This window comes from Molossus molossus, unplaced genomic scaffold (assembly GCF_014108415.1).
Source record: "Molossus molossus isolate mMolMol1 unplaced genomic scaffold, mMolMol1.p scaffold_m16_p_1, whole genome shotgun sequence".
Lineage (NCBI taxonomy): Eukaryota > Metazoa > Chordata > Mammalia > Chiroptera > Molossidae > Molossus > Molossus molossus.
In genome coordinates, this window is record NW_023425344.1 from 92,307,048 (window position 1) to 92,379,136 (window position 72,089).

The window sequence follows — 72,089 nt, forward strand, 5'->3', positions numbered from 1 at the left end:
AGAGAATTTGATCCACAAATTTATACATTTATATTTTGTAATCTCCCTTAACAGACTGCCTGTTTTCATTTTTTTTTTAAATATAAAAGTATGTAATATAGCCCATACATATTATATACCATTTTTAAAATAAATGTTAAATATTTAGAGAAGAGACATGAACAAAAGTAAATTTGTTTTTTTATAAAATCTTTTGACATCAAGGTCTGTATTCTTGGTAGAATTCTTTTTTTTTTTTTTGTATTCTCACCTGAGGACATTTTTGCATTTATCTTCAGATAGAGTGGGAGGGAGAGAGAGAGGAAGAGAGAGAGAAACATCAATGTGAGAGAGACACATTGAGTGGTTGCCACCCACACGACCCCAACTGGGGCAGGGACAAACTACGACCAAGGTCCATTCCCTTAGCTGGAACCGACCCGGTACTCTCTGGTCCGCAGTCCGATGCTCTAACTACTGAGCCAAACTGACCAGGGATGGTAGAATTCATATTTAACATATTGCCTCATATTCTGTTTAGAGTCAACAAAAAGAATAAATATTATACTTAACATAATTTTCTTTCTTCTGATATGCTTTGTGTCTTTTATGAAATATTTTCTTCTTCAGAGTGATTTATGATCTGTCTTTAAAATACTGATTGAAAAATGTATTATTTAAGGTCCAAGAAATCAAGTAAACTTTCTAGAACAATTATAATTTTAATCATGGAATTTTATCGCATTAAGAATTCATAAAATGTTAAATTTCACTACTCATGAAAGTTTTAAAGTAGAAACAAATTGTGTGAATAATAAAGTTTGTTATTTTACTTAAACACACACACACACACACACACACACAATAATGTTGGGAAACTCAGGTTCAAAAAACTATTTTTAGTAGCTGAGTCCTGTGAAATAGAGTATGCATAACCCATGCTAAAATTTCAGAATTTAGCAGTGGTAGGATCGGCTCAGACGTTCAATTCTCAATCAAGGGCACGTACCTGGGTTGCAGGTTCGATTCTTGGTCCCTAAGAGGGTCATGCAGGAGGCAACCAATCAATGTATCTCTCTCACATTGATGTTTCTCTCTCCCTCCCTTCTTTTCACACAATCTATCTAAAAAATCAGTGGGAAAATATTCCTGGGAGAGAATTAACAACAACAAAAATTTCAGAGGGCAGAAAGTGTCTCCTAAATGAGAAGTATATGTAGTAGTACTCCACTCTTGCCTTTTATTTCACCAGAAGGTTCTTCTTTAGTTATACAGATTTAAAAATTAGATTTATGTAAGGAATCTAAATTAATATAATTTTGCACTTTTACAGTCTTTTCTAAGCCATAGAAACTTTTTGCCAGGCAAATAAATAAATAGATAAAAAATAAAATCTTTATAGTACATCTAAGCAAAAATTAATTTAAATTATAATATATATTATTACATTATTTATAGATATAGCAAAAGAATCACACACATGATTTGTGAAAATTCTTTAGAGCAAGTTTTATGGAAGCATCATTTTTTAATTATGAAAACAACTGTACTGCATTATCCAAACAATAATAGAGCTTTTTATCACCACCTACTAAGATTCTGACTTAACATTTTTTTATTCAGAAAGAAAATGTTATAATTATCCTAAAAGTATCCATTTAGTACTATAAGACACAGCCACTTCCAACCTTATGTCTTACAACTTCATATTTCTTCAGGCTGAATCTCAGAACTTTCACTGGAAGTAAATTGGAAGAAAAAAAAAAAAACCTTGCTCCTTGAATCCATGACTCTTAAATTCTTTTATTCTCTCAAAGGATTTGAGAAGAAAGAAAATTCCGTTCTGTTAACCATAACTCTTTTTTCATTCCAAATTCCTACAGTGACCCCCTCTGTTCCTGGTATTTTTAGAAAGGCAACAGGAGGAATCGAGAAAGAAGGAAAGAAGTGGCTGGCAGGGAATTTAGAGATCATCTATTCCAACACCTTCAATGGCCCCCCAAAGAAACCATGATTGCAAAAGGTAAGTGAACTTTGGAAGGGCAATGGGGAGAGCAGCTGGGGGGTGGGGGGCGATGTTCCGAGAGATGGAGCCGCACGTTCCTGCGGACCTAGTTGTGTATATGCTGGGGGAGCTTGGGCACAGGGCTTCCTCTGCCTACTCCGTGTGAGGAGCACACACGACCTACTCATGGGCTTTTGGGGAGCGGTAACCGAGACAAGATGGTACCGTGGTCTGTGGCTGTCCATAAGGGATTGGTACTGAAGGGGACTAAAGCTTTGTCAGCCTAAAGCTGCCTTTTGGAATATTGATTTTAAGCTGGTCATTAAGAAACAAAAAAACTCAGCAAGAGCATTTGAGGCTTGCCCTTTCCTGGCCAAGAGATTCAGACAGAAACACCTGCCTAATTTGAATCAAGTACAGTAGATAGAAAGGTGCCCCTCAGGGGCCTGGAACCCAGATCACCTCTGTGTCCCACTGAAGAAAAATGTGCCAGCCATGTGTGTTCCCCTCTTTCACAGTGACCTGTCTCCTTCAAAATCCCAACACTGTCCCCCATTTTTCCTTTGTTCAAAATGAGGTATATACCCAATTTCACTTCACTGTCTTTGGGATTTTCATGCTTATGCATATTCCCTGTGCGCACATATTAAAATTTGATTTTCTCTTGTTTATCTCTCTCTGTTAATTTGATTATTAGCCCAGCTAGAAAAACTTAGAAGGTGAGAGGGAAAATATTCCTTCTTTTCTTTTCGCCCTCACAGTCCAGGACCTCCCTTGGATACCAAACTTCTTGGACGCTCAAATTCCTTATACAAAGGTGTAGTATTTGCATGTAACCTGTGCACATTCTCCATATACTTTAAATCATCTCTAGATGACTTATCATACGTGATACAATAAAAAATGCTATGTAAATCATTACACTGTATTATTTAGGGATCAGCTTTCTGAAATTAAAAAAAATAACCTGCAGTTGGTTGAATCTGTCGATACAGAACCTGTATATAGGGATGGCAGCTGCACATGGGTGTGTGTTTCCGCCTGTTTCCTTTCTTGTCATAAAGACAAGGTTTCTGTGAGCTCAGGGAAGGGAGAATGAAGGTAAAATGCTAAACTACTGAAAATAGCCTTCTCCTAGCCTCTCTGATCCTTCAAACACCCACACTGGACGCCACATACTGGTATTGGGAGAGCTCAAGGGTGTGCAGAGTGAGTGGGTGCAAAGTGAGTGACGCCTGCTTCCATCCCGGCAACCTTCAACTTTCTACGGACCCCACTCATTGCTGACAGGGAAAGGAGCTTAGACAGCAGATGAATCCAGTGAGGCCACCGATTTTTCTGGGGCCAGGTTGACACTCCCAGTGATAGAGTAAAAGAGTCAATGTCTGAATTTCCTCTTTTAGAGATTCAGTACCTTAACTTAGAGTTTGATTCCTGTTGAAATGTAATGTGTCTGCCTGACTTTAAAGTTCTAAATCTGGTACTTGTCCCACCCACATGGATTCATTTTGCACAAAACTTCTACAGGAGCCCGCACTTCTGACCTTTCTCTACCCAGCCCACCTCAGAGCCTGGTGCTTTGATCTCCCTGGTGCCATTTTGAATAACCTTCTCAGTCCTACTCATCATTCTAGGCTCCATGCATACCCTCGGAAAATCGAGATATCTTCTTGAAATCTTCAACAACTCCAGTCCAAATGACCCCCCTCATCTCCTGTGTGCTATGACATTTCTCTCTTGCACGGCTTAGCATCATATTAGGAAATATGAGGGGTAGAGACTCCAAAGAAACCATGAGCCCAGCTTATTCACTCTAGTGTCAGCTGTCACTCCAAGCACTGCAGAAGTCACACCCTGACATTGAAAAGGGATTTGATATTTCCTGTTTCTTGTGCTCGTAAAATATTGCAGACTTAATAAATATTTGATTAGAAGAGAAGAAAAATGAGTGAATGGATAAATAAATGGGTGCGAGGTATTCCAATTATTTAAATGCAGTCCTTGTCTCCAGGAATATGCAATATGAAAGGGAAGATAAACTGTGCAATTTTCTCTAGTACAGAATAGGATGGCCACCATATGAGAAATAATCTGGAGAGGAAGACTAATTATGAAAAGGCTTCATAAGGAAGACAGGATGTGAGTCCATCTTGAAGGAGTTCAAAGGTAGAGATGGTCTTTTTTATTTTTTAATCCTCACCCGAGGATATTTTTCCATTGCTTTTAGATAGAGTGGGAGTGGGAGGGTGGAAGAGGAAGAGAGAGAGAGAGAGAGAGAGAGAGAGAGAGAGAGAGATATCAATGTGAGAGACACATCCATTGGCTGCCTCCAACACGACCCTGACAGGAGCCAGGGATTGAACCTGCAACCAAGGTACTTGCCCTTGACCGGGAATCAAACCTACGACTCTTTGGTCCGCTGAGCCAAATCAGCCAGGTTGAGACCGTCTTGAAGAACATTCCAGAAGAACACTGTGAGAGGATACAAGTACCTGCTGGAGCTAAGCCATGGAGGGCTAGGGATTTCTTAAACTGCAGTCTGTGTTTTACTTGTTTTCCTGTCCTCACTCTCATGCCAGTGCCCTGTGTGCCAGCATTGCTGTCAGTATTCGGCTCTCTGTGGATGGTGCGCTCTGAAAAGGTGGGCGTTTGGCTATTCGAGCATTTGGCAGAGGGGGAAAGTGAGTTTCACAGCAGACTGAGGGCAGATCTTGGCTGCTCGTCTCAGGAATACGAGGCATGACACGGTGAACAGGGCACTGTCTTAGTGAGCTCAGGCTGCTATAACAGAGCCCCCCAACCAGGTGGGTTATGAATAGTAACATTTATTTCTCACAATCTGGAGGCTGGAAGTCCAAGATCAAGGCACCTGCAGATTCACATTTGGTGAGAGCCTGCTTCCTGGTTTATAGATGGTCAACTTCTCACTGTGTCTTCACGTGGTAAAAGGAATGAGGGAGCTCACTTGTGATCTCTTTCACAAGGACACTTATTGCATCAGGAGAGCCCCATCCTCATGCCCTTATCGCCTCTTAAAGGCCCCACGTCCTAACACCATCACACTGGGGATTAGGTGTCAGCATAGGAATTTGGGGGGGGATGCAAACACTGAGCCCATAGCAGGCAGCTTTGCCATGTGCGCTTCACTGTGTCCGACTTCTTAAACTCCCGATTTCTTGAGGCTCTTATAACCCGTGTGTTGGCAATATAAGGCTGAAAAAACCATAGTTAAGATGCCTCCTTTCATTGAACTTATATTCAAACATATCGTTATGTGATTTAACGAGTAATCACTCAAAGCATCTGATAAATGCAATGAGTAGGGTAAACTCCTAGAATTTCAAAGAATCTCATGGTACTTGTTGCAGGGGAATGACACTGCAACAGAAAAACAAAAACAGATTGACATTCAGGTAGCCCTGTTGAGCCATTGATCCTGTTGGGAGGGAATAACTCCCTCCAGCTTAGGTGAGCTCACCAAAGCCGAGTGCATGTAGGTACATGATGTGGCACCAAACTTACTGTGTTTGCTCCTTAGGCACGTTTCTGGCTAAAATTTACGTTGGAAAATAAATGTTTGATGCTCATGTGATCAGAGGCTCAGGAAGGATGGTAGGAACCTAATAGTACAGACCAGATTTTAGGAAATTTAATCTGAATGTATATATTTCATTTCTATTGCATCTCTCAGTTGGGTTGTACAAAATCAAGGACTATTCTTTGTGAAGTGACTCTTCTTTAGAGGGCACAAAAAGACAATGTTGATCTTGGCATAGAAGTGCTTGTGCTTCCAATTTAGGAAAAAAAAATAGCTAAAAGCAGAGGTTCTAATTTTATCCTTCACATTCTAGCCACATGGTGCCAGGTCTCTGCAGCCAAAACAAGATGTGCATCAAGTCTAGTGAAATAACCATCACCAGCTAGAAGTCCAGATGTTATTTCAGGTGTTTTTTCTCTATTACTACCTGTCAAGTTATCTTTCTCAGAAAAGAGAGATCAAGAGAGCCTTCTTTTATTGTGGAAAATTTACATATCTTTACCACTTCAAGTGTACAGTTCAGTGGCCCACATTCACAGTGTTGTGTAACCACCATCGCCATCCACGTCAGAACTTCTCATCACCTCAGCTGAAACTCTGTCTCATTAAACAATAACTCCCCATGCTCCTTCCCCAGCCCTGGCACCATGCTACTTTCTGTCTGTATGGATTTGACTATACTAGGTACCGCATAGGGTAGAATCATACCGCATTTGTCCTTTTGTGACTGGCTTATTTCACTCAGCATAATGTCCTCGAGGTTCATCCATATTATTTATGGATGAATAATATTACATTGTGTGTAAAGACCACATTGTGTTTATTCAGCCATCTGTTGATGGACATTTGGGCTGTTCTCACCTCTGGCTGTTGTGAACAATGCTGCTATAAAATGGGGGTACAAATATCTCTTCGAGATCCACTTTCACTTCTTTTGGGTATCACCCCAGAAGGGGAATTGCTGAATCATGTGGTAGTACTATTTTTAATTGTGTGAGGAACTGCCATACAGTTTTCTACAGTGGCTACACCAGTTTACATTCCCACTAACAGGGCACAAAGGTTCAAATTTTCTACTTCCTTGCCAACACTTATTATTGTCTGTGTTTTTTTACAGTGGTCTCCTAATGGGTCTGAGGTTTTGATTTGCATTTCCCTGATAATGAGTGATGTTGAGAACCTTTTCAGGGGGCTTTTAACTCTGCATTCTCTTTGGTTTGAAACTGGCCTTTTCCTGGGAAGCCTAAGAGTGGGCTGTCACTGCCATCTGGAGCTAGGCTCACACCTAGGCTCAAAAGCCCTGCCTCAGCTCTGGGAGGAGCTCCATCCATGGTGTGCAACTCATTACTCTGGTTTTAGGCTTATTACTGCAGTAAACACACTGTTCACTGGTGTCCCCTTCCTCTGACTTGCTCTGCCCAATGTGTGAAGTGAGTCCAAACCAAGTTTCTCCAAAGATTCTGATCAGGACCCCTCTGCTTTGGCAGCAAAGTGCCATCCTAACTATCAATTTCACACCAGAAACTGGGGGGACTTGAGAGGTCACCTAGACCACTGTTTTCAAACCCCTGAGTTTCCCGTACAAGCCTCTTTGTAAATGAGATTGTGGTGGGAATGTGCATGTGATGCAGTAATGGGGGCTGTTTTGCAGGGGGCAGGGGTGGAGGCTGGCTGCACCTGCCCACTGGCCCCAAGACCCCAGGATGAGCACCAGGACTCCTTTAGGGAATAAGCTCAGAAACCACAGAGCTGGGCCAATCTCTAATTATACAGATGGGCACAAAGCTAGTCTATGGTGACACAGCCCATTAGTGACAGATGGAGATTAGAACTCCAGCTCCAATCCCTCTGTCTAACCTGCCGCTGCCCTGACCCTGGTGACAGCATCACCTGGGAGTGATACGAGCTGGGGTAGAAAGAGAAATTAGTACCTTGTCTATAGTTTTGGAAACATAGAATATACACTGTTGGAGATACAGCCATGGTCTCCAGATGTAATTTATATGAATTTGATAAATGTTTATTTAGAAATAACTAAGTGCTAGGTGTTTTAGAGGATATAAAATGTTAATTAAATATCGATCTAACTATATACATATTTGCAGGAGGGGAAATCAAACCATATGTGAGTTTGAAAATGCCTGGGAGTATGAAGAAGGAAGACCTGTCTTTGAAGCCCCTGAGGAGTAGGCTCAGGGGCCCTGGCACATGTGGCCACGGGGGTGACAGAAGGCTGTGCTAGGAGGGAAATAGCAAAATATTCAAACAAACTGAGCTGACTTTGACAGAAGGCTCAGTGACAGTGTGACTTCAGTGAAAGTTGGTCAGAATGAAAATTGAAGGGTAAATTTGAGGCAAGAAGACCAGTTGAGACCATGAGGGTGTAGATTAAGGCAGTTAGAATGGGCTCATAGGGAAGTGACCCTATCTGTGGGAACCAAGACAAAACTTCAAGACGAGGGTACTACTGACTCTCTTAAAAGTCCTCTAGTAACATTTGTCAAGGATACACAGGGTTTAGAGTAACAAGAACTTAAATATAAGGGGGATTCTAATGCTGAAGAAGCATAAACAGTCTTTTATTGACCATCTTCAAAGAATGACCATCCTAAAATGAACAATAGTAATGTAGACAAGGGAGAAGAATATGTTCACACATCCATTAAGAGCAAGAATTATCAGACTTTCTAGAATCTAATAGTGGGAGCCCAGACCATGAAGATTTTTTTAAAAAAATCCTCACCTGAAGAATTTTTTCCATTACTTTTAGAGAGAGTGAAAGGGATTGGGGGAAGGAGGGAGGGAGGGAGGGAGAGAGAGAGAGAGGGAAATATTGATGTGAGAGAGATACATTGATGGGTTGCCTCTCACATGTACCTCGACCGGGGCCAGGGAACAAACCTGCAACCCAGGTATGCGCCCTTGACTGGGAATCGAACCTGCAACCCTTTGGTGGACAGGCCAATGTTCCAACCACTGACCACACCAGCCAGGGCCCATGATAATTCTTCATAGGAAACTAAAATCATGGCCCAAGATTTCACCTATCAGACCAGGGAACAGATTATACTTACACATGGTTGAATTGAGCTACTTAGCTGACTCTAGGTCTAAGTTATGAAAACCCAAATGTCAAGAAAAAGTTCATATTCCAACAGCCTAGAGGATGGGGCTCTCTTCCCTCACCCATCTCCTTTATCCCTTCCCTCCCTCCTTTCCTCCCTCCTTCCTTCCTTCCCTCCCTCCCTCCAGCTTCTTTCAGAGTGTGGAAGTCTGAAGAACCCAAAGTCTTCAGGAATGTGCAAGGTTGGTGTTTGCAATACCAGGTATTGCTTTTGCAGCATGGAACAAGATGCGGGGGAAATCAGAGATGTAGAGATATGCTTTAAGGGACCATAAAGTCAGAGAGGGACTCCTGGATGTCTACACAAAGGATTTCTAAGTGGACAAATGGGTAGCTATGTTGATAATGAAGAACAATTTACATCATGCTTTGAATGCTATGTGCACTCAAGATGGTTCAAAATAAAATTTTCTTGCTGATAATGGACATGCTTACATACCTTTCCAGATACTTATGGATGTTTTGCATAGTTCTAAGGTACAATGGAGTGATTGGGGGCCATTCCTGGCCAATGAACTAAGGAGGATGAGTGCTAGTCTAGGAAATGATGAACTCTGTGACACACAGTCATGATTACCAAAGATAAATGTAGTGTTTGAGTGCAAATAAAATTTTTAAATCCTTTAATCCTATTCATCTTTCTGAGAGGTGGGACATCCCACCATTTTGACTGAAGAAAAGAGGGTTAAGTTACTTGTGCAGTATCCAACAGCCACTTCGAGGAGGGGCTCTTATTAAATCCCAAGACTATGACTCTCAGCCATAGTCTTTCCAATATGCAACCACTCAGTGACCCACTGTTGGAGGTCACCCAAGCTCATCGCCTCCTGCACTCGGCCAACTCACGTCACTTTATCCTCTACTTGAGGCTTGTTGGAACCAGGCACTACTCATTCTGCTCTGGACGAAATGGAGAAATGACTCAAGTATCACCGGCATCTAGCCATCATTTAAAAAAAATCACCATTTAGATTTGGGGGTTCTCTAGGTGACCATAAATGTATCTCACTGCATATTTTATTGGGCAATAATTTTCTTCCTGCATGTACAATGATTCCTCTTAGATTAGCTTTACAATCTGGTGAATATTAAATTGTTATCACAGCGTGGCTTCTTCCACTTCATTTTATTTTACTACCACAGTTATGGGCTCAATGTTGTAGTTACATTTAATTTCACTTACAATCAGGGTCTATTTGGTCACCTGTTACCTTTCTCCAGCTTTGCAAATTGGCTTCTGTACCTCGGGCAAAGCCAGAACAGGCTGCTGCTCAGGCAGCAGGCTTGATGTCATATTTCCAAAAGAGGTGGATTCCTATACTTTAATAGTGCCCTGGCACCCGCACCTATTAGTGGTGACATCGTTATACAACTGTCGACCATGAGTCTGACATTCATAAACCTGATGCTTTAACACGCCTTGCTCTGGACAAACCGATGACATGTCTGAGTCACCACACCTCAGCCTCCTTCTCCTTGGGAGAATCCTACTCCTTGGGCATGCTTTTCAAATACAAGTGAAACAGCCCAGAGCTGCTTCTGGACCCCTTCTCTATAGGGCCTCACACTCCAGGCCACTGTCCCCTTGCTCTAGTCATCCAGGGCTGGTACCAGACAACTAGGGGCAGCCCCTGTGGGAATTACCAAACCAGCAAAGCCGAAGCCTGTTTGCCCTGCCTCCTCCATCCTCCCATTGGAAACCACAATAAAGACTCTCGCCCACATGGCCTCTCTCTCTGCCTCCTGACACACCCGGTGCATCCCCATGTGACCCGCATGGTGTGCCCTCTCCTCTTGTCTCCTGACTTGTTGGCCTTACCTCCACTCGTATTTTCTACTAATACATTTTATTTTAAAACCTCTAGTATCTTTACTTCTTTTCAACAAGAATATGAGTGAACAACAAACACCCGTTTTAAAGAGTGTCACCTTGCAGGAGCGCCCCCGATGCGTTGGAGGGGAGCAGGCTGGACTTGGGAGGCTCCCAGGGCCGCCGGGCGTGCAGGCGGCAGGCAGTTCGGTGAGAGGCTCACCTAGAAAGCAGCAGTGTTGCTACCAGTTTGTTGTTGTTGTTGTTTTTAAAGCTTTTCCAAATTCAGACTTCGACTGTAGTGTCCTACCCTACTTGCTTCTTGTAACAACTTGGGATTCCCACTGTTTCAGCGTTTTCTACTTCAGGCCCAATGCTATCCATAAAACACACACCGTATCTGAGCCCAGAGGCTGTCTAGGGTGGGGTGGGGTGGAGGGTTTAACAGGTAGACACTTCCCAAGCTCATGGTCCCTCTTTCTATTTGAAAGTTAATAGATATAAAGTATTACAAGGGTGATTATTTAAATCAGGTTTTTTCCCTCTACTCTTCCAAAATACTCTCGAAAAGCTTCACATTAAAAAGTTACTAGAAATTAAAAAGAGAGAGCATTGCGTTTACTTGGCACACAGCAATGTTTCCGCCCACGCAGAGTTGTCTAAGGGACAGCCGCAGACAACCAGAGCCTCCTCACCACAAAGCCTGTGCGTTGGGCGGAGCTTGCGCTGATGGACGTCTTGTTTCAGCAGACTGACAGTCACGCCCCTGCTCCCCAAAACTCAGCGAAACAGAAAACCAACTCCAAGTGTAGCACTTTCTCCAAAAATGGGTCTTGTTTAAAACAAGCCATTTTTAGAAGCACACAAAAGGAATTATTTACAGCGAGAGCACAAGAAATAAGGCATTTACTGGGGAGCAAGGCACGGAACCTCCCAGTAGAGAGATGTATTCCATAAGGAACAACATATTTTTCCACTAAATAAACTCGGTGTGCTCCAGTGACAGCTCCCTCACTCCACCTAGCTGGCGTCTGCACTTGCTGGGAGTAGCTGACCAGTGCAGACACTGGGACCAGTTCCTACCCATTCTTATGGATCCTGACTCGGGACCAATAGCTGATGAAGAACATGCAGACACCACGTATTCGTGACGCAGCTGGTACACGGGGTACCTGTGAGTTTGGTGTCTCCCCTCCGACCCTCACACTCCTTTCTCTTTTGGATGAAAAACCTCCATTTTCCCCACTTTCTCAGCACCACTGGAAAAGTTGTAACATGCAGTTTGGATACCTGACCATCTTTCACCCTGATCCACTCAGTGGGAGAGACCTTGAGACCTAACTTACTGCAAACCAATTCTACTAAAAGTTCGTGAATTCTAAAGAAGCAACACATCTGTATTCATTAATGAGTTGAGATCAATTTTAGTTGAGGAATAAACCAAAATAATGCTTTGTAATGAACATCGTCCTATGAAGGGCAACAGTAAGAGAATAATGCAAAGTCAATGAAGTAAATGAGACTAGAAGGGACCAACGTCCAAACTAAAAATCCCCCCATACCTCACTATGTTCATCTCTCTTTCAAAAGACCAAGATAATCCAGGCCCCACGGTCTTGAAACCAACTTATCTTTGCTGACTTGGTCTTCACCGCTCATGCCCTCCCAGGGCTCACGGAGTGACCGGACACACAAGGCAACCACTGGACCCTTGGGAATGTCTGTAGGACTTAGGCTTAGCCGACAGGCTACAGTGGTAAATTAACCCCCCACATACCCCAGGCTCTGACACTCAGCTCTGGAAGCAAACAGCTATAATTACAATAGATGAGGCCAGAAGAGACCCTCTGTCTTTACCAATTCTGGGGGAAATGACTGGACTAAGGGCAGAAGACTGTTCTAGTCAAATTGCGGGACAGCAGGATCGGCACCACCAGAGGAGTGTGGGCACCCACGGGCACGCATGTGTGAGAAATGCTTATTCTCAGGCCCCACCTGGCCCTGTGTGCCCAGAACTAGCATTTAACAAGGCCCTAGTCCATTTATTTAGTTATTAAATTTTGAGTAATACCGCTCAAATCCAGCAGTTCTTAAATATCTCAGCCTTAGGGCCCCTCTACACTCTTAAACAGTTTTCCAAGGGTTCTTGTTTATGTGGCTTATGCTTGTCTATTTTTACCTAATGAAACATTTTAAAGACATTTGTTTATCACTTTATTTAGAGATCAGGATAATGAACACATTCCACATTAATATAAAAAAGTATGCTCGTGAAAAACAGCTGTGTTTCTCACAAAACGTTAGTGAGAAGAATGGCATTATTTCATGTTTCGTGGGAAACACAGCAATTCTCTTTCATTCTTTCATGTCTGGCCTCACCCAAGGCAGCTGGGTTTTCATATCTGCCCTACAGTCAAGCTGTTACAATAGTGTATGTCACATGACCTCTGCAATACTTCACTATACATTCATAAGAGAATAGAGTAAAAAGACAAAAAGTCTTGGAAGAATTATAAAAATAGTTTTGACCTGACAGACTTCCTGGACGTGTATCTGGGATCCTTGGGGTCTCGGCACTAACGCCGGAGGACCACGGCTCTGTCCGTGTCCCAAACTGACCAGCTTTTTTTGTCTTTTTAAGCCAGTGGTAAAATCTCCTACTTTCCTTACTTGGACTAGTAGATTCAACACAAGGTTATACTTTCTCTGAGCTCCACCTCTATTCTGAGCACTTTCATATCGTTACCGTGGAGACAGACACAGAAAGAGATTCAGCAAATTCAGTTGACTTGTCCAAGTAATGACAAACTAGAATTCAAATACAGATCTTTCAAATCTTAGTCCTACCTCCCCGAGTTGTAGGAATTATTTGTAAACTGTAAGTTGATGAATTGCCATAACATAACTGTCAAGTATTATTATTTATAATGTCTTTCAAATCTCTACCAGCTAATCAGTTTGAAATGACAAACTCCACCATGAACACTGAGCAGAGAGAAAAGCACAGCTCTACAGGGGCTCCATGGAGAAGGGACCACATTTTTAATTTGCTAAAAGCACATGAGTCTGAGTGAGTGCCAGGAGAAAAGGGAGCCTGTGCCTACACCTAAATTAGTCTGATAGGTGACAGGCCATGACAAAATACGGTGGAAATCGACTTCAGTTGTGAAATTAGTGTGATGTTTTGGTTTCAGGAAAATTGGGGAAAATGGGATTTTGTTGGTTTGAAGCAAGATTTTTTAGTTTAATATTCCAAAGCCAATTCTGGAATAGATAGAAACCCATTCAGAAGCAATGGCAGCCACTGTGAGGTTCTTAGAGAGGTTCTGACCTGGACTCCCATGTAATTGGGTGCTGGGGGTGACTTCAGTACAGCCTGACCATAGCTTGTTGGGTGGGGCCGACCTCTCCCTCTCCTCCAGTTAATGCTCGTTCATTCCTTTGCTACGAGTTTCTTTGACAGAAGATCTTGCTGTCTCTTTTCCCTTTCACTAAGTCTGCTTTGCCAAAAAGTAGTAATTCAGCCCTGGCCAGTTTGGTTCAGCGGTTAGAGTGTCGGCCTGTGGTCCAGAGAGACCCGGGTTCGGTTCCCGCTAAGGGCACGTACTTCGGTTGCAGTTTGTCCCTGGCCCTGGTTGGTCGTGCGGGTGGCAGCCACTCGATGTGTCCCTTCACGTCGATGTTTCTCTCTCTCTCTCCCTTCCTCTCTCTCCCTCCCACTCTGTCTGTACAAAAAATGGAAAAATATTCTCGGGTGAGGATGATAAAAAAAAAAAAAAAGTAGTAATTCATATACTCTATCTATTGGTGCACTGGACAGTCCTACCCAAAGGAGAAATTGAGAAAAGGTTTTGGATATATCAAGTTTAATGAGAGATACAGGATTCATTTTTAATATTGTCTGACTCTGTGCTATGTTGTACATTAAATATCCAACAGAGGATTTCACCTCAAAGTTTCACACCCACAGTACACTGTAATGATTATTACGTTTTCAGGGCAACTAAAATTCAGGCTGATGCTACTGATAAATATGTAAACATGTGATGTCACTGGTGATTTCATCAGTCCTGCTTGTGGTGCTGTAACAATAATTTACCTTTCATCAGCACATACTGTCTTTATCACAAGGTCTTCTGAAAAGTGGGGCAGCTGTTTGAGTCATAAAAGATAAATATATCCTGAAATGACTATTGTTTTGAATCACTGAATCATTTCAAAGGACATTTCCAGTGCAAATAGATGATGTAACTTGGTGTGACCTCAGTAATACACCTGCAAGACCTGTGATTTCCCAGGATCATATTAAGTCTGCAAATAGACTGTCACTTGCAAACAATATTGTAAATGAGATCCATACAGTCCATGTCTTGTACAAAGAACACTCACCTGTGTTTTGAGCTACAACAATGTTGATTTTCTTAAAGGAACATACCTTATTTTATTTCACTAAAGGTTTTATTACCACCAACTTCCCGCACCTAAAATGTATTAGTAAAAATTCTTTTGGTATACTAGCAATCTGCATTATACAAAACCGATAAAAAACAGATTAAAAATTAAACATTTATGACCCAAGGAACTGCTGAACAGAGTATGCTGAGAACATCTGTAACCATAAAACCCAGAGTCTTGAAATCTGAATTTGTCTGTTGTGCTTACTTAATTACTGTGCAGAGTAACTTGTTGGGTCCTGATGGGGCAATGACTGGATTGTAGAAAATATTATTCCCATGAGGATTTTCTTTGCAAGTTCTAGAGGGGAAAATTGTCTTTTCAAGACCCAAGTGTGATTCTCATTACTATTAAATGGGATCATATATATGAAGCACTGGAGAATGGACCCCAGAGTAGACAGAAACAAAACAATAGTACTAACCTCCTATGTCATGTCCGTAGTAGTCTTCAACTTCTAATTTCTTAACCTGTGAAAAAAGAACAAAACTTGTTTTTACTCACTTAAATGAACAATTCAATTTTAAGTACTTTTATCAATAGGAATGTAGACTTATGACTTGATGGTAGGTCAGGGTTCCTTCTTCCCCAGGATCTCGTCCATCCTGACTGCAAATGTCTAGTAATTAGAAACCATGTTTTGGTCATTTTTGTGTCCTCTATGGAGCTAGCACAGATTCTTAATACCTGCTTCCTAAGTGAGCTGAAAAATTACTCAGGCAATCAATTTTTCTAGTGTAGGTCTAGGTATATTAGTATAGTTATGATTTCATATCCTAGGGGCAAATACAATATACGTAAGATTTGAAACTATCAAATTTACCAAGTTCTTAGTGTATGAACAAAGTAAGTCTTCCACATGTGTTTCCAGATGGCCATGTTTAGTGGGTGTCTGGTCTCAGCAGGAAAAAGAAACTGTGACCATCTTATTGAAAAATAAGGAACAATGAACAAGAAAAGCAGGTTTCAATTCCAGTTCTGGCACCAAATATCTGTGTTATCTCCAATTCTCTCGATTGTAGTTCATTATTAGTCATCTTGGGATGAAAATACTTATCTCAGAAATAAGATAATAGGTCTAAAACTGTTTTTCAAAAATGCAATATCGGCCACACGTGTTTATAACATCTTTGTTATTTGCATAAAAAGGTATTTTCATGTTGCTGAATTATTCATGAATTATAGGAAATGCATCTGACATAATAAATTGTATCCAGAGGTTGGAAATGACAGTCAAATCCTTCTCCTAGATTTGTTTTCAGAAACAAACAGAACTTCACAAATATTAATACACTCAATAATAAGCTGCCAAGTCATAATAGGAACACAGGAACAGTAAAATGGATCAATCTCTAGTGCAAAGATAATGAAGATCATTGTGAAATGACACATGGTTTAAGTCATTGGAACCGTACATAGAGATGTAGGGAGCACATTATTAAATGCCTTTACATATATTTCCTCACTCCATCATGAACACAGCACTGAATTGTGCAAGATATTATTTGGAGTATATTACTTTGTCTCCTTCTCAGTAATTGAAAAGTGACAAGTTAATAGTGGTATTTGTAAAGTAATTCTTGAAGAACTAGAAAGTACTTCGTTGATATGACTGGCTTAATTACCCATCATGCTCCATAACTTTGAGAAAAGTTCCAGATGTGCTGCAGGCTGGGATAATTTAGAGTTTGGGCCTCATCCACACATTTGCTTTTGAATCTCAGCTCTGTAGTTACAATGCCAATGACTCTGGGAAAGTATGTCAGAGAGTAAAGAGTTCCCTCCCCTCTCCTCTAGGTCTATAAAATAAACCAACAACACACAGATTAATAGGATACATGTTATACAATTTATTCTTTTTTTTTTTTATTGTTGAAAGTATTGCAGATATCTCCCCCCCTTTTTTCCTCATTGACCCCCTACTTCCTGCTCCCACTCACCTCCTGCCTTCCTCAGCCTAGTGTCCATGTCGATTGTTGATTGGTTATGATTACATGCATGTAAGTTCTTTGGTTTATCTCTTCCCTACCCTCCCACCTCCCATCCCTCTGAGGTTTGTCAGCATGTTCTGTTCTCTACTTCCATGATTTTGGTAGACAGCTTATTTTGTTCATTATGTTCCACAAATAAGTGAGATCATGTGGTACATGTCTTTCTCTGAGTGGCTTATTTCGCTTACCATAATACTCTCCAGGTCTCTCCATGTCATACAGCTGCATAGTATTCCATTGTGTAAATGTATCACAGTTTTTTTATTTTATTTTTTATTTTATTTTTTATCCAGTATCTACTGATAGGCACTAGGGCTGTTTCCAGATCTTAGTTATTGTGAATAGCACTGCTATGAACATAGGGGTGCATATATTCTTCCTGATTGATGTTTAGACTTCTTAGGATATACTCCAAAAAGTGGAATCACTGGGTCAAATGGCAGTTCAATTTTTAATTTTTTGAGGAAACACTATATTCTTTTCCATTGTGGCTGCACCAGTCCGTATTCCCACCAGCAGTGTGTTAGGGTACTCTTTTCTCCACATCCTCACCAGCATTTGTTGTTTGAGGATTTGTTGATGGCCACCATTCAGGCAGGTGTGAAGTGATAACTAATAGTCATTTTAATTTGTATCTCTCTGATGATTAGAGATGATAAGCATTTTTTTCATATGTCTTCTGGTCTTTTGAATGTCCTTTTTGGAGAAATGTCTGTTCAGATCCTCCGCCCATTTTTTAATTGGATTGTTTGTCTTCCTTTTGTTGAGTTGTATGAGTACTCTATATACGTAATTTGGATATTAACCCCTTATCCGATGTATCATTGGCAATATGTTCTTCAAGAGAGTAGGTTCCTTTTTCATTTTGATGCTGCTTTCTTTTGCAGAAGCTTTTAAGTTTGATGTAGTTCCATTTATTAATTTCCCCCCGTTTCTCTTGTCCTGAATGATGTGTTAGTGAGGATTCCATTACCTATGATGTCTGAGATTTTTTTGCCTACATATTCTTCTAGGATTTTTATGGTTTCATGGGTTACATTTAAGTCTTTTATTCATTTTGACTTTATTATTGTGTATGGTGTAAGTTGGTGGTCTAGTTTCATTTTATTGCATATAGCTGTCCAATTTTCCCAACACCATTTATTGAAGAGACTGTCTTTTCTCCATTGTATGCTCTTGCCTCCTTTGTTGAATATCAATTGTGCATACTATCTTGGGTTGTTATCTGGGTTCTCTGTTCTGTTCAATTGATCTATATGTCTGTTCTTGTGCCAGTTCTAGGCTGTTTTGATTACAATGCTTTTGTAGTATAACCTAATGTCTGATATTGTGATTCCTCCTACTTTGTTATTCTTTTTCAAGATTGCTGTGGCTGTTCAAAGTCTTTTTTGGTTCCATATAAACTTTTGGAGTGTTTGTTCTAGTTCTGTGAAATAGGTCATTGGTATTTTAATGGGGATTGCATTGAGCTATAGATTGCTTTGGGTAGTATAAACATTTTAATGATGTGAATTCTTCCAATTCATGAACAAGGTATAAGCTTCCACTTTTTTATATCTTCCTCTATTTCTTTTTGCAATGTCCTGTAGTTTTCTGAGAATAGGTCCTTTATTTCTTTGGTTAAGTTTATTCCTAGGTATAATGGTAAATGGAATTGTTTTTATCGTTTCTCTTTCTGTGTGTTCATTATTGGTGTATAAAAATGACAATGATTTCTGGATGTTGTATCCTGCTACTTTGCTGAATTCATTTATTAAACTAGTAGTTTTTTTATGAAGTCTTTAGGGTTTTCTATGTACAATATCATGTCATCTGTTAATAATGACGGTTGCACTTCTTCTTTTCCAATTTGGATGCCTTTTATTTATTTTTTCTTGTCTGATTGTTGTGGATAAGACTTCTAGTACTATGTTAAATAAGAGAGGTGAAAGTGAACATCGCTGTCTTGCTCCTGTTCTTAAGGAAAATGCTTTTAGTTGTTACCCATTGAGTATGATGTTGGCTGTAGGAGTCATAAATGGCCTTTATTATGTTGAGATATGATCCTTCTATTCCCATTTTGTTAAGCGTTTTTATAAAAAATGAATGCTGTATTTTGTCAAATGCTTTTTAAGCATATATTGATATGATTACATAATTTTTGTCTTTCATTTTGTTTATATGGTGTATTACATTTATTGATTTATGAATATTATAACAACCTTGCATCCCTGGGATAAATCCCACTTGATAGTGGTGTATAATTTTTAAAATATATTTCTGGATTTGATTTGCTAAGATTTGAGGATTTTGGCATCTATATTCATCAGGGATATTGGTCTGTAATTTTCTTTCTTTGTAGTGTCTTCATCTGGTTTTGGGATTAGGGTTATGCTGACGTCATAAAAAAACTCAGAAGTCTTCCTTCCTCTTAAATTTTTTGGAATAGCTTGAAGAGAATAGGTGATAGTTCTTTGAATGTCTGGTAAAATTCCCTTGTGTAGCTGTCCAGACCAGGGCTTTTGTTTGCTGGGGTTTTATTGATTACTTCTTCTATTTCATTAATTGTTTTTGGTCTGTTTAGGTTTTCTGACTCTTCCCAGTTGAGTTTTGGAATAGTATATGATTCTAAGAATTTGTCCATTTCACCTAGGTTGTCAAATTTGTTGGCATATAATTGTTCATAGTATTTTCTTACAATCCTTTGTATTTCTGTGGTGGTCATTGTACTTCACCTCTTTCATTTCTGATTATATTAATTTGGGTTTTCTCTTTTTGTTTCTTGGTGAGTCTGGCTAAAGGCTAATCAATTGTTTTTATCTTTTCAAACAATCAGCTCTTGGTTTCATTGATCTTTGGTATTGTTTTTTTAGTCTCTATGTCATTTATTTCTACCTGTTTCCACCATACTACCCTGAACACACCTGATCTCATCTGATCTCTGAAACTAAGCAGGGTTGGGCCTGGTTAGTACTTGGATGAAAGTTGGTAGGTTTTTCATATATGACCTTTATTATGTTGAGATATGATGCCTCTATTCCCACATTGCTGAGTGTTTTTATCAGAAATGGGTGCTGGATTTTGTCCAATGCTTTTTCAGCATCTAATGATATAATCATATGGTTTTTATCTTTCATTTTATTTATGTGGTGTATCACATTTATTGATTTGCAAATATTGTAGACCAGCCTTCTATTCCTGGGATGAATCCCTCTTGCTCATGGTGACTATTATTTTAAATGCATTTCTGGATCCAATTTGCTAATATTTTGTTATGGATTTTGGCATCTATGTTCATCAGGGATATTGGCCTGTAGTTTTCTTTCTTTGTAGTGTCTCTATCTGGTTTTGGAATTAATATTATGTTGGCCTCATAAAATGAGTTTGGAAGTCTTTCTTCTCGAATTTTTTTGAATAGTTTGAGGAGAATGGGTGTTAGTTCTTCTTTGAAAGTTCAGTAAAACTGCCTCGTGAAGCTGTCCAGACCTGGGCTTTTGCTTGCTGGGAGTTTCTTGATTACATCTTCAATTTTCTTAGTCTGTTTCTTATTGGTCTGTTCAAATTTTCTGTCTCTTCCCAGTTCAGTTTTGGGAGATTGTGTGATTCTAGACATTTGTCCATTTTGCCTAGATTGTCCAAGTGGTTGGCATATAATTGTTCATAGTATTCTTTAACAATCCTTTGTATATCTGTGGTGTCAGTTGTTACTTTTCCTCTTTCATTTCTTATTTTGTTTATTTGGGTCCTCTCTCTTTGTTTCTTGGTGAGTCTGGCTAAGGGTCCATTAATCTTTTAAAAAATGAGCTCTTTGTTTCATTGATCTTTTGAATTTTTTTTTTTTTTTTAGTTTCTATGTAATTTATTTCTGCTCTGAACTTTACTATTTCTTATCTTCTATTTACTCTGGGTCTTTCTTTTTGTTTACTTTCTAATTTTTAAGTTGTAGGGTTAGATAGTCAATTAGGAACTTTTTGTGTTTCTTGGGGTAGGCCTGTAGTGCTATAAACTTCCCTCTCAGAACTGCTTGCTCTGTGTCCCATAGATTTTGTATTGTTGTGTGTTCATTTTCATTGGTTTTCAGGAAGTTTAATTTCTTCCTTGATCTTCTTGGTAACCCATTCATTGTTTAATAACATGCTATTTAGCCTCCATGGATTTGAATGTTTTTGCATGTTTTACTGTAATTAATTTCTAGTTTCATGCCATTGTGATCTGAGAAGATGCTTGATATGATTTCAATCTTCTGGAACTTATAGAGACTTAGTTTGTGTCCTAACATGTGGTCTATCTTTGAGAATGTCCCATGTGCACTTGTGAAGAATGTGAATTCTGCAGTTTTTGGAGTGTAATTCTCTGTAGATATCTATTAAATCCATTTGATCTAATGCATCATTTAGAGTCTCTGTTTCCCTGTTAATTTTTTGTCTAGAGAACCTCTCCATTGATATCAGCTGGGTGTTGATGTCCCCTGCTATGATTGTATTGCTGTCAATTTTTTCTTTGAAGTCCTCCAGAAGTTTTAAAATATATTTTAGTGCTCCTATATTAGGTGCATATATGTTTAGCAACATTATATCCTCCTGTTGGATAGAGTCTTTCAATATTATGTAGTGACCTTCTTTGTCTCTAGTTATGGCCTTCATTTTGAATTTTATTTTATCAAATATGATATTGTTACCCCAGCTTTTTTTTTCTTTCCTTTTCTTGAAAAAGTTTTTTCTCATCCCTTCACTTTCAACTTATATGAGTCTTTTGTTGTGAGGTGGGTCTCTTGTAAGCAACATATATATGAGTCATGCTTCCTTATCCATTCAGCTACTCTGTATCTTTTGATGGAGTGTTTAAACAATTTATGTTTAAGGTTTTTATTGATATGTACTTATTGCCATTTTAATTTATTATAGTTATGTTTCTATTCCTATTTTTTTCTGCTTATTACAGGAGTCCTTTTAGCATTGTTTGGAGTGCTGGTTTGATGCTAATATATTCCCTTAGCCTTTTTTTTTTTTTTGTCTGGGAAGCTCTTTATTTCACATTCTATTTTGGATGATAGCCTTGCTGGATTGAGTAGTCTTGGATTCAGATCCTTGTTTTTCATTACCTTGACTACTTTATGCCATTCCCTTCTGGCCTGTAGTGTTTTTGTTGAGAAATCAGCTGCTGGCTTTATGGGTGTTCCTTTCTAGGTAACCTGTTGCTTATCTCTTGCTGGGTTTAAGATTCTCTCTTTGTCTTTAATTTTTGGCATTTTAATTATGATATGTCCTTGTGTGAGCTTCTTTGGGTTCTTCTTACTTGGGGCTCTCTGTGATTCTTGAATTTGTATGCCTTTTCCTTCACCAAGTTAGGGAAGTTTACTGTCAATATTTCCTCAAATATATTCTCTAACCCTTGCTCATTTTCTTCTTCTGGAACTTCTGTGATGTGATGTTGTTACATGTCATGTTGTCCCACAGTTCTCTTAAGCTTTCCTCCTGTTTTTAATTGTTTTTTTTCTTTTTGGTTCTCTGATTGGGTGATTGTTTTTTTTTTTACCCTGTCTTCTTATCCACTGATCTGGTCCTTGATTCCTCTACTCTGCTAGTTATTCCTTCTAATATGTTCTTTATATCTGCTATGTTATTCTTCATTTCCGCTTGGTGGTTTTTCATTTCCAATTGGTTGATTTTTATTGTTTCTATATCTTTACTGATGCTGTTGAGCTCTTTATACATGCTGTTGAGCTTCCTCATAATCATTACTCTGAACTCTACTTCTGAAACTTGCTTAATTCCATTTCATTTATCCCTTCTTCTGTAGAATTCTCTTGTTCTTTCATTTTGAATTTGTTTATTTGTTTCACCATTTTGGCTGTCTTAGTGGGTTTTGGAGGCTGCCAACTTTTCCCTGTGGGTGTTGGTGTTCTGCTGATTGTGGCTCCCTCCACTGGGTTTGGATGACTGTGGGAGGGCCCACGTTAAACACCAGCGTCAAGTTTTACTTTTCTGGGTAGATTCACAGGCCAAGGAAAGATTCAATTGTCCTATAGTGGTTGCCTGCAGGTGATTAGTCTTACTTACTTAATGAGCCTCAGGTTTTAGCCCTCAGCTGAATGAAAAATTCCTCAGGTGGATAGGGTAAGAGGATTTCCAGTACATGGGGCAATGGCTTTTCCTGGGTTAAAGTTGCTTTGATAGAAAAGTGGTTTCTGTGGTGTGGATTGTTGGCTCAGGGAGGGGGTCCTGGCCTCTGCCTTCAGAGCTCAGTCCCCAGAGCCACAGGGTGGTATTAAATTCCTGAGGGAGGGGCAATTGCTTCTCCCCCAGGCTAAAACAGAGGGCTACTTGACAGAGATGGCTACTGAAGCCATGGGGGAGGGGCTCAGCATAGGAAATCAGACCTCAGCCTTCATAGCACAGTCCTCAGAGCCAGGATCCTCAATAAGACCCAGGTCCAAATTTCAAGAGACTCCTTTCCTCCCCACCCCACTTCATACTTACTGGTAGATTCTAGCTGTTAATGAGCCTTAGTTTGCATTTATGCAGCTGGGTGGTGTTAAATTCCGAGGGAGGTGCTGTTGCTTCTCCCCAGGGCTCTGGGAAGGGGCTCTTTGAGTAATATGGCTACTGTCCTATCAAGCAGTGATTCAGCATAAAACTCCTGGTGTACTCCTTCCTAGCTCTCTCCCCAGTGCCACAAATCCCTGACTTCCTTCCAGTCCAGTCTGCCAGAGCCCAAGGTGAGTGCTGTAGCAGATTTAGTGCCCTGGCCCTTCAGGCAAGTGCTGGAGTTCCCTGAGCCTCTGCCTGCTGGACAAAGCTTCAACTCTTATGATGTCCTCAGCCAGGTGTTATGTGGGAGTCTTTCCCTGTCCCTGCTCTGCCATTCTGCTGGGGAGCCCCCACTCTGTGCTGTGGAGCCAGCTTGGAGTTTTAACCCCCAACTTCTCAGAGGGAACTGTTCACAGCTAAGACTGCCCTCAGATGCTGCCCATGGGCACCCAGCCTGCTCTCTCATGCCTCCGAAGCTCCTACCAGGCTCAATTTTGTGTCCTCTTTCCATCCCTTGTTATAAGGGTTCTCTCAGCTACTCTTTGTTTGTTTTTTTCCAATGACTTGTTTTTTTTTTTTTTTTTCTTGTTTTTTTTTAGTCTTCACCCGAGGACATTTTTTGATATTTTGTTCAGATAGAGTGGGAGGGAGAGAGAGAGAGAGAGAGAGAATCATCGATGTGAAAGGGACACATTGAGTGGCTGCCACCCACACGGCCCAACCAGGGCCAGGGACAAACTGCAACCGAGGTATATGCCCTCAGCGGGAACCAAACCCGGGTCTCTCTGGACCACAGGCCGACGCTCCAACTGCTAAGCCAAACTGGCCAGGGCTCCAATGACTTGTTTTTATTTTAGGTGTAATTCCAGTTTGGTCCTGGGAGATGGTCTGTGTAGCTTCCATTTACTCCATTGCCATTTTTCAGATTCTAAATTTATTCATTTTTAATATAACGTGCTCTAGTGCATAACAAAAACAAACAAACAAACAAAAAAAATGAATACCCCAAAGAGCAGTGAGATTTGAGACCTTATATATTGTCTTAATCGGGGAATGGAGGTATGGGTGTCTGCAGAGAGAGAAAATGACTTTCAGGAAAGATAACTGGGTAACAGTTTGTCTTCATGTGGTGCTGATTTCAAGTCTCCTCTCCTGTGACAAGAGTCAGTTATCCTGGTTGGTGAAACTCCCCGAGGGGACCTATGTCACCAGAGTTCCTTTTGGAGGACCTGTATTTAGGCAGATGTGGGGAGTTCAGAGAAAGCCTCTCCCTGCGTCTTCTGCTGCCCCTCAAGTGCCTTCAGCTTAATACACCAAAGCAGCATATTTTGGGGATGTGTGTCCTAAATGTATTCATTTACTTATCTTTTCCTCAATTCTCTCATCTCACACACGACTATAGGATTAAATGACCAGAAGTTTCCTTCCAGCTCTAAAATAAGTATTTAATTTATTTGTTTAAGCATAGTTGGCATACAATATTACATTAGTTTCAGGTGTACAATATAGTGATTTGGCATTTTTATACCTTACAATGTGATCACCATACTAATTCTAATAATCATCTGTCCCAATATTAACCAATAATAATAATATTGACGATATTCTTCTTCTTGAGAGGGGTGATGAATATTTGAAAGGTGCCATTCAACCAAATAATGATACTAAGTTCAGAGCCTTTTAACTTTTCATGGATACAAAATGAACATTAGAAAAAAAAATCCTAATAGCAAAGCAGTCATCCAAGATAAAAGTTGTTTCCAGTGTCTTATTTTTTAAGAAGTAATATATATCAAAATAAAAAGAGTAACATAAGTATCTTCCATATTTTTTTCCCTATGAAATAGATGGCAAATGTAAATAAAAGTGTTCTCTGTGTTTTAAGAATAAACAGGAAAATCTCTTTGTAAAAGGAATATCTGCTCTCTGGTAGAGATGTTTTTATGCCAGTGTTGTCCCCAACTGGTTCGATTTTACTTCCCAGCTGGTCATTCATTAGGGGTTGGTAACAGGAATGCTGAAAACCCTGTAAAGGCCATAACGCTGGTTGGCACCCTTGAAATAACACAGCCTTTGATCACGACCTGTGGAGAGGGGGAGAGGGAATGCTCTGCTGGTATTTGAAACAGAAAGATGATATGGAAAATCCCTGGAGGACAAACAAGCATTTTGGGGATATTAGCTAAGCATTTCACTAGTGACCTTTAGCCAGTACAGCTATGTCCCTGAAAACAAGAGGCTTGTTGCCAGTGATGAATGGAGAGTGGTTCTACCCACGTATGTCTGTTCCGCAGCAATTACTCCGTGATGTTGTAGTTCACACTGGTTAAGGTTACTAAGATAACAGCACTTTGTTATTCCACATGGATTTTCCTAATTGCAGAACACCTTATGATTCATTATGCAGCCTGTGATTAGATGAGGCTGGGCCAATCGATATCCTATTAATTAGTAGCCACTGTTTTACATGCACTCTAAAATATCTGAACTCTGAACGTTGTGAAGTTATCTCAGCCAGCAGCCAAAATGATACACATTTTTCATAAACACAAAAGGCTCATTTCATCTAAAGAGGAAGCCATTACGCAGGGAAAAATGGAATGCCATTTCTGTGGGAGCAGACAGATGACTCTGTGTTAAAGAGAAAGTCGTCCAATTTGTTGATCATATCCTTTTCTTGAGTAGCATGGTAAGAATCTGTCTGTGAGACCCGCATTCCCCAGTGGATAATATTTCATAAAAGTAAGCATGACCCACTTTTCCCAGAGATGTCATTATTCAGTTGAACACCAACATCTTCTGACTGATAAAACCAAAATTCTAACACAGTGAGATTTGTGTGATCAATATTAATATGTCCTGTAGAAATGGTTGCACATGTTCAGGTGGTTGTTCCAATTATGCTTTTACTGGGTAAGAGCAATTTAGGTGTTAGGACTTTAATTTTTAATATATATATATATATATATATATATATATATTTATTTATTGATTTTAGAGAGAGAAAGGGAGAGGGAGAGAGAGAGAGAAACATTGATGAGAGAGAACATCGACTGGCCACCTCCTGCATGCCCCCAGTGGGAATTGGGCCCACAACCCGGGCATGTGCCCTGACCAAGAATTGAACAGGCGACCTCTTGGTGCATGGGTTGATGCTCAACCAGTGAGCCACACCGGCCAAGCAAGTGTTAGGACTTTTAAAAACAAATTATTTTCAAGGATAATTATTCCTCCCAGTGATGCCAATAAGAGTGATGGGGATAAAGACTTTGGTTGCCGCTAAGTAATATTCCACTTACATTCTATCTAGCTGAGTGTACAACTAGACAAATGAGGTAGAGTGTGTCAGGGAACCTTTGCATAGGGCAGATGGAGGTTGGGACAAGAAATCTCCCCAGAGTCGAGTGCTCTTCTCCAGAAAGGATCCACACGGTTTCTCAGCTGTGTTCTCCTTACTCTCTTGTACTATGAAACCACTGCAATGGATGGACAAAAGGAGGATGCACAGCACGTCCTGGCTCCTGCAACCTGCAGGAGAGAACCTGGGTAGGCTGCAGAGCTGGGCCCCCTGGTCTTAGTACATGGAAGTGACATTTCCTATGGTCTGAGACAGGACACTGACCCAGGACCTAGCTGTACAGCAAGGACTTTGGCTCCTTAAGTCAATGGAGTCTGCTGTGACACCTCTATTTTGCTAAATTATTATTGTGTTTTGGGGAACAGAGAATAGGAACAGGTGATGAGAGAATCCCCATGTTCCTGCAATAATTTCAGGGGTTAATTTTCCTGGGAAGGGGGAGCTTGACATTAAACTCATTGGCCATAAAAATAAAACAATTTTGTACCTTTGGAGTATATTTTTCTGAGAGATTTTTATAAAATAGCTGGACATTCCTGTGGAGACTCACCTCCCAATGTTGAAGACACAGATTCCAGTCTCTCTGTTCCCTCTCTGACTCTGTGACAGACCCTGTCAGCCCCAGGCCAGACTTCTTGACACCAACTCCACCGCTAGAAGTTGGGGTTTCCACCCAAGGCCCACCATGGTCCAGATTCTTCCAGAACGTGCCCGGATGGGACCTGCACACCCTGTACTCCTGCATGAAGATTGTCCCAGAGTGGAGGTGGGTGAATGAGCAAGCCGTTGTTTCAAGGAAAGGAGGTTCCTGTTCTACTAAGTTAGGCACCAGGTGTGCAGAGGAGGGGGAGTGAGAACCAGACACACATTCCCTCCAGGCCTTTGCTTTAGGCTTAAAAAAAATTAAGATGATTGCCTTTTTAAATAGATCACTTATCAACTTATCTCTCTGCCGTGCAAACAAAGCAGCAGGCAGTCTTACTCGATTTCGGCCTGTGCCCCTGTGCTCCCCCAGAGGGTGCAGGGGCAGCGGGAACCTCAGGCCGCATGTTCCCATCCCGGTCGTCCTGCTGCCTGGCATCAGAAGACCCTGCTGTACCGAGTGGCTCCAAAGCACCAATGCTGTAGGCTCTCTAGGCAAGAGCACACCAACCAAACTAGAACCGGGTTATTTATTTAGTTTTTTCTTTATTGATTTTTAGAGAGAAAAAAAGAAAAAAAAGAGGGGAGAGAGAGACACTGACTGGCCGCCTCCTGCATGCCCCCCACTGGGGATCAAGCCCACAACCTGGGCATGTGCCCTCACCGGGAATCAAACTGGGACCTCTTGGTATATAGGTCGATGCTCAACCATTGACCTACAGCAGCCAGGCCAAACTAGAACCAGTTTAAATAGTACAGAGAATGTGCAGCCTCAAGAAAGGTGAGTCAGAGAGCCAACCCCAAGGCTGGCAGACCCAAAGTGCCATGACAGCACCAAAGATCCCAGGTCTCCATCTTTCTGCTCCACCACGCTGACTTCTACTGTGGTTCTCCCTCTTAGACCCCAAGACATCCTCACGTCATGTCTGTAGCAGCTTCAAGCATCACATCCTCACACCACAACTTCCAGAGGCTGGACGAGAGGACATCTCTTCCTTGAGCACTTGCTAACAATGGGAAAAACTCCCTTGGTAGATGGTGCCCTTGTGGGACAATACTGGGACTGGCTCACTCATTACCCCGCAGAAGCTAACTGAGAATGATCCTACAGAAATTGGAGGAATTATCCAGCAAAAGCAAAGATGGTGAGGACCAGTCTGATGCTCCAGGCGGTGGCCATGCTGGCACTGGGCAAAGTTCCAGAGAGTCAAACACAGAAGATAGAAAGTTCAAACCTTCTTTTTGTCACCAGAAGATGTTGTCCATGGGCCCTGGCCAGTTTGGCTCAGCGGTTGAGCATCAGCCTGCGGACCAGAGAGTCCCGGGTTCGGTTCCCACTAGGGGCATGTACCATCAAAAAAAAAAAAGTTGTCCATGGGACAGGAAGGTGCTGGCATCCAGGTAACAGTCCTAGTGTGGCCAAAGGAAGAAGAGGGGCAGGGGTTGCTTGGCATGACTGCAGGTAGAGAGTATCTTCACAGCCCTCTGTGGAAACCTGAGACCGCCGTCTGCATTCTTCTCGTATCCCCCGGAGCGGGACCTGCCCTCTAACATCAAGTCCACGTTTCTAGCAGAGCAGAAGTCATCCATTATGTGTTTCAAATGACCACAGTGTTCTTGTTTTTGTACAATAGAAACACATCAGGAAAAAAGAGATAAACTTGACCAAACTAATTTAAAACAGGAATTTGAGGATACGAGTCAAGAAATAGGACCATCAACAATTATTGAGACTTAAGTAACCACAGGTTTATGGGTGGGAGGCTCTGGTTTTCAGATTTAATCCCTGTGCTCCGAAATAGTTCTTTTTCAGTTTGAATTTTCTTAGAAAAAGAAAAAAAATTCAAAATTTAAATTATATTTGCCTAACAGATTGGATTATGGTTGTGGGTGCCAAACAGAATCATCGTTTTCTATGAGAATGTGTTTTCTTAGAGAATATTCTAGGCATTGCCATTCCCCAACTCCTCGTCCTCAGAACCTTGATATCCTTGTTTAAATAAAGCACTGACTAGGGTGCCAATTTTAAGCTCAGAAAAGAGTATGGTAAATGAATCTTTCTTTTAAAAAGTTATGCAGCCTTGTTGGTGAGCTTGTTAACTCTGAGCTCCCCTGGGGAAGACCTGCAGTTCTGCTGGGGGCATGTGCCAGACAAAACGCAGAATCTTTCTAGGAAAGTTCCTAAAAACCCAGAGGTGTCTCTGGCCACCCCCTCAGGAAGAATGATTTCTGCTGTGGAACTCGGTTAGGTCAGACTAACAGACTCAGTGTCGCAACTTCTCCCAGAGATCCAGGGCGGGTTCTCGGTTCGCTGACTCTCAAGGTTTGGGGCTACACTGTGAGAATATCTGACCCATCAGCAGTGGGACCTGAACAGAGACACGGCAGCCCCAGAGCAGCTCCCGTTGAGAAGTGGCCCTAGGTCAACCAGTCGCTGGGGTGGGGAGGCTTGAGAGCAGCTTTGCAGTCATACAGCTCGGGTGGTTAATTGATGGAAAAGGGCAACAGAAATCAGGAAGCCGCATGTGAGGAAGGCAGACCAGGAGGGGTGTCTTGCCAGTGGGGAGCCACCTGGCTAAGAGACTGATTTCTCTTGTTTCCAAAGGGTTCTGGAGACAATCTGAGATTAAAAATAGCTATGATCTCAAATTTCTGTGCCTCCCTATACTATCATTTATGAACAAGTATATAATGAATATATTTTTAGACCAAAAAATGGAAAAGAAAAGAAAACAAGGCAGGCAGGAAGGCAGGCAGGTAAGAAGGAAGGAAGGGAGGGAGGGAGGTAGGGAGGGAGGGAGGGAGGGACAGAGGGAGAGAGGGAGGGAGGGAGGGAGGGAGAAAGGGAGTCTACCACTCTCAGACTCTTGATGAAAGGACTACCAAAGGGGAAAGAAACTGATTCCAGAAGAAAAATGAAAGAAAAAAAAATCAAAGAAACTGGCAAGCATGTGAGTAGAACTGAAACATAATTTGACTATTATGAAAACAGCAAATTCTGATTATGGGGGTTCTGAAAACAAGGTGAAAGAAAAAATATGATCCACCATAATATGTAAGAAAGCAATAGGTTATCTATTTAAGGCAGTCTATTTTGATTCTTGAATTACTTTCAAGTAATGTAGCAAACTGATTCAGTTTAGATATTATTAAGTCAAGTGTGTGTGAATAAAGTTGAAGAATATGGAAAAATGAAAGTTTTCATATGTTTCTGGTGGAATATAAATGGTGCAGGTGCTTTGAAAAGCACTTTGCATGTATGCACCCTTTACAGGCTGTTGCACACATGACTGGTGAATGAATAAACACACTGAAATATCTATCCCTACAATAACATAATACTGGAAAGGAGCAAAATAGCAATAACATCACAACATGGATAGATGTCAAAAGCTTTTCACTAAGTTAAAAAGTCAAACACAACCCTGGCCAGGTAGCTTCATTGGTTGGAGCTTCATCCCATACACCAAAAAGTTTGAGTGATTGATTTCTGGTCAGGGCACATATGGGAGGCAACCTATACATGTTTCTCTCTCTCACCAATGTTTCTCTCTGTCTCTTCCTTCCTCTCTCTCTAAAAAACAATAAACATATCCTTGGGTGAGGATTAAAAAAAAGTCAAACAGAAAACTACATACTGTATTATTTCATTCATATAAAATTCTATAAAGAGCAAGACTAGCCCTGTCCGGTTTGGCTCAGCGGTTAGAGTGTTGGCCTGCAGTCCAGAGAGACCCGGGTTCGGTTCCCGCTAAGGGCGCGTACCTCAGTTGCAGTTTGTCCCCGGCCCTGGTTGGTCATGTGGGCGGCAGCCACTTGATGTGTCCCTTTCATGTCGATATTTCTCTCTCTCTCTCTCTTTCTCTCTCTCCCTCCCACTCTATCTAAAAAAAAAAGAGAGAGAGAGAGAGAGAGAGAGCAAGGCTAGAGTAACAAATGCAGATCAAGGTTGGTCTGGGGTGGGGTTGGGGGAGGGAATCGACTTTCAGGGGAAACAGGAAACATTTGGGTGATGAACCTGTTCTATGTCTTGACTGTGGTGGTGGTTACACAAGCATATACAATTATCAAAATATATCCAAGTATATGCTTAAAAATTATAGTTGAGATTAAACCATTCAAAAGTGTAATATCACAATTTGGAAAATATGCATACTAGTGAGGCTGCCTTTGAATATTAGTGGTTTTCTGAGCAATACTCTCTATATCCTGGGCAGTCTAATACTCAATAATATCACTCACTACTCAATAATATCATTCACAGTATATTTGCTTTGGAGAAGCACTGACTTTTGACTGACTTTTAAATATACCAAATCTTGACTCACAAAATGCTAAGGAAGGATATGTACTATATCCAGTTGTCCTATTGGGACAATTTACTCCAAAGAATTAGTCTGAATATTTTTTGAAACTACTTTTAGGACTCTGAGTACATTCTTCTTCTGATCCATCTCAATTTTAGAAAGTCTTTGTCTTGGAAATTGAGTTTAGTTTGTGCAAATGGTTAAAAGTCACTTGGAGCTAAGTCTCTTAAAGTAAGTGGGCAACTGAGTATTTTAAAAGGTGGCCCTCGCCCAGCCAGTGTGGCTCAGTGGTTGAACGTTGTTGACCCATGCACCAGGAAATCGCCAGTTCGATTCCCAGTCAGAGCACATGCCCAGGTTGTGGGCCCAATCCCCAGTGGGGGGCATGCAAAGGCGGCCAATCGATGTTTTCTCCCATCAATGTTTCTATCTCTCTCACCCTCTCTCTTCCTTTCTCTCTGAAAATCAATAAAGAAAAAAATTTTTTTTTAAATGGTGGCCATCATTTGGACATACAGGCTCTGATAGGCTTGTCATTCAGCAGCCTGGCATCTCTGTATCCTTCCCCATCACCATGGGCTCTCAGAGTCAAGGTCTTCTCAAATGCACGCAGACGATGGCATGCGTGTGCACCTTTGTCATTGTTTGTGTTTGCTTTGTTCTGGTGCACGTATTGCCAGTATGTACAAAGAAGGCACTGGTAGAGCAATGGTGAGGTAAAGAAGTCTCAAGATGTGGTAAAGAAACATTATTCAAAGATTTTTCAGCCTTTAGAAGATGGTGCCCCTGATAAGCAGTGGGAATTTAGGGTGAGACTCGGTTCCTGGAGATTGGTCTTGAGTTTGACTGCAGTCACTTAAAGTTTCAATGGAAGAGTCAGGAAGGTGGTTAGACAGTGGGCGCGATCTGGATGAACTCAGTTTTGAAAAGAACACGTGCCACATAGAGGTGAGGCAGGATAGCTCCTCAAGGGAAAAGGCCACATAAGACAAGACCGCTGATTCTAGGGAGACCCCACAGCGCTCAGCAGCCCTGTTACCTGTCCTGCCCTCCGGCCCTAAAGTGGAAGCTGGAATTTGAATAAAGACACTTTGATTTTATATATAGGTTTCTGAGGTTAAAACTGAGAAAGGATGATGTTTATCTAGTGCCAGGTACAGTAAGAGTCTGATTATTTTCCTATGGCAATCACAGCACACCCTCTGCTAAAATGTACATCAAATACATCATGCGTAATGTTGTTTATAGATAGGAATGTGTAACAGAGTTCTTACCACGGAGAAGCTTGTCTGTGATCAGATATTAGGCCCACACTTGGACCCAGTTGGTTGTAGAGCCACAGGGATACTATCAGCCAAACCCAGACTGTGGGAAATTCTATAGCACAAATGAGTCAGTTTCTTCCATGACCCAGCAAATAAGTTCCATGAATAAAAGGTGAAGTGAGGAATGGGAACTGTTACAGGCTAAAAGAGACGAAGGAAATCTACCAACCAAATGCAACCCGCAGTCCTTTTCTGGCTCATGATATAAACAAACCAATGGTTAAAAGGTTTATTTTGAGGCAACCAGTGAAAATTGAACACAGACTGGGCATTAGATATTATTAAGGAATTATGGACAATTTTATTGAAAGTGATAATGGAATGTGGTTAAGTGTAAAAATGATTTTTGGAACATAATAAATCATTTATGGATGAAGTGATTTGTTGAGATCAGTTTTGAAGTGTTATAGTTAAAAAGTGGTAGAGATCGATGAAACTGGAAAGAAAATATTGAAAACTGTCATAGACAGGTTATGAGTGCATGGAAATTTACTGTATTATTTTTCCTAATGTATGTATGTTTAAAGTATTTTATAATAAGGTGTTCTTTAAAATGACAAGTAAATCAAATGATGTCTGTCTGGTAATCATGGTTATACTGGTTTTGGCCAAGATGTGGTAGAATCCTTGCTCTAGCAGCATGGGGACTAAGGGCATGATGTTGGTGGCAGATGGACAGGAGTTCATATCCTGCCCTTTAAGGACAACTGCTGGATCTGTGTCACTTTTCCTAACACCTCTGAACCTCTCCCGGCACCTCAGACCAGCAGGCACTTGGAATTTATTAAGTGAATGCATGAAGGAATAGTTGAAGCAGAAGATAAAGCTTTAGCACAAATTTTGACAATAGTCATGTTTCACAAACATTCACTCTGAGCCATTAACAGAAAAAGGTGTGGGGCTGGGCTGGCCTCCTGCACACTGTCCTCCACCCTCAGTGGGAAACGTTTACATGCAAGCAGAGTCTGGGGTGAGTGGGCAAAGGGCAGGCATGGCTCACGCCGTGTTCAATGGCACCTCCATGTGCCAAGTAACATTTGGACAGGAGAAACTGGGGTACACTTCTATGAAGTGTATATTTTGAGAGAAAGAAGGCTCCTCCCAATTAAAATTGATGCTGGATATCAGTGTTTCTCTGCATATGTCTGTGATACTTAGCACAGTGCTTAGCATTTAGTTGTCACCAGACAGTGGTTTAATGAACTAAACTGACCTTATCTGGATACCTCTGATCTGAGCTCCTTCTATTGAGGTTTCTTACAAAGCAAAGGTTCCCAACGGGAGTGGGGACTGCAAATCACCTGGGGGTTTTCAAAAAGCACCCTCAATCATCACACACACACTCACACACACACACACACACACACACGCCTGCACACCCATGGCTGACCTGGTGAACAATGTCACTGGTAGGTAGACAGCATGGAGTGTTGGTCCACACAAAAAATTTGGAGGGACAGCTCTAGGGACTGGCTGAGAAGCCTACACTCTGTATCACAAAACATTGCACTGCCTCAGTACAGTCTGTGGCACAAGAGGGAATACTGGGAAAGAGTGTCGCAGGCGGGCTGGACAGGATGCTATCTCCGCTCCACTAACAACACACACTGCTGCTCTGGGGGTCTCACAGGCCAAGGCCCAGAGCTTGGGGCTCATGCTTGCTGGCTCCAGGAACACCACCATGCCCACCTTTCAGGTGCCCAGGTGTCCTGTTTTGGGTGGTGTGGGGCATTGTTCAGGGAGGGGCAGTCACATAGAGGGTTATATGAGACCTTGTGTAGCTTAGAGCTCAGCCAAGGGCCCCCTAATGGACCACCCATGATGACCTCCAACCGGCACAGGCATGATTCTAGTCCGAGGGATGAGAGTGTTCGCTTGTAAGGTAAGTGGTGATGGGCAGGGCGCGTGTGTCTGAGATTCTGGAAGCTGCTGGGTATTTGAGCAAAGATCCTACATTTGTCCTTTTGTCCGTGCACGTCCTTAGTATTTCCCAGGCAGTGGCCTCCTGCCCCGTGGCTGTCTCCCTCAACACCATGCCAGGCCCTGGAAGTCCCCCCTGGAGTCTCTCCCTGCTCAGCTTGCCTCTCCTGGTCCGTTCCTGCTCACCCTTCACACCTGCACTCAAGAGACACCCATTCCCTTCCTTTCTGATCTGAACAACTCAACCTTAAGGCTTATAGAAACCCAGGCTTAAATCACCAGACATCTTCTAACAACAAAAATGAAAGGTTTTTCTTTTCTAGAAGGCAGACAGGCTGAGCTCTGCATTTCACAAGAGGGAGGGCAGAGCTGGGGACCAAGGACGGTGGGATCGCCGAGGGAGGGGAAGAGGAGGCGGACAGGGCATCTGGTGCACTGCCACCTGCGCAGCAGCCTGGAACGAGCTTGGGAGTCAACCTCGCGTCCACTCCTGGCGGCAGCTGCAGGTTGGAAAGCTGCCGGTCCTCGTGTAGGTCAGAGGATGGCACCGGTGGGTGAAGAAAGCGTCGAAGTGTCCGGGGGTGAGAACGGGGACTGTGCGAGGAGAGTTCCTTCTCTGGTGCTGCCCAGACAGTCTCCAGGGGGACTTAGCTCACTGTTCCCAAATGATGCCAGATTGGCATCCTCAGAGCTTCTGAAAGCCATAAAGGGATGGATAACATGCACATTACAGGGTCAGACGGTCCTGGTTAAAATTCTAGCTTCTTTACCTATTATATGTATTATAAGAACAGATATGTTATTTAACTTCTTATAGCCTAATTTTCCTCATTTTTAAAATGAGGAACTTTCAGTTAGACTATAAATAAGTAATGGGGATATAATGTACTGTGTAACTATAGTTAATAATACAGCATTGCCTTTTTTGAAAGTTGCTAAGAGAATAGATCTTAAAAGCTCCATTACAAGGAAAAAAACAAACTACATGTTGTGATCGCTGTTAACTAGACTGACTGTGGTGATCATTTTGTAATATATTAAAATATTAAATCATTATGTGATACACCTGAAACTAGTATAATGTGATATGTCAATTATATCTCAATAATATAATCTCACTTATATGTGAAGCAACTGATGAACAAAATAGAAACAGAGGCATGGATACATGGAACAGACCGACAGATCTCTGAGGGGAGGGGGAGGGGGATGGGGGACTGGAGGAAAGAAGGTGAAGGGATTAACCAAAAACATATATACATAACACAAAGACACGGGCAACAGTGTGGTGATAGCCAGAGGGAAGGGAGGGTGGGAGGCAGGTGGAGTTGGGCAAAGGGGGGGAAATGTGGAGGGAAAGAGACTTTGCTTGGAGCGGTGGGTGCACGGTGCAGTGTGCAGATGATATTTTATTGAGTTGTACGCTTGAAACCCATGTGTTTTTGCAAACTAATGTTAGCCCAATACATTCAATAAAAATAAATAAAGTTTTAAAAGCATATTTTAAAAAACCAACAAAAAAGGGATTAACAACAGTATCCAGTTTGTGGTAATTGCTCTCCATAAATGTTGGGGAAGGGAAGAAAGAAAGAAGGAAGGGAGGAGGGGAGGAAGGATGGAAGAGGAGGTAAGAAGGTAGAAGAAAGGAAAATCAAAGCCAAACACTACTGGCCCCATATTGGGTCACCCTCGGGGGGCAGAGGGCATCTCCTGGTGAAGTGCATCATGAAGGCTTTGTTCTCTTCAATTTGTTACAAGAAAAACATTCTGCAAAGCCATTTTTTAAGCATTCAAAGGAAAGACTGGGCTCAATAATTCTTCTACTCTCTATACAACAACGATGGAAACTAATGTTTATAAAGTAGGAGATGGTAATCACTAAATTTTGCTCATTAATCTAGAGATAGAATGGAATACTTACATAACAACCAATGATTGAGAAAGGCTGTTGGCTGGGTCTCATTCATTCTGCTCAATAATATATGAACAACAGGCAGATGATTAAAGAAGGTGTCCCATTTAAGGCAGATAAAAGGGAACATCACATTGTTTACTCACCACGTAATTATCTTGTAAAAGTCTTCACTACCAGGGATATTGTTGTGAAAAATAGTTTCAACTGAGGATGAGGCATTTATAATAAGACTGTGTAGTCACAATGTTGAAACCACACTGAAGAGACCTGTTAGCTGTATGCTGAATGGAGGGTGCTAAGTGAAACAGAATAGTCGAGAAACTCCCGGAAAATTCAAGGCTGAGCCCCCCAGAGCCCCCCAAACACACTCTTGGCTTAGCTTCTGATGTATGAGAAAAGTGTATTTTGTTTGTGTGTGTTTTATTGTTTCTGTGCTGGATTATTTAAATTATTTTTTATTTTTCATTATGTGAAAAATAGTGCATAGTACAGTAGTCGCCCAAGGTAGTCAAACAGAGTTGTATTGGTCACAAAATTAGATCACTGAATCTCTTAAGTACTTAGGTGGTAATAAATGTTCCGCATTGATTGTGAGCATTGACAAAATGACTGTGATTGTTACTAAATGGCTACTTTTGTACTCGTGTGGATGCAGCCAGTAGAATGGTAAGCTTTCCTCTAAGACATCTGGATCTCAATTCTACTGGGGGTATGAGGAACCGTGAGCTGTACTGGCTGAGAGTTGGAATAAACATTTCTCCCTGTTCAACTGCAACCGATGCCAAAGCAGTGACAACTTTAGTCAAACCAGGTGCCTGATTAGAAAAACACAGCGGCAACAAGCACAATCCCAAATATTTGTTTTTGTAGCACTGAAGTCTGTTAGACTCAATTAACTGAGTTAAAGCCCTTTGTATATGCACCGGCACTAAGCCTGGTGTTCCTGAACCTTAGTATGAGTAGAATTGTGCCTCATGTCAGGCAATAAAGTATCTCATTCTAAAAGCTTTCAGGGACTTGTGAATGAAAAATTGAATGTACATATGCACATGTATTTGTTTGGAAGTATAAATTTGCATGGTTCATCTAAATCTACTTTTAATACTAACCAAATGAAAACATCTTTTTTATTAGAAGGTATAATACCTTTCTATTGCTACTTGAATTTGTTGTTTTCCCCTGTTAAAAGGAATATAAATTAAGCCTAAATAGCCACAGGAAGAAACTGATTTTTATAAAAGTAGTCCATTTTAATTTTGCTCTATTATCTTTAGGAATTGGCTTGGCTTTGTAAATGAATGATTCGTCATGGATACAAAGATTCTTTTTGTTTCTCAAGGAAAAGGATGAACAAGGATTGTATTTTCATGTAATGGTGCAATGAGTATTTGCCGCGTGGAGATAAAGCACTGCATTCTGCCAGCTCACCATTTCCTCCAGGAGGTACTACTAACTGAAAGAAAACACATACACACACACACACACACACACACCACATACACACACATACATATACACATACATACACACACACACACACACATACACATACACACATATACATACATACATACACACAAACATACACATACATACACACACAGACACAAACACACACAAACATACACATACATATACACAGACACACACACACAAACATACACATACACAAAGACACACACACAAACCACACACAAATATACACATACATATACACATACACACACCACAAATACACACAAACATACACATACATATACACATACACACACACAAACCACATACACACATACATACACATACACACACACAAACCACATACACACACAAACACACACATACATATACACATAAATACACACAGACACACACACAAACATACACATACATATACACACACACAGACACACCCACAAACATACATACACATACACACACACACACGATGTCATAATGAAGACTGCCCTGACCCAGAGCACTGCTTTGAGATCAACAGGGGTGTACAGTCAGAGGAGGGGAAGAGGGGGCAACCCTCACTTATCTTTATCAACTACCGGCATTGATTTCCAGGAGTTGCTGCTTACCCTTCTGTCCTTATTCTAAGGCTCAGGCTTATCCTATTTGGCCAAATAATGTTTACCACTTTTCCACCTCAAATCTTATCCAATGTTGCTTCTAAAGAAATGGGAATCCTACTCATGTTGACAACCCACTTGTCTGGCTTTGATACCAGCTTGTAGTCAGTTTTAGCCTGTGCCATCCAAGGCCAGGGGTGAACGTTCAAAGGGATTCTGGATTGACTGAGAAAATAAATTCTGTCTTGTGGAAGAAAACAGTCTTTGTGGGCTAAAATAATCAGAGGAGCTCACAGAGACCGTAGACACTGTCTTGGGTCTTGAGGAATAGGTAGAATTAGACACTGAGCAAGGCTGAAGGACACAGTATCAGAATAAAAGTACCAATGTGATGTGTTCAAAGGCTGACAAACGGACCAGAGTGCTGGTGTATTAGTTCGCTCCTGCTGTGTAACAAATTGCCCCAAACTTGACAGTTTGAAACCATGCACACTTATTATTTCACAGTTTCTGTGGTTTAGGGATTTCTGTGTGGCTTGGCTGGCTCAGGGTCTCACAGGACTGGCCAGGCTCAATCAAGGAAGGACCCAATTCTGAGCAAGATTGAAAAATGAACTTTGAAGAAGAAGAAGTATGTTCTTTCTGTGCACAGGACGTCATGGCAGGGCATGAAAGGCTGGTGCAGCTTGTTGACATTACTGCTCAGCTGCTGGGCCAAATGGTAAAAGTGGTGACAGGTGGGCCCACAGCTTTGCCAGCTCCCACGGAAGGTTTTGCGTCAGCTTGTCTGCTCTAGGCCAGGTGTGTGTTGAGCTCCATGCTGAGGGATACCCGCTTCTTCTTCAGGGACACCCCCATCTTCTGAAGGTTGGAGGCAGTGAGGACCAAGGAGGAATCCAATCTGTCCTCCGAGGTTCCAATGCAGCCTGGGAGGTCCCAGCTGGTCTTCGCTTCTTCTCTTTCACATTCATCCCCCCTTCCCAGCTCCTTACCATAGGCATTTCACAGATGCAGAAATAACAGTCTCCCCTGACTATTTAACCAGCCTGCACGCGGCCTACGCTCGACTCCTTCTTTAAGTATACACGTGTATATTTTAGTGGAATGTAAACACTGCTGATCAACACGGCTGGCAAAGGCAACAGCCGTCTGATGGCAACAAAACATTGGGACCTGAAATGCAGACCTTCGAGAGGCTTTGATAGCAGATTAAAGAGTCCGGCTAAGCTCAGTGGGGCTAGGTTATCTTTCCTTCCTTATTCAAATTTTATGCTGTTAAGATTCTCTCTGTCTAATGGAGGCAGTGGGACATTTTTATCATATTCTGAGATAAGGAAGTAAAAGACGTTTAGGACAAAATGTTGCCATTGGTGTGAGGGTTTATATAAATCTTGGGATCTCTGGAAGCAATCCAGGGAAAATGAGCAGGCTCTGATGGATGGTCTTGCATATTTGCCTTATCCTAGCCTTTTTGATATATTTTCATTTTGTAATAAAGGCTAAAAAACCCATCCCCCTTGGGCACTCTATGCTTCAGGTATAGCATACCCTGCCCCACCCACCACCCAGATATAAACAAATCTAGCTTTAACTCCTATATGGAAAGTAAATATGAATTACCTAGTCCTTGTTCCAAATTTTTAAATCTAGCTTAATATTTATACAGAATGGGGAGAATATGATTCAGATTGATTCTCTATGAGCAAAAAGATCCAGAAGAAACAACCACATGGCTGTCACATGCCCAGAAGTGGGACTTAGCTGTGACCTCTCATGACCCATCCCTTTGGAGTTGTCTTCTCCTTCTTTTCCTAGTCAACGAAATGTGAACAGAAAGCACTGGGTGGGGCTTCTGGGAAAAGAATTTTAAAGGGGATTGTCATGCACCCATTTGTTCTTGGTTTTTCCATTTTCTTTTTGCTTAGAATGGCCACCGTGGTTGTTGGTGCTCTGGCAGCTATCTTGGGACCATAAGGACACTCTAAGACTAAAAATATGTGCTAAGCATAGAAGGAGCTTTCATCCTTATGATGTCTTAAATAATTTATTTTTATTGCTTTTAGAGAGAAAGGAAGGGGAGAGAGAGAGAGAGAGAGAGAGAGAGAGAAACATCAATGAGAGAGAACATCAATTGGCTGCCTCCTGCATGCCCCTAACTGGGGATCAGCCCACAACCTGGGCATGTGCCCTGACCGGGAATTGAACTGGTGACCTCTTGGTGCATGGGTCGACGCTCAACCACTGAGCCACACTGGCCGGGTTGATGTCTTTTTTATTGGACAGAAAACCTGACCACCACTAGATTATGGGAGTCTTACATGAACTTGAACCCGGACTCCAGGGAGATAACCTACATCAGAAGTGTAAGTCCACTCAGAGGAAGTCTGTGCACTGGGGAATCGGAGAGGCACTGATGTAGGTGCCTCAGCTGATCCCATTAGGGGTGAGTCCTGTGCCAGGAGGGATTGTATCCAGCAATGCCCTCTCAGATCCCTGCCTTCTGACATCTGTTGAGCTATTTTCCATGCTCCCTCTGGACAGAAAAGACATGAGAAACAGAAACAGTCCCTCTGATCCCTGAGGGAAGCCTGCCTTCCTGGCTTCACACCAGACTGTGTCACAGCGCCTTGCGGGGGTCGCGGGGGGAACGCCGGCAAAGGCAATTATGCATGGCACATTTCAACCCATATGGCCACGCCAGGTGGTGAGAAGCAGCACTCCCAATTACCAGGCAGGTTTGGAGCCTCCAGGTGAATTCCCGGCCGCTGCCACTCACTGCTGGCTCCGCGTCAACGCAGCATTGCTCTGTCAATAAACTAAAGCATTGCTTCCTCCTGAAGGAAGTGTTCCAATACCTTTTCCATTTAGAATTATCGACTGTCATCCCCGTTACCCACGATTGCTCCTGCTGTTGTTAATTTGGTCCCAGTTCAGAGGAGAGAAGACCTAAATGACACTGAAGCTGTTAGGGCTTCTTAATTTGGAAACAATACCACCGACTGGGTGGGTATGAACAACAGACATTCATTTTGTGCAGCTCTGGAGGCTGAAATTCTAAGACCAGGGCACCAGCAGCTTCGGTGTCTGGTAAGGACCCACTTCCTGGTTCACAGACGTGTCTTCTCACTGTGTCCTCACATGGAGGAAGGGCCCATCACGAGGGTGCCACACTCATGACCTCGTCACCTCCCAAAGCCCACGTCCTAATGCCATCACATAGCGGGTTAGGCTTCATCATATGATCGGGGAGACACATTCAATCTGTATCAGTAACCTAACCTGAAGAGATACTAGAGATGGATGGAAACAAACTGTCTGGTTTGTCTAAATGGTTTAGGTAAGTCCTTAACATTTTCTTATGTATTTATAGAGGAGTATAGAGGCAACCTACGACAAGCTACCCAAGCTCCTTGGCTCTGTGCCTTCTGTCAATCTGTTCCCTTGTTGATAAAAGGGTGTAAGCAATTTCTACCTTTCAAGGTCATTGCGGGGATGAGATGAAATCTTTCCGACGAGATTTCCAGTGCAATGCTCTCTCAGCCCAGAAATGTGGGTTCTTCTGCCATCTTCCTCTCGAGTTTTCATCAGCTGACTTGAAAAAGCATTAGGAATGAAGATATTTCCAATGAGCAGACAGAGTTCGAGACTATTAGGTTTTGTTGGTAGGTAAATTTCTTCTACCCTTTACGTTTAGTGATAGGGCCCTGCGAATTAACTTAAAACAGAGAGAATAACAGGAGAAATACAAGGTTGATTTCCGTATATGTGTACACTTGTGAGCACTCAATAATGAGATAAAGGTTGATACATCAACTTAAAAGGGGAGGGTTTAGGGTTTCAATGGAAAAGTATAGAAGGTTCTAGCGAGGTTTTTGAAGCTGATAGGCAGCTAAATTCTCTTTCTAGGTGCTAAGTTAGCTTTCCTCAAAACAGGAGACTCCCTTAGAGGTGGTGAATGGCAGCTATATTTTGGGGAGTATCTGCTTAAATTTAGATAATATTTCTTTCTGTGTCTCCTAGCTACTCAGATGTTTTTGGTTTAATGTAATTTTAATCCCTTTATTCTCTAACTTGAGCATCACTGACCAGTGATAACCATTGCCTGCTACACAGCAGCCTCAGAAATTAAGAATTCATCTCTGCAATGTCGTCAGTGGAGATGCTCTGTCACGACATCAAATACTGTGCCATGGTGGACAGAGCCAGTGGGAAGCCCAGTGTCCTGGCTGCTGGCTCCTGGTGCCTGATGGGGAGGGAACACAGACACTCTGGGAGCCTCATGGTCCTTAATGTAGTGTGTGTGTGTGTGTGTGTGTGTGTGTGTGTGTATTTGAGATTGGAGACCAGTGAGCTAAATATGCTTCTGTCAACCATGAGCTCCTGGGACTCATTTTTGTATAAAAAATAGCCCAAACTGCTCTACTCCCTTCCTTCTGTACCTGACACCACAGAAGGACTGGCATCCACGCTGATGCCCAAACTCTCACATCCCAATTCAACTGTATCTCTCTGTCGCAGAGTGTGTTTTTAAAGAAATAGTGTAAAATGTTAAAAGCGTGAGATTCAGAAAGAGGAATAAACACAAGAGACCCTGTTTTGGTCAATCCCTTCCTGGAGGGTGGAATACCAATCTGTGAAGCTGTGTTGACCTGAGATGGGCAGAGGCGTTCGATGCAAATCTAACACTGAATCCAACCTCCAAGGAGAGCATGTACTTGCATTTAGAGCACACACCGTCAAGATCTATAAATAAGAAAGTGAACTCAGGAATGCATAGCAATGAAAATATCTGAGAATGGTAGAGAAAAAGTTTTGCAGGGAGTTCTCTGATGCTGGAGTCGAGGAGGGCAGGATCCCCGGACTCTGCCCAGCAGCACCCCCCAGGCACGATTATATTTCAGGAGGCATCACTGCCCAAGTGCAGTCCCGCTGGGTAGCTGGGTAGAGGCTCTCCTCAGGCAGACAGTGAACGTGGAAGAGCCCTGGAGTTGTGCTCAGAGGAGGAGAGCTCACCTTTGAAAAGAAATTCCTTCTTTTCATTTAAAGAAGTTCATACCCCTGTAAAGAGTTTATTCAAACACATCTCATTACATCATCTCTGAGACATTTTTGTTGGGCGAGTGAAGCCCTGTGACCATGAGCAACTCTGTGTTCCAAACAAAGCGATTCCCTGTGGCCAGCACTCAGAACTGTGTGCGACCCCAAGACCCTGCCCCACTTCCCGAGGCAGCTGTCCTCCTGGGGGGTGGGGAGGAGGGGCCAAGGCGGGCGAGGCGGAAGCTCCGGGCTGCTGCGGAGTGCTCGTCCCTCTCTTTGTTCTTGGTTTGCTGCATTCAACGATTTGCAAAGAGTACAGTGAAATTGTTCTTACTCACAATATCTAATTACACCCTCATCAGGACTAAATTCCCTTCAACAGCTGATACTGACTCAGTGTCCAGTGCCCTGGGGACACTAGATTTATTGGTCCCCAGATTTTGTGCTGGTCATTGGCCTGCCAACATGGATCATGCTTTGCAAAAGAGATGCATGGGTAACTATTCCTTAGGGTCATGTTAGTTCATAGTTATCTCTCAGAAAACTAAGTGGACCCAATATTATAATATCTACTCTTAAACTCCAACCAAGAAAGTCATATTCATAATAAGCATGGTAAGAAACTGGGATTTGGTGCAGATTCATTAAGAGTCTAAGTTTGTTCTTCAGAAATATGAGCTAAGTAAAAATCATTTTTGGGAAAAATGCTACAATATCTCCTGGGGAAAGGATTAGATTCGCAAACAAAAATCTGTTTCCCATTCTTAGACCCTAGTTCTGCAATGCTAGGCCGGCCTGTTACATGGATGTCTTCATATTCAGCCTTTGTAACCATCATAGCCTAATCTCTTTCTCTCTTCGCCTCAAAATCCTGCCTCAGGACCAACTGGGGTGACTTAGGTCAGGAAAGTGAATTACTAAACTGTATCTGTTATTATCATTCTGCTATACAAATAGAGATTATAAAGTTTTAGTACAGAATCCTAAACTATTCTTATAAATAAAACAAAATTATGCAAAAAGGAGTGACAGATTAGCGCAGTGTGCTGAGTGGTTTTCATCTGGAACAAGAGTCCAGACTCCCTCGGTTCCCACCCTTGTGAGAGCAACCACAGGCCAGGGGGTGGCTGTGCCGGGCAGGTAATCCCTTTGCTAATAATGAAAAGAAATCCCATATAAAGTATACTATTTTCCAAAGGGATTTCCTTGGCTATAATTCCCCGTGTCACATAATAATGAGGTGATTCTGACTGGAGTTTAAAGAGAACCAGCTGTGTGGGTGAGAAAAGTAGTCCAATGACCTTAACCAGCACAAAGCAGGTAGGAGCAGAGCAGGGCTAAGCTGTTCTTCCTGGTCTGTTTTGAGCTGTGCCCTTGGGAGGTCAGGTAGCTTATCAATGCCTCAGGTTAGCATATCAAGACACATACCTCTCAGAATTATGAGAAAGCTAAATAATTTAGCATCTATAAAGTCCTAGGAGATGAAAGGCACAATAGAAATGCAAATTATTATTTTATTAGGAGGCACCATCAATAGAAGCGAAGTGGAATGCTCTTTGATGGGTACCCAGCTGAACTGATGAGAGCATTGTGCTCCTATCGCGGGATCTACAAGATTTAACTGCCACAGATAATTGCTCACCCTCCTACTCTGTTTCATCTCTTCTATTTAAGAATTTATCTGGTAGTTTCTCTTCAGGGGTTACCCCGCTCCTTGCATTCTGACATTCCTCAGAAAATTGAACAAAATAACTTGGCCGAAATCCCCAAAGAGTAGCCATGCATCTTCATTACGGTGATTAAGTTCTATGTGGAGGCTGTTTCATAAAAAGAAATAGGTATCAAAGTTTTAATTTAAGTTCAAAAGATAGTAAATTGCTAGCAGCAATAACTTTAGCTGAAGCCCAATTGTTAGGAGAACTTGTCTTTTAACCTAAGGAAGCTTTTTAAGTAGGCCACTATTTCTGGTAAAAAAAAGGTGGCCCCCTGTTTAACCTCAGTAAATAGAATCAGAACCCCCAAAAGACAATCGGCCCAACTAGATAGCAGGCAGCCACCCTCCTTGATGCACCTAGTTCATTGACCTCCTAACTCAGGGGTCTTGAGTGGAGCCCCTTTCTCCAATCCAGCTTTTTTTTTTTTTTTTTTTTTGGTACATGCCCCTAGCGGGAACCGAAGCTGGGACTCTCTGGTCCGCAGGCCGATGCTTCAACCGCTGAGCCAAACTGGCCAGGGCCAATCCAGCTTCTTCATCTGGGCCCAGGCAGGGTGCCTGGATTCTCGTCCAGTCTCTTCCACACAGATGACAAGATAGACCCACAGTGTTTATTGCAGCCTCCTACCAGGCCCAAAGGCCCACAGGCTTGATTAGTTAGAGACCAAAACAGGGAGAAAACCTAAGTGCTTTTCTGTGTCAGGAGTACAGGCCAACAGGAAGGGACTGCATGACTTTTATGGCTAAAAATTCTCACATTTATCATGAATTATCCCCCCACCCTTTTTTAAGCCAAAATCTGGAAGATGGCCTGACAATCTTTGTGAAATCTCTTGCATTAAACAGTTCAGAAAAAAACCAATAACACTGAATTTTAACATTAGGATTCTCTGGATTATTTTTATTTATTTGGACAATGGAAAAAATGTCCAGCTTTAAGACTATTTGGGATTGAGATGCAGGACTATATATTTGGCCCCATCTATTTAACAGTCCTAGGGGAAAAAAGATGAAGATAACCTTCAGGAGCACACTGAATGATACAGATTGTCTTAGTCCTTTCAGCCTGTGATAAAATAGTGCCTCAGACTGGATGAATGATAAACAGCAGAGGCTTATTTCTCACGGTTTTGGAGGTTGGAGGGCTAGGATCAGGGTGTCAGCATGCAGCATGGTGGGTTCCGGTGAGAACCCTCTATAACAGTGGAGGAGCTCTCTAGGTCTCTTTTATAAGGTCATTCATCCAATTATAGCACCCTCCCCCCATGACTTCATCACCTCCAAAAGGCCCTACCTCCTAACACCATCCATTGGGGTGAGGTTTCAACATACCAGTTTTGGGAGAACACAGACCTTCAGTCCAATACACAAATGCTCTGACCCTGTATAAATAGCTGCTATATTAAGTATCTACTTACTTCTAGTCCTGGGAGTCAGAGCGGGTTCTGAAGGAGGCTTAGAACCTAGGCTGTCACTCATGTGGTTGGGGTTGTTGGAGAGGTGGCAGAGGCTGTCTCAGCCTTAGTTTTCCTGCCACAAGACCCCTGTGGTCTCATGTGTACAATGAACGGTGTGGTATCTGGCACCTAGCTGATATATAACAGGTGCTACTTCCCTCTCCCATGTCCAGCAGCACTTAAAGAAGGAGGAATGCAAGTATGGTGCTGAAGAGCCTGTGAGTTATTTCAATGAGGGAGATTTTGAAATGGACACCTGCCATTCATCACATGATGAATTCTGCAGCAATCACGAAGGTGCAGGTTTCCATTCATCTAGACTCTAGAGGAATGGTTATTAATTTCCAGATATGATATTTCATTAGGAAAGTTAGCTGTTGAACTTATGCCATTTATAGTATGTGTGATAAAGGATGAAGAGCCAAGAAATTAAAGTCTGGTCTTTTTTTTTCTTGTAATATTAACACATCTTTTACCTGGGTACTTTATACCTGATGTGCACACATATACTTGAAAACACCTTATATCTGTACAGTTTTTACATTTTTAAAGTACTGTGATATATGTTATTTTATCTTAACAACACCATGGTGTGTTGAAGGATGTTTAGGATAAAGAATCTTTAATTCAGAAAATCTTAATTGATTTTCAAGAGCCGATCAGTGTGTTGGAGGCAGAGCTGAACCCAAATTTACTCTGGTTCACTCCACAGTGAGTTCTTTCATTCTAGGGTGAATTCCTGATTTAGAAAATTAAAACCATGAGGAGGATGCATTTTACTCATGACCAGTTGCTAACTTCCACTGTGACTACTCTTCTAAAAAGAATCTAGAATAGAATTGGCATTGATGGGTTTCATGTGGTGAATAATTGTGTCCATGCACACAGATATATGTATGCATTTTATCCCTGGCTTCTTGAAAAAATTGTTTTGAAATACATCATAATTAAAATGAGGAAAATAAAGCTGTTAAACTAGATAGACAAAGGATATAAACTTAATTCTTGTTTAAAACAGACTGAATTATTAAGAAGAGATCCTAGGCTAGCAGATCTATAAGTCAAGCATAATGATAAATGTCTATTTTAGGTTTGAGACATCATTGCCTCTACTTCTGACAGCCTATAGTTAGGGATTCTATACTATGAGATTTGATCGCGCTTGTGCTTAAATAAACCTTTTTTATGACATTAGACTGTGGTTGAATTTCCAAGTCACTTATATTTTGGATCCTATAGTTATGTGACCAATTTGTTGAGCACTAAATTAAATCTTTCACAAACACCATGTCATTTATTTTCATATTCATTGGCACCCTCTGAATTAGGAATTATCATCACTTCATCAATGAAGATACCAAGGCTCAGGACATTTCTCCTAGACTACCCAGTCTTTGTGTCCAACTCAGGTGCGCTAGTCAGCTAGGGCTTTGTGATGAGTATCACAGACTGGGGTGGGGGTGAAGGACTCAGACAACAGACATTGATTCTCTCGGTCCTGTAGGCAGAAAGTTGGAGATCAGGTGTGGGCAGGGTTGGTTTCTCCCGAGGCTTCTGTCCTTTGCTGGTAGATGGCTGTCTTCTCCCTGTGTCCTCATTTGGTCGTTCCCGTTGTGCATATTTGTGTCCTGACCTCTTCTTCTGATGAGAACACCAGTCACACTGGATTAGGGCCACCCCAATGACCTTATTTTACCTTAATATTCTCTTTAAATACATCATATTCCAAGGTTCTGGGATTGAAGATTCAACACATGATTTCGGGGAAGACACAATTCATCCCATAACAGCCTCTCTTCTATCCTTAAGATTTTAAAAAATTTATTAATTTTAGAGAGAGAGAGGAAGGGAGAGAAGGAGAGAAGGAGAAACATTGACTTTTTGCTCCACCTGTTTGTGCATTCATTGGCTGATTCTTGTACATGCCCTTACTGGGGATCGAACCTGCAACCTTGGATTATTGGCACGATGCTCGAACCAACTGAGCCACCCAGCCATGGCTGTCCTTCATTTTAAAAAGAAATCACAAACCTTTTAGAGTGATAATGACGACACAAATGCTCTGCTTTTACATAGTCATCAGATGAGCTCTTTATCCTCCTTCTCCCACCTTTGGACCTTGGTTCACAGTAACAGAGATCAGCTGGGAGCAGGATGGTTGGCATCTCTGGGACTGCAGTGCTGTGTTCCTCTCATGGAAGTCTGCTCCTTGGTGGTGGAGTGAGGCCCCACTGGGCCCGCATCTCTCGGGAAAGCACAGAGGGCATTCTTGACATGCCTATGCACACCTTCCCTGGCACGGCACGTTAGCATGGCAGGAGACAAAGGCTCTTTTTACCCTTTGTCTAATTTTGCTAGAGAATAAGGTTGTCCATCCTGATGTCAGTTTTGGCTCTCTGGCTATTACGGGGTGATTTACTACGGGGTGATTAAGGCTTTGTGATATGGAGGGAGAGGGAAAAAATAAGAGGAATTAAGAACGACTCCTACGTTTATGATTTGAGCCACGGGGGTGAAAAGGGATAAATTTTGTCATTATAAGGTCACATTTTCCAGTTTTTCAGTTCAGTTTTTTATTCCACACTATTGTCTGCCCCAGTGATATTCAACCAGCATGCCACAGGAATTTTAAAACACGCCGTACCCGACTATTCGGTCAGGGGCACTGACCTCTTTTCCCTTAGATTGTCAGATTTAAAAATGACAACAGCCAACACAACAATAGCCACCTGGTATGAATGAATCAAAACTATACCTATTTTTTTTTTTTTGTCAAATCAGAAAAAAATTTTTTGTTTTTTTGTTTTTTGTTTTTGTTTCGGCATGCTGCAGAACTTTAGTAATTAGTTTATGTGTGTCATGAGATGAAAAAGATTGAAAATCGCCGGTCTATCCCTTGGAGATGGAAGGCGGACGTGGCAATGTCATGATACGAATTATTATTGTTTTGAAGAATAAAACCTGAGATGGGAAGTGAATTGCTCAAATCTCCCCACCCTGTGAATTTCTGTCTCGCATACACAGATTTTCCTTAACTTCTTCTGGGTCGATTCTGAGTAGCTGGGCAGAGATACTGCTCACAGAGGACTCTCTTCTGGCGTCTCGGTTGTTCTCACAGCCGTCAGCGATCATCAAGTTGACAGTCCTTTTCCGGGAACTCATAGAGCAGTGGAATATTCCAGTGGCGTGAAAAGTCAAACCCTGGCAAGACTGGGTTTGACTGATGGCTTGGGCACGACAGCGACAGGCTTTCCTTGTAGTGACACTTTCTTCTCCTGCCCCACAGATGCTAAAGAGCTAATAATTTACCGCTGCAGCATTTTCTGCTGCGAGAATGCCACACCGGCCAAGCAGAAATTATGGCAGGTCAGCCTGACATGCAAATAAATAAAAAGTTAAATTGGGTCTTCACCCAAATCGAGAAAAAGTTTGCAATGTGTTTTGTCTCCTCTTACTTTTTTTTTTTAAACACTAGACATTGTGTTTCAAAATGATGCCCATTAAAAAATAGCGGATACCATCATTATTTTATCTTGCTTTGTCTATTTGCGGCATTTTTCAAGAATTTATCTAAATAGCTCCTGATTTTTGGTCCAAGTCATTGCCTGGTAAAATTCAGGTTGTTTTTTTTTTTTTTTTTTTTTTTGTGGTATGTGCTCCAGCAGGAACCGAACCTAGGACTCTCTGGCTCGCTTGCCGACACTCAACCGCTGAACCAAACTGGCCAGGGCAAAATTCAAGTCTTAGTTCAGCAGGACTGAAGTGAAGGCTGAGGTCCCCATTTCTAACAATCTCGCAGGTGGTGCCCTGTAGCTGGTCTATGGGCAAACCTGGGAAGGACACCGTTCCAGGGGTGAGAGCTGTACATCTGGGCTGCTGGAGGTAGCAGGTAGCCAGGCTGTTGCCACAGCTCCCAGGGGAGCTTGGGTGAAGGAGGGTGGAGCTCACTGAGGTAAGGGGAGTAGTTGTACCCTGTATCCAATGGTGATTGGATGGTGCTCCCCAGAACACAGTCCTTTTGGCTGAGCATGGCATGGAGAGGCCCTCAGCTGGGGAGTCGGTGCCAGGTCCTGAATGGTGGCCATGCAGCCTAAGGCAGCAGCGGACCAAGATCTAGAGGCGTGGGTGAATCTCAGGCCTGTGTCGCTGTGGAAGAAACACCTCATCAGCCCCACAGGAGAGACCAGCACTCAGCTCTTCCCACAGCCCTACCTGATGCTTACTGTAGTGGGGACCGGCCGTTTGTGGCCGCAGCCTGATTCACAGGAGTATTCTCTCAGGAGAGGCTGCTAGTCTGGTCCCAGCGCCGCTCCTGGCCTTTCTTTAACCCGGGTCACATCTTCTAAGATATGCACGTTTTCTGGATCTGGTTCTTGATGCATCTCTTGCAGGAATGAGCCGGGAAGAGGTGCTGGTGGGAGAGGTTGGAATGGTTGGCGTGAATGTGGATGGAGCATCTGCCTCCTCCAGTCGGAGCCAGGCGGCAGGTTAGGAGAGTCTCAGATTTGTTTGTAGCGAGGCCTGCAGCCTCAGTAGCATCCCGGTCACCACCAGAACATAACACGTCCCCAAAGGTCAGTGGAAGCCATCGCAAGGAGGTGAGAAGGAGGGGAGCTTGGGGATGTTTATGTGGCTGTGGCCTGTGCTGTGGGCCTGGAGTGGGGACAGAGAAGGCTCGTGTGGAGAATTCACTGGGTGCCCTGACCAGCTGGCCCGCAGCTGAAGGAACGCGAGCCCTGCAGAGCATGCTGCCCGGGAAATGCCACCCCCTGGACATGGGACTTCCCTAGTTCTGGGCCCAACACAGCTTTTTCACTTAATTGTGCAACTTTGTACCAATTCCTTAACCTCTCTGAGCTACACTTCCCTCACTGTAAGCAAACATCGGTATAATAATAGCTTTGGCTTCGTGGTCATGGGAGGGTTGACAGGAGAGGTGGTCCCTGAAATGACCAGTGAGGCTTCCCTTTCGTTTGTTCCCTTCATGGTTGCAGAGAGAAGGGCGTCAGGCCTTCAGGAGGCTGTGAAGTGCTGGTGGGGCCACAGAACTGAGAGGTGCAGACCACACCCAGCAGGCCAGTGGGACACACAGCAAACCCTGCTGATCTTGGCAGTGGCGGCGTCAGGTTCTGGATGAGACCCCTAATCCCCACCACTAGGGGGGCACTGGCCCTCTAGGCTGACCAGGCTTCCCCAGCACTGAGTGTGGCAGAAGCACCGCCAGCCTGCATTCAGGGTGGGGGAGCGGGAGCCCGCGCCCGGCCTAACCTGCCCTGGGAGGCCTGGAAAGCCAGAGGCAGGGTTCTCCTCCTGGGTACGAGGCCCGTGGATGAGGTCCTGGGGTCCGGGCTGGTGGCTGACCAGGGCCAATCGCCCTGAAGTCTTAACAAGTCACCTGTTCTCTCTCCTCCTGCTCAGATTTCTGACACAAAGCGTGTGGGGCAGGTATTATTCATAATGAAAAGATATGAAAAGGAAAGACTTGGTCCTTAGTCCCAGACAAATCAGTTAGTCCCCCACTCCCCCTTTGAAATCAGAAGGGGTTTAATTGCTAACTTCTGTTTGGTGTTATAAGGGTTATTCTTATCTGACTGGCATTGATATGATCCTAGGAAATTGACCAAAGGATGATTAAGGTAGGTATTTCGTCTGAAAAGGCACTCATTTTAGTTGAGGCGAAATTTTCAGTTTTAGAGAAGAGGGAAAGGGAAAATGGGAAATACCAAAATAAGAATGGAGATAAAGCTTTAGCCTGAGCAAGACCAGCACGTGCAGGGTGAGACTGTGTCGGAGAAGGGTTTGGTATCCTACCAGGACACCACTGGTGACTTTTGCTGTGACTTTTTCATTCCTGGGATTATCTTCCCTGCTGTCCATATGTCCTCCTGTCCCGGAGCGACCGGGTCTCACAGACCCAGCCCCACACACATTCCTGTACTGCTGTCCCAGATTATAGCCACCAGTTTTCAAATGTGCTCTTCATACACAGACTCAATCCTTTGAAATCCCTATTGAGATATAACCCATAACTGGATGGACCATCCTAAGAAATATGGTTTTCTATGTTCACCACCAACAGCGCAGTCCTTGTTTTGTACCTTAAAAATTTCCTGAGGTCACAGCTACCTTCTACAGTTAACTATGCCTGAGTTCTTTAGAGTGATTCTAAACTGCCGATCTCGGAGTCTAACGGCTGGAGAATGAATCAAGTAGTTCAGTGCAAATGCGCAGAAGCACAGCGCACTGAGTTCCCGAGAGCAGAGGGCGACGCGTTTTCACAGACGCGGGAGGCACAGACTCAGCCCGCTCCGCGGGGAGAGAAAACGGGCCTGTGCTCACCAAGGGCCAGACTGAAATAGTTCGGCCGGCGGCAGCTCTTTGGGAGTGGCACCGATTGCAAATTCTGCAGAGGCTCAGAGGAGACTCGGATCGAGGGCTCTGAGACCACCAGACTGGTTCAGGGAGGAAGTGTGAGAAAGCAGGGACGTAAGAAGACTGGGTTGTTCAGTGGTGAAGAGGGCAGGGCAGAGCTCCAGGAGGAGAATGGAGGGAACCTGCACAGGTGTGAGGAGGGGCACGTGGCTGTGTGTCCTGATGCAGCCCTTTAATCTAGCCTGGCTCCCCCCGGCTTCATGAGATTCCTAACTGTGACGGTTAATTTTGTGTGTTCATTTGGCTGAGGCATGGCGCCGAGTATTTGGTCAAATATGCATTTAGAAATTGCTGTGAAGGTATTTTTCGGATGAGATGAACATTTAAATCGGAAGACTGAGTGCAGTGGATTGCTTTCCAACGTGGGTGGGCCTTACCCAATCAGTTGAAGGCCTTAAGACTGACCGAAAAGGAGGGAACTCTGCCAGCAGAAGGCCTTCAGACTAGAACTGCAGCATCTGATCTTCTTGGATCTCCAGTCTGCAGGTCTAGCCTGCAGATTTGGACTTGCCAGCCCCCATAATCACATTAGCCAATTGCTCTGGGGAACCCTAACGAATACAGCATCCAACAAAACAGACATCTGAGCACCCACGCTGCTCACTGCCCATGTTCTGGAGCTCCCCACTTCCTTCCTGTCCTCATTCCTTCCCTGCCCCCTTGACACCGACAGTCAGTGTAGCATTGGGGGTTGATACGTCCTCTTGGGTATAGTTTTGGACACACCTCTACCTTCATCTATCCAGTATCCCTTGAGCCCAGTCCTGTTCTCACCCTCAGGCACCTATTCAGTTCTGAGACTGTGAAGGAAAAAGGTGATAAAATTCAGTGAAACTTCGGTCTGTGGCTGCTCTTTGAGGGGCCAAAGCCCACTGGCCTGGCAGTGCCGACTCAGGCTGTCTTCTCAGGGAGCACAAAGACGCAGTGAGGTGCACAGAGCAGCCCAGCATGCGCCCTGCTCCGGGGGAGCCGTAGCGTTTTCCTAGGAAGAAGGGAGTGGGGCAGTCCCATTGGTAGGCTACTGGGAAAGAGGCAGGAGGTCCAGAGGCACAGAGGGAGCTGTTGGAACCAAACAATCATCACGCTTGACTCTTTCATCCCCTTTCAATGCCTTGTTTGGCTCTTGCTGAAGCCATACCCATTCCATAAGTTTCCAGTTTTGACAAGGTAGGCACTGGGCACTCAAAGAGAAGGTGGGTGAGGGAGGGTGAGAGCCACCAGCTGGTGTGACATCCTTCATGTCTGCCCAGGTACGTGCATTCTCAAAGCTCCCTCCCCATGGGCAGGAGACAGGAGGGGAAGGGGTGTTCCTGGCCCCAGCTGGCTGGGGATGTGTCAGTGCATCAGGACAGGCTGAGGGTCACACTGTGCACGTGCCCGAGCCAGCAAGCAGAACTGACTTTGCGGTGTGAGTGGTGGAAAGTCAGGTAAGGTGTTTGAACAGGGCCGCTAGGAAGTGACTTGCTGGAAATGGGCATATGAAGAGCTTCATCTGATGGAAAAGTGCAGGAGGAATGGGGAACAGGGAGGAAGAGAGAACTTAGGACAATTGCCACTTACATATGAAGGGCTACTAAGGTTGTGCCAGTGAATGGAAATGGCAATTGATTTGAAAGACAAGATCAGCACTATAAAGACCACAGCAGATCTGGAGTCCAGCATCCTCACAGGTCATCTAGAGCAGCCCTGGCCTTTGCGCATGAGCATGCTAAGAATGACAGTACTCGGGGGAAGAGCAGGGATGGGGAGGCAGAGGGGCGCAGGTGGAAAGTGCTGCTCACTCTGGGAAAAGAGCTCAGAGGGAGAGAACAGGTGACACCCCAGGGCAGCATCTAGCTGGTGTGAGGTCCACGTGAGAGCCGACAGTCAGCTCACACCCTCCATTTCTGAGCAGCTCCTGAACTGCTGAATGTCCAGTGCCTGGAGCTGACCCTCCCTTTGCTTTCTTGGTTCTGGTCCTGACTGTGATACTATTCTCATCGGTTTTGTTTTATTTCCCCCAATAAACTCCCATCCCAAACACACACCCATAGGAAGTCAGCCCTGCTTAGGAGACTGGGCTGCAATTTGGGGTCTCACGACTGACTGGAGGGGTCATTTAGCCACTTGGGCCTCGGTGTTCTTAGGTAAAAATAACACAACCGGGCTGGGTGATATTCATGACCTCTTCACTGTCAAGTATTATCAATGCTTTCTAACTGCCCGAAAACAAGCGATTTCCTCTTACTTGAAACAACATGCAGAGAAGCAAAGCCAAAGTAGGGGTGCCTCCAAGAGCCACCCTAGTGCACAGAAACCAGGAGCTGGTCTCGCTGGTTCTTTCAGATGGGCAGCACCCTTCTTGGGAGGGTGGGATCAGGGCCCTTGCCTGAAGCAGGGCAGCGCCCACCGGCATCCTTCCTTCCAGTCTCTCCGGGGCCAGATGCCCTTTGTGAAACCCCACCCTGCTCGCCACACTGCCATCTGTGCACTGATGCTGGCTGATGTCTACGCCCCTCTTCTTCCCCTATTCACCACCACCCCAGGTTCATGCTAGTCTTTTCCCTCCTGTCTCTGTGCCTCCGGGACTCATGCCCTTGCTTCCTGTTCCCCGATCACGGCAGGACCTCTGTTTGGTTTCATAGTGTTGAAGGAGATGGTGGAAACACCACGTTTTGATCATCAGTGACCCCTGTAGCTGCCTGTTTTCAGGCCGAAGTGCTCCTGGAAGCAGAGTGCTGTGTGGGTAAAGTGCCCCCATCCTAGGAGTCATCAGCCCGCCATCTCCCCTGAGACAGCAAGCTGTGTGGAGCCGCAGCCATCCAGCACCATCCATTATCAGGTGGACGCAGCCCAGTCCCCCGCGAGCACTCCGGAGCACGGATGTCCACACGGGCACACGGTTATTGACCATGAACTGAGGAAATGTATTTTCTCCTCCTTCATCCTGTGATTGGAATTCCTAATGAGGTGAACATAAAATTAAAATGATTCCAAGACCGAAACACTTGGGGAAAGATCTCCGTTTTTTCATCACTGAGCTGAGACTAAATTATGCTGTCAAAATGCTATATTATTTCAAATTAGCCAAATTAATTAATCTAACTCAGTTCTTGGCTGCATTAATCATCTGTTTTAGACTTTTATGAGAGAAAGAGCGTGACTTCTTTAGCACAGTGTAGATGAACTTCCCTGACAGGTGGCTTTTCTTCTGTTCAAAGCGAAGGCTTTGAAATCGCAGCAGTAATAGGATGGCCTCAAACACACTGAACATGAAGTTTCACAGTTTCTTATTTTGTTCTGTTAGCATTTGAAAATACTACCTTCCTACTCTTAAGGTTGCAAGGATTAAGTGGTATATTGTTTTTCTTGAGTACTCAAATGTATTAAAAAGACTGGCTTGTATACAACCCATTTCTTTTCATGCCAGTTCTCTCTTAAATGCCAGAAATACAAAAGTAAATACTTAAGAAGAGATTTCTGTGGAACTCATTCATGGGCCATGGGAATTCCAGATTCTCCAGAAAGCGCCCAGAGCTGAATGAAGTTCAACCTGAGTCAGACCGTCACCTCTTACTGACTCCTCACCCACTGTCCCCAATGAACCCAGGACAATGAACTCTTCCTGCAGTTTGGTAATTATGCATTTCTATCATTGACTCATTGCTCACATTTTATCAGCAAATGCAATCTATGGAAAAACACCAACAACGTCTACCACTAATATAATACTAATGGTGATATGTGCAGGTGCTTTGCTGAGATCTCCTGCCATCATCATCAACATCTATAGGTTAAGAAACGGAGGCTCGATGTCAAGTTCACGGTAGTGCCATCATGGTGGAATGGTCTGGTAATAACAAGAGAAGAGAAAAGTGCTCAAACATTTGCCCCTGCTCCCACACCGAATTTCTAAGTGATCAGCTGGAATGAGGCCTGTAGGCTGGGTCCCTCGTGGTGTGTGGACGAGATCCCATGCAAGCTGAACATCTGAGGAGAGGGCTCCAGGAGGGCGACACACAGTGGCTGCCGTGGCAGCTGCAGCCTACTCCTCCTCACCTGTGTGGCTCCTGCAGGTCCGAGCCAAGAGCTAAGTGGAGGAGTAGAGAACCGCCTGGACACCGAGCCAGGAGCCCTGGCCTCTTTCCCTGGCTTGGCTTTTATCTTCCGTCCACTTCTCTGGACCTCGGTTCCCTCAGAATGTGTGGTTTAGACCTAGAAACCTGCGACACCCATGGTTCCAGTTACAAAGCATCTGAGGGGCGGGGAGAAGAGGTACGTTTTCTCTGCTGTCGCTTTCCCCAGCCGTTCTGACTCAGGTGACACAGACCAGTCCCGTAATCATTACTGCTAATGAACTAGTGGGAACAGTTTGAATTCCTCTGACACGTTTCCTGGAAGGGGCCCAGGTTTGATGATTATTGCTCATTTCTGCTCTGCTGTGTTCTGACCGAGACCCGGCCAAGAAGTGGAAAAATACTGGGAGAAAGGCTGCACTTGCGGTATTTCTGGCTTGACTGGACACAGGAAATACAGCAATCTTAGGGAAAAACATGTTTACATATTTTTCTGAAATCGTATCTCTCTCTCTCTTCGAGTTGGGAGGAATGGTGTTTACTGAAAGGTTTGAAACTAGCCTCAAATTACTGACCCACATTAGGTTTCTTAAAATTGGTTCAGCTACCACCCAAGCAGTTCCTGTCATATTTCAAGGACCGGAGAAGGTGGCCTGCACTCCAGTCCCCAGAGGCCACACGGAAGGCATTTCTGGGAGGCAGTGGGCAAGAACCGGGACTTTGCAAAGTCTCCTTGAGAAGCCAAGCTGACAGTGTCCCACACGGGGGGGTCAATATTTGTCTGGGCAATGACCAGATTATAAAATCTGTAAATATCAAAAACTATTTTGGGGTCTTGTTTAGCGTATGAAAGGAAGAGCCTGAGAAGGTGCCTCCTCACGGGCAGGTGAGATTTCGAATGGTCAAAAACGGAGTTATTTTAACAGAGCCTTGACTCTCCCTGCCCTCAATTTTCATTTAATCAGTGACGTGCTTTATTATATAACCCAGCTCAAAATTTCTACCAATTTCCCGGACCAACCCGACACTTCCTTGATTATTTTTGTTATTGACTTTGACCTTGACATAGGAGTGACCTTCTGTACCATGTTATCTTGTACTTGTTTTTCATCATGCCTCAGGTATACTTCTGATGAAAGCCATGGTTACACGATGTTGGTTTGGCATGAAGTTCCTGCTCTGATAACTCTGTAACCCAAGACCAGCCTTCCAGGGTTGTGCACCAAATACTTGCTTCCTGAAGACATGATGAAACACATTCTTTTTTGGTGAAATAATGCTTTCGCTGAAATCATGATGTTAGCAGTGGTCTGAAAATCATGTTAACAATTGGGAAACGCTTTAGGAGTTTCCCAATTCCTAAATCCTCATATAGATGACCAGCTCAGGCTGAGATAGGCAGTAATATCAAAGATATAAAAAGGGCCTAAATATGCTTTTAGAGAATGTATTAGGATCACAATAAATTTCAGCTACCTGTAGTACAGTTACAAAAAATAACATGACATTTATGAAGCATCCATAAAGTTGGTCCACACTTTTCACTGTCAAGCACACATTTTATTAGATGGTATTTCTTTACTCTATTTTGATAGCTGTATTATATAGTGGCTTTATAAATCTTTTTCCTGTGTATCTCACAGATTTTATAACTACTGGTGAAAGGTAATTTAATGGTGCCTGGGTTATGGAAATAGGCTTTAGTGTACTGCCATTAGGAATGTTACGTTAGAGTGTTCTTTCAGATGGCAACGCGCGCGCACACACACACACACACACACACAGTATACACACTAGTATACACAAACATGTGCAGTTTTTGCCATCCAGGATCTTGACCTCTTCCTATGGCTGGGAATTCCCTCTGTGTGAGTGTTGGGGATACTAAAGAAGACCCAAAGTCCACATCACCCTTTCTTCACTCCACCCACCCCAAATAGGGAAACGGACCAGGATACATTAGTCCTGTTTGACACTTTGTATATGGAAGTAGTATTACCGGTTGAATTGTAACCCTCCTACTTCAAATTCTCATGTTCAAGTCCTAGGCCCAGTATCTCAGAATATCACTTTATTTGGGGGAGATAAGGTCTTTACAGAGGTAAATAAAATGAGGTCATTAGGGTGTTCCTTAATTCAATATGACTGGCGTCCTAATGAAAAGGAAAAATTTAGACACACAAACACAGAGGGAAGACGATGTGAAGAGACACAGAGAGAAGATGGCCATCTACGAGCCAAGGAGAGAGGCCTGGACTAGATTCTCCATCAAAGCTCAAAGAACCAACCCTGCTGACACTCTGCTCTTGGACTTCTGCTCCAAATATAGATGGTAAACCTGTGTTGTTTAAGCCGATCAGTCTACAGCACTGTGTTATGGCAGCCCTAGAAGAATAACACAGCTAGTGGTGCAAGGAGGAGAACAAAGAAGGGATTTCTGTAGCAGCAGAAGTGACAACACTCAGTCCCCGGGCCACAGCACCATCAGCAGCCTCCTGTGGGCAGCGCTGGAGGTGCTGGACCCCAAACCTGGTGCCTAGGGCCTGGGGTGGTGTGGGTAGAGCCTCTGTGGACCCGTCTGTGGGGCAAGTTTGGCTGTGGCTCTGACTGCTAAGCCTCTGTTGCCCTGGCCCCTTTCCTACCCATCCAACAGTCCTTCGAAAATTTATTTTCTTCTCAAACTTCAGTTACTGTTGGTTGCAACTAACGACCTTGATACAGAAATTGGTACCAAAGGTTTTGCCCTCAGATGCAATGAATAACACTTGGCAATTCTGTTATAGCACTATTTCAATTTACAGTTTACAAATAATCCTTGCAACTCTGGGAGGCAGGACCAAGACTCAGAAGTCTCTGTTGGTTTTCCTTTATTCTGTTTTTCTCTGGGGTTTGTTAGGAAGAGAACGAGGATAGCTAGTGAAAAATTAGTGCCACAGTAAACCCTAGACAGAGCTGCCTGGCATGGATGGAAGCCGCAGAATTCCTGTGCCAGAGAGAGACTCACCTCCGGGTCCACAGAGCAGCATCTCCAGCTGAGGTGGGCTCTTGGGGTCCCATCACAGTAGCTTTATGAGGCCATTTCCCCGTCGATTTCTCAGGATTTCACTGAGGATGATAACTAGATCCTAGTCCACCTTGAAGCCCAGAACCAATTTCAGAAAGTAGTAGCAGGCAGGGGAACGGTGGCAGTAATTTCACACACACACTTGTGATGACTGGATGAGAAATGCATCATGTCTCATCATCACTGGAGTCGATCAGGAGCAATGGAGGCAGCACGTATGAGGCAATGCAAGCACTGTTCGTGGCCCACAGTGGGTCCTACGTACATATATCTATGCTCATAGATGCTCATCTTCGTGTCATGTTTGAGTGACAATAAACATTGAAAGACAAATGGCTATATTTCAAACACTGTCTGACCAGGGAGGGTTTTAGTTTGATTATTTAGACCCAGGAGATATTAGAAGATTGTGTCCTGGAAAATAGAATAAAATACATAGGATAACAATTTTGAGGTGTTGTGTGCAATGAGTGGCTGAACTAGAGAGGAAATAGAAGCTGCTAGAACAGATGAGGTCAAGGAAGCACTAGACAAGGGTGTTGGAAGGCTTATCAATGAGCATCCAAGGGTTATCTGCAATCCCCCAAGAATGAAAAGAGTAGAGAGAAAGATTATAATCTTGGTGCTCAATGCATCATGAAAATTAGACACGTACTAGAGTTTAGGATTCCAGCAAAAAGTATTGAGAGTATTTGGTGTAAATGGAGTTTTGGGCTTCAGATGAAGGAAATCCTGGGGTCTGCTCTGCGCCTACACATTCTCTCCTAGTCCCATGGCCTCAATGACTTCCTCTCTGTAGTGTCACCACCCGGCCCATTCTGCTGAACTGTGGTTCCAGGACTCCAGCATCACTCAACAGAGACGTGGCGATTCACTGGCATCTTAAGTCTAGGAGCTCCAAACCAAACTCATCATGTCTCTCCCTGCCCTTTTAAACCCCTGGTAATGGTGCCTTCCTTTATAAACCCAATGCCACACTCAGTTTCTCATTAACCGCTCAAACCCCAGGGCCTCCTCTGGCTTTCCTACCACTTGTCTCCACAAGTACCTCAACTGCTGCGTCCTGTGGACTCAATAACTCCAACCTCTATGCCACTTGTCTCTTTATCATTTTTTCCATCAGTGCTCTCATAAGTCACTTTTTCAGGTGGTGTCTTTTTCTCCATTCTCTTCCTTCCCCAGTCTTACTTATATACGTTATAGAATAATTGTTCCAGAAAAACAACATTAATAATGACCCCCAATTACTAAAAGTCTTTGAAAGGCTCTCCATTCTTAAAACTACTATATATACTCCTTGGCTCAGCATTTTAAAGTGCTTCAAGATCACATCCTGTCTAACTTTCTAACAATTTCCCTTCATGTATTCTGTAGCACAGCTAAACAGAATTATCCCTTTTCTTTCCGTATATGCACAGTGCTTTCTCCCTGCTAGGCTTTGTCACTTGCCCAACCTGGAATACACTTTCTTTCCATCTCACTTTCCATATGTCTGAACTTCTAATCTTTCTACAAAAGAGCCCAAATGCTGCCTCCTCTCAAAGCCTTCTTTGATACTGCTCTCCTATCAAGATGAAAGAGGTATTTTCTTCCTTTGAACTCCCCAAACAGTGTATAAAATTATCTCTTATAGCCTTCAATATTCATAAATTTTCTACCTTTTTTTTTAAAAAAAATTGTTTTCTTTATTGATTTTAGAGAGAGAGAAAGTGAGAGGGAGAGAGAAATGAAAACATCAATGAAAGAACATTGATTGGCTGCCTCCTGCACGCCCTCCACTAGGGATCTGGCCCACAACCTGGGCATGTACCCTGACCAGGAATCAAACTGGCGACCTCTTGGTACATGGGTCGATGCTCAACCACTGAGCCACACCAGTCGGGCTTGTCTACCTTTTGATGTGGGTTATTTCTATACAATTCTTAAGAGTTTAAGAATTTTTTTTAAGTATGTGACAAAACAACTAGTTTAACACATTTTACATAGGAGATGCTCATTTAATATTACAAATAGCCCAGCCCATTGCACATGGTAAATGTTTATTCAGATATAATCAAATACATTGTTAAAATCTGGAATATGAGATGCTATTAATGTAATGCCTACCTAATACTATATAAACATAATTGAATCTGTATTTCGCCAAAGATATAACATGACTAACAAGCACATGTAAAGATGTCCAACATCTTAGTCATCAGGAAATGGGCATTACCACCACAATGAGACCACTGTACATCCACTAGAATGACTATAGTAAAAAAGGCAGGAAATAACAAATTTAGGGAGGATCTGGAGAAACTTAAATCTCTCATATATTAATTCTGGAAATTTAATTGTACTGACACTTTGGAAAACAGTTTGACAGTTTTTTAAAAAGTTCAATAAAATTTATCATGAGACCCAGCAATTCTAACCCTAGGAATCTATCCAAGAGAAATAGAAATATATGTTCACATCAAGACTTGCATGGAGATGTTCATTGCAGCTTTCTTCATAATAGCTCCAAAGTGGAAACAATTCAAGTCTACATCAACTAGTAACTGGATAAACAAAATGTGTAATATCCATATAGTGGAATATTATTTAGCAATAAAAAAAATGAGCTACTTATACGGCTCCAACTTGGATAAACCCTGAAAACATTACGCTGAGTGAAAGAAGCCAGGCACAAAAGACCACATAGTATATGATCCCCTTTATGTAAAATATCCAAGGAAAAGTAAATCAGTAGAGACAGGAAATAGATTCCTGGTTGCATTCAGAGGGGTTGGGGTAGGAATGAGGAGTGATTGCAAATGGGCAATGGGGTCCTTTTGTGATTTTAAAATTAGATTGTGGTGATGGTTTAGCAACTCTATAAATTTACTAAAAATCATTGAATTGTACACTTAAAATGGGTGAATTTTATGGTATGTAAATTAGACCTCCATAAAGCTGTTAAAAAAATAATTGGACTTCTAGGTTGTGCAACCTTTATACATTAGAAAAATAAAATAAAACCTAGCTTCCTTTAAAGAAATACACTCAAGTACCATAAAGGGATAAAATGAAGAATTTGTCTAATTCTAGTTTTCATGTTTTAATAGGATGGCTGTTTGGACTAATGTAACAAAAGAGAAGGGATATCTTCTTCATATAAACCATTAAAATAAGAATAAATTTTTAATGAAAAACACAATTATTTTTTTAAAAGTTTTGTAGCTTCCTTAAATTCTCAACAATTAGGTTAGAAAGAATTGCTTTACTAAGACTTTATTGAGTTTGATCTATTAGTTAAGTCATATAAATTGTCAGTACATAGCAATCTTGTACTAATTAATTATTCATCCTAAGTCTATTAGCAAATATTTACTATTTATAGCTTAATTAAAATTGAACCCAGGCTACTATCAAATACAGGTCATTCTGAAGCTCTTGTCAAGAGAAATATAGGCTTGTTAATAGGGGAATTGCCGAGAAAGTCCCACTCAGAGGCTAGTTATTGAGAGATCAATAAGAAATTTAGGGACAAGGGTGACATTCAACACTCACAGCTCTATTATTGTTCATTTTAACCAAGTATCACGTCTACTGAAGCCGGTGCTGACATAAACCTGGAAAGAGGAAGGTGGGTTTCCAGGCAGAAATGAGTAAATGAATACTTCTTCTATCATAAAGCAGCAAGACCGTAAGTCTGTTAGTGTACAAAGTAGCATTTGATTGAAAGAGGGAGTGGTTGCCTCCCCGTCTTCCCTTCCACCATTAGTCTGTCTTCTTGAAAAAGCAGTAAGTCAAGAGGGTGACCTTCTGATTTTACAGCGTGAAGCCTCTGCTCCATGGAACTCTACCTCAGAGGATTCTTCAGAGGAGACCATCACAGGCTGGCTGTGACCACTAGGGAGTGGACGTGGTTTCCTGCGGAACTTATATCTCCACTGGGTTCCTGCAGGCTCACCTGAGGCCATTATAGTTGAACCAACAACTCCCCCATCTTGCTCAGATTCTACGTCCCCCAAACCACCCATGTCATGCCCATTTCGGTACACCAGCCCAGCTGCACCTGATGCCTTGTGCCACACGCGACATTTATAGCAGGAAGCCAGTATCCACCTCAACCCCTAAAGGTCTGGTTGACGTGGACCTGCCCTTGAAGAAGATGCCTTCAGTTAGATTAGGCCTCCGACCCTGCCTGACAACAGCATAGCCCCGTGGCTGGACTGCCTGTGTTAACAGTGCCCCACTGGGCTTTGGGGGCTTGGCCGTGCCCGTCTCACCCCTACGTGCCTGTTTCCATTTTCACTTCAATGGTTCCTATGTAGGAGTGGGATAGGGAGGAAGGGGAGGAAGATGTGCCTCTACCAGGAGAAAGGATGTAGGTTGGTTTAGTGGAAATTTTGAGGCTTCTGAGAGGAAGGGGTAGAAGTTAAGGGAGGCAAAATATAACCATATAACCTCTACCTTCATAGGGTTTTCACCTGGGCCTGAGAATTACATCAACACAAGACATCAACTGGAGAAAAGCATACAGGTCCATTGAATATTTATTTTCTGTGACATGGGAGCCCTCATAGGGAAATGAAGACTCAGAGAAGTGGTAGAACCTAAGCGTTTTTATACTACATTGAACAAAGAGAGGCAAGTGTGGAAAAATAACTAGAATATAGGGGGAGGCTGAAGATAAAAATAATTTTAACAATGTCTGTTTGTACAGAATTTTCTATACTTCAATTCCCCCTCCTTGGTGCTAAGAATGCTACTTTGCTCCTGGTGCAAGGGAGACATCTTTCACGTGGGAGTTTAACCTCCTGCTTCCAGGGAGAAAAGGAGGGAGGACCAAGCACCCTCCTTGCATCTAATGTTTTGTTAAGTGCTGATAGTTCAAAATAATCCTTATGCCCAAGGGACATATTCTGAGGTGGTATATACTGTCCCCCCTTCAGAACAAAGAACATAAGCAAGACTTTATACTTGTTTAATGGCTTATGATTTTTCAATATACCTTCTGAATATACATTTTTGAATATACATTTCTGCATTTGCCCATCACAACCACCCCATAAGGTTGACCAGGAAGATGTGGTCATTTCTGTTTTCCAGCTCAGAAAAGTGAGGCTTGCCCAGGTCAGAAAGCTAGAACTTGAAGTCCAGGAGCCTTGAATCTTATTCCATGGCTCCCTTAGTGCAGATTAACAACATGTCTTTTAAAATATGCTGAAAGACAGCATACAATAACAACTTCGGGGGTGTCTCTCATGGCTCAGGGACTTAGACTGGCTGATCCAAATGAATCGGAAGCAAGATAAAGTGGCAACAGGCTGACACTGGGGAGCTGGCACAGCGTGCTAATGCAATCCCGAGATGTTGGCGCCACAGGCTGCCCAGGAAGACCCTCACCAGTGGAAAGGTGAGCAGACCAAAGTCCAGGCACCTCCACTGTCCATACACGCTGGTGTGGTTTTTGAGGATGACTCATTATTCAAAGTTGACTGTCTTCTCTAAAAATCCCGGCAGCCCTGACTTCCCTTGGATCCTCACCCTCACTCAGCAAGCCTGTGCTTTAATGACAAGGAAGTGGCCACTTGGCTACAAAGGATGAGAGAAATGATGAAATCAAGGATAGAGACGACGATCTCCACTTTCTCACCACACCCTTCACCCATAAAGTGAAAGTAGTCATTCTTTTTATGTAGCCAAAATATGTGAGGCTGTTTCTGTTCTAACAATAAATAAACATGAAGCTCCCCAAACTCAATATTTCCCTCATTGGTAAACAGAGCATGTTGATTTTAAGCATGCACCGGCAGCATTGTGTAGAATGCCGGGGAAGGTCCTCGCAGCCCATTCCCACGCATGCCAGCGAACCGGCATCTGTGGTTTATTAGTGATATCCCCATTAATTGCTGTTGTCGATAATACTCCAGCTGTCTAAGTGCTCATGCGTTATTGGAGGAGACTGTGAACACTTCACAAACATTGTAAATAGCTTCAGTATAGCTGATTGGTATTCATAATGGCATTATTAAAATTGAAAAAAAATTGACTTTAATGAAGAATGCTAATAGACAGCACTCAATGGAAAATGTTTACTTGTAGGTTTGTGTTTCGGACTGTGTGATTAGCAGTTTTAGACAGAAATAGCAGTGAGCCCATGATGGCTTAGCGTTCTGAAATGCAAGGGTTAACATCTGGATGAAAGTATCTGGGGGATGAACTGCTGAGAAAAGCTACAGTCTGGAGGTCAAATGATGTTTCAGTTTAAAAGGGAGAGTTAAGCTAAACATCCCTAATTCACTCCTAATGTCACCCCTACTTCAGTGAAAGGGTCACTAACACAACACCTAAGTTTTCTTCATGTGCAGACGCTCCAATGAATCCATTGCTTTGAGATACTGGCTGTGTTTTCCCTTGGGTTTGGCAGGACACCTCTGGCTGTAAAGCTTCAGTGAGACGGCAGAGGGGTGCAGCTGTAGGAGAAGCTATAAAGAAGGACCGTCCCCCCCTCATGTCTGTGCAGAGATCCCTCACAATGACAAACCTGAAATGAGCAATTTGGAACATCAGCCTATCCCGGACAAGTAGAAAACCTGTACACCAATGAGGTCATTGTCCCAGGGTGTTTAAAGAACAGACCAATGATAATAGAAAAAGAAAATAAAGAAAACAATAAAACTAAGTCTTTTTATTCTAGGAAATCTTTACAATGTAAGATGAGAGTGCACAGTGCTCCAAATGTCTAAATCTCTACATAGTTTTCTCATTATCAATCAATATATATAAAGTACTCACTGAATCACTCCCTACTTTTAAATTTTCTGGCATATAGAGGTTATGCAATATCTACCCATATCTCAGAATTACATTTTAGTCAATAATCTATTTCAGCTAAAAAAAAAAAAACCAACCAAACAAAAAACCACAACTTTTGGCTGGAGATATTAATCACAGCACATTTAACTGGTTTAATGTTATTTTCCTTCTCAGGGTTGAGAAATGCTAGAAAGAAGTCTTCCTCCATCATAATTCTTTCCCCATTTACCTGCCTCTCTGCTTCGGTTGAAAGTCCATCTGTGGATATCTGTTCCCTTTTAGCTGCTATAAGAATATATTGTTAAAATTATTCATCAGCAAACTATCCATTTATAATTTCTAAGACACTACTAGTAATTATAATATTTATTATTCTTGTTCATATGGATAGAAACAATGGTCAATTGTTGTGTGCCAATCAGTAGGCTAAGAATTATCACATGCAACCTTTCAAACATCATTGAAATGAGGATACTGCTATAATTTTCATTTTACTGATGAAGAAACTGAGATAGCTGTAATTTGGTGAACCAGCTAGGATGCGGTAGAGCTTCTCTACTGGGTGTGCACTGTCTCTCCCCCTCTTCCTCCTTTTCTTCTTTCTTTCCTTTTATTCAACTTACATTTAGTTCTCATTCTCCTCTTCCTCCAAGTTAGTTTTTCCTTCAATTTCCCCTTATGTCTCCCTCTCTTTCCCCATTTAAGACTGAGAAAACTCAACGAACCATTCTTTTCTAAACTGTGTCCTTAGAACATATTTTTTAAAATAGGATTCAAATAATACTTTTTTTTTTTTTCCAATTTACTGTTGTCCCCAGCTACTAAAGGACTGGACATTGACATCCTTTGTTCCTCTTGGTTTTTTGCTAATGTCTAAGTGCCAGTCATTAAGGTTCAGAGAGTTCAGGCTGATTGTGTCTCATTTATTCAATTGCCAAGGCCACACAATGGTGTGGCTAATTATTGTTTAGAAGGTACTTGAAGTTCCTCGGATGAAAGTGGCCACGGAGGAGCACAGAGTCATTACCGTAATCACAGCTGCAAAACAAACACTTTTTTGTGGAAGGTCACAAATGCATGAATTGAGTCACACGGAGAGTGGGGTTAACCTTACTGAGCTGGATGCGATGACCGGCTGCACCACCCCGAACCCTAACTATCCAGGAACTGCAGGAACAAAGGGCCTGGCCAGGTGCTGGCAGGGTCTCAGAGGAACAGCTTTTCTCTCCTGAGCCTTCTTGCAAAGACCCACAAGGCCTTGAAGAATCTGTTGATCTCTGCGCAGAGGCTCAGCTTGATTGCAGCGCCTAGAGCTGTGCCAAGGAGTGAGACAGGCATCACAGGACATATCAAATACTAGGAGGCTGTCCCTGGCCCTGTTCCCCTCCCTCCTTCTCTTTCCTCCAAATTCCATGTTCCAGTTCTGTCATTTCTAGTTCAGAACTCTCCCTGTGTCCCTGGAGAGGAGGGCTTATCTGTGGATCTCAGCAAAGATCTTAGCACTTGAAGAGACTGCACTGTGAAAAGCACAATAAATGATCAGCCTGCATTTCAGCTGCCATGGTTGGTTTGCTGTGCTGTGTTTGATGGGCTAGAAACACAGCGGAGTCACGCTCAGCACCTGGAATCTGTGATTTGCTAGTTAGGGGTTCAGCCACACAGTAGGCACACTCACCGCTACAGATAGTGCAGCAATGCTGCCGGTACCCTGATTATTTTCCCTGGATTCTCAGGGGAACCCACCCCTGTGTTGTGCATCACCCTCCTCTGCCTGCTGTGCCCTGCTATAAACACAGGATCCCTAGGGATGAAAACCTGACTCTTCTCTTATCAGCGAGGATGCTTAGCATTCTTGATGTGCAAGATTATGTTGGAAGATGTCCAGCTCCTGCTTCATGGGCAGGTCCACAGTGAGGGGAGAGCAAGGCATGGAGCTTCACAACTGCAGTTAAATTTAATATTCCAAGAGTCAGGAGGGCAGATGAAAATGGACTCTTCTTGCAATAACATTTGGGAGTCTGTTCTGCATTGCTGAGTGTTTAATCCAGCCAGTAAGCTGGGTTCACAGAGCGCTTCTGCAGGCCTGCAGCTCCCAAATCCATCTCACAGGCAACAGGACTTTCTCTTTGACGGGAGGTCTTGCCTTAGAGTCTGTCCTCTCTCCCCAGGGGGCTCCAGCTTCAGATCAGCACTTTCCTCTCTTTGGCAAAGGCAAGAGGATGAGAAAAACACCCAGCTCTGGGAAAATAATTTGTAAACAAGTATAACAGGATGTTCAGAAAACTGGTGCAAAGTGAATCACCTCATTCAGCACAAACTATTTGAGATGTATATTTGTATTGTGTTGGCAACTCCCTCCTATCAGGTCAGTCTTCAGTTTCATTATTATAATTGATATTATTATTGTTGTTATCATCATCATCCTTATTTTATTACTATTATTATTATTATTAATTTACCACCTGCTACTGCAAAGGCCAGTAAGTTTTAGGAAACTATAAATTCTTACAAACCCATAGAAAGAAGCGGCCCCAATATCACCATTTCCAGTCCCAGCTGCTGGGCAGGACCACTCTGAGCCAGAAAGGCCTAACTCTTCACACGTTATCGAGTGGATCCCAGGGCTTCCTTCCACGAGAACCTTGCAGATGTTCAGGTTTTTCATCTCTTGATGGAATTTCTCTTTCTTCTGTGTAATTTAACTTCATGTAAGGAAACTAGAATATACAGCACTGGGTACAAACAAGAAGCACACAAATGCCACTCCCGAGAGCTCTTAGTGCGGGAAGGAGCGTGTCCTCGGGTGAGCTGCCCTGCTCCTTCTGACCGTGTAAACACAGCACTTTTACTGCGGGCCAGAGCTCTGGACATTTGCTCTCACACAGGAGCATGTCTTAGCCTCTCCTGGCCCCACCTTAACATCCTGAAGACATATTGATTAGCAACTCCCGTTTGCATGTGAGGAAGTGTGGTTAAAAGTTTGCTGAAGACACACAGCAAAGCCATTAGCTGGGAGGGGAGAGTTCAACTCTGGTGATGTCTGATCCTAAACCTGAACCATGGCTGCTCATCAACAATCCCGGAATCAAAACAGATTTGGAAACACGGTTCTATTCATATCAAAACAAAGTTGGCAGCAAAAACGAATCTGAATTTAGAGCATATTTCTAATCATCTTTTAAGTTCTTTATTCTGAATGTATATACAACTATGTACAGAAATAGTAATATATTTTGAATACAGAATACTGCCTTAGCCCCTGCTGGTTATGGTATATAAAATATGGTAAACATGCTATTTCACCTCTCTAAAATTAGACAAAACAATGAACTCTGAAACACCTATGAGCTCCAGGGTTTTGCATAGTGTGGACTGTGGAGCTGTATTATAACTTATGACAATTCAACTTATGAGTCTTTGACCTGATGATGGTGCAGATGTGGCACGCAGTCAGTAGAAACCATACATTGAATTTTGAAAGCTGGTGTTCTTCTGGGCTAGTGACACATGCATGGTATGATGCTCTCCTGGGCTAGTGACACATGCATGGTACGATGCTCTCCTGATGCTGGACAGTGGCAGACGCAGCCCCCCAGTCAGCAACGGGATAACGCGGGTCAACAACCGATTTGCCACAGTGTCCTGTGTTGCCAGCACGTTTTGGATACTACGTTTTGTGTTTCCCATCTCATAATGTCTACAAAATGCCCGTTTGTGTCTCCTGCTTCTGGCGAGAAGAAGAGGAAGGCAAATATTACTGAGATGAAACTCATGATAATCCCCCAACTGTGGCCTGTACAAGTGTTCTGAGCATGTTTAAGGGGGGCAGGGATAAGCAATTATGTTCAGTAGATTAAGTGTGGTAATGCATTTTTGACTTGATGATATTTTCAACTTAGGATGGAATGAAACCCATCTTAAGGCGAGGAGCATCTGTATATACTCATTCTAACAACACTGTCCTAGTACTGCACCAGTCCTTCAAATGGCTGTTTTAAAATATAATCATTTAGTTTCTCATAAAGATGGTGCAGGAAGTGAAGGAAGCATCCCTCCCCATCCCTCCGCCAAAGCAAAGGCTTTGAAGGCAAAGAAAGAAGGGCCGAAAGGTGTCCACACACACACACACACACACACACACACACACACACACATCCTCACATCACCAACCTTCCAACAGCCAAGAGACTGCTGAAGGGAGCCCAAATATCCTTGAAAGAGTGCCCCCGGGAGAAACAAGCTTGACCACTGTGCCATCATCAAGTTCCCCCTGACCACCGAGTCAGCAGTGAAGACCGAGGACAACAATGCACGTGTGCTCATTGCAGATGTCAAGGCCACTTAGCACCAGATCAGGCAGGCTGTGAAGCAGCGCAGTGACGTTGCTGTGGCCAAGGTCAACACCTTGATCAGGCCTGATGGAGAGAACAAGGCATATGTTTGACTGGCTCCCAGCTAGGATGCTTTGGGTGTTGCCAGCAAGGCTGGGATCATCTAAACTGAGTCCAGATGGCTAATTCTAAATATAAAATTCTCTCTCTGTATAAAATAGATAAACAGAACATAATCATTTATGTAAACATTTTTA